Raw genomic sequence first — 72,089 nt, forward strand, 5'->3', positions numbered from 1 at the left:
AGATCTAAGAAAAGAATAGCTGCAACTCTACAAATAGAAAAGTGACCACTTTCTGCAAGAATGACAAGACGGAAAAACCCACCTCAAAAAAGAGAACAAGAGGCAGTACTGACAGGGACCTAATCAGTATGGACATAAGTAAGATGTTGGAACTAGAGTTCAGAATAATGATTATAAAGATACTAGCTGGGCTTGAAAAAAGCATAGAAGACACTAGAGAATCCCTTTCTGGAGAAATAAAAGAACTAAAATCTAACCAAGTCGAAATCAAAGGTTATTAATGAGATGCAATCAAAAATGGAGGCTCTAACTGCTAGGATAAATGAGGCAGAAAAGAGAATTAGTGATATAGAAGACAAAATGATGGAGAATAAAGAAGCTGAGGAAAACAGAGATAAACAACTACTGGATCACGAGGGAAGAATTCGAGAGATAAGTGATACCATGAAGCAAAACAATATTAGAATAATTGGGATCCCAGAAGAAGAGGAAAGTCAGAGAGGGGCAGAAGGTAAACTGGAGCAAATTATAGTGGAGAACTTCCCTAATCTGGGGAAGGAAACAGGCATCCAAGTCTAGGAGGCACAGAGAAGCCCCCTCAAAATCAATAAAGATAGGTCAACACCCCGACATATAATAGTGAAACTTGCAAATTTCAGAGACAAAAAGAAAATCCTGAAAGCATCTCAGGACAAGAGGTCTGTAATCTACAAGGGTAAAAACATTAGATTGGCACCAGACCTAGCCACAGAGACCTGGCAGGCTAGAAAGGACTGGCATGATATATTCAGGGTGCTAAATGAGAAAAATATGCCACCAAGAATACTTTATCCAGCTAGGATGTCATTCAAAATAGAAGGAGTGATAAAAAGCTTCCAGGACAAACAGAAACTAAATGAATTTGTGATCACCAAACCAGGTCTACAAGAAATATTAAAAGGGATCCTTTCAGGAAAGAGACGAAAAGTAACACAGACCAGAAAGAAATAGAGACACTATACAGAAACAGTCACTTTACAGGTAATACAATGGCACTAAATCCACATTTTTCAATAGTTACTCTGAATATAAATGGGCTAAATGCCCTAATCAAAATACACAGGGCATTAGATTGGATAAAAACACAAGACCCATCGATATGCTGTACCATTTTGGACCCAAAGATACCTCCAGATTGAAAATGGTGGGAATGCAAACTGGTGCACCCACTCTGGAAAACAGTATGGAGGTTCCTCAAAAAGTTGAAAATAGAGCTACCCTACAACCCAGCAATTGCACTACTGGGTATTTACCCCAAAGATACAGATGTATTGAAAAGAAGGGGCACGTGCACCCCAATGTTTATAGCAGCAATGTTCACAATAGCTAAACTATGGAAAGGGTCCAGATGTCCATCGACAGATAAATGGATAAAGAAGATGTGGTGTATACACACACACACACACACACACACACACACACACACACACACTGGACTATTACTCAGCCTCAAAAAAATGAAACCTTGCCAATTTCCATCCAACGTGGATGGAACCAGAGGGTATTATGATAAGTGAAATAAGTCAATCAGAGAAAGACAATTATCATTGTCTCCCTCATATGTGGAATTTAAGAAACAAAACAGCAGATCATAGGGGAAAAGAAGAAAAAATAAAACAAGATGAAACCAGAGAAGGAGACAAACCATAAGAGACTTAATCATAGGGAACAAATTGAGGGTTGCTGGAGGGGAGGGAGGTGAGGGGATGGGGTAACTGGGAGATAGACATTAAGGAGGGCACAAGATGTAATGAGCACTGAGTATTATATAAGACGGATGAATCGCTGACCTCTACCTCTGAAACCAAGAATACGTTATATGTCAATTAATTGAATTTAAATTTAAAAAAAAGGGAAAAAAAGAAATTTCATTTTTCATTGTCATGGTAAAAAATAATGAAACACAGAATGAGAAAGAACCTCAAGATTGGGAGAAGAACCTAAACTGTCATGGAAGATGAAGGAAGTAAATTTTAAGAAATAGCTAATGAGTCATATTTCAGGTATTTTTGATTCATTAGGGGAAGTTCAACATATGCCGTTCAAGTTCAGCCACATATAGTTAACTGATGACCTCAGTCGGAGCACTTGTGTTCATCATGACTTGGGCCAAAGGGGAATGACAGTAGACTGAGTAAGGAACAGAAGGTAGGAGGAGAAAAAATGGACTAAGTCTAGAAAAAGAAAAGTATTTTTACAAGTTTGGCTTCTAGAGGAGAGAAGAGAACATTACTAGCCTCAGCCCTACTCCCCACAAAATAAGGAAGAGCTGAATAAGTGGTCTATTTCATCTTTTCCTTGTTTAAGCTTATTGAATTTGAAAGGGACTTGAATGTGTTTAAACATTTCTGGCAAGAATTTTTTGTGAAAGAGACAAGATGAAAGACATCTTGGAGACTATCACTGGCCATCTTTAGGTACTTGACCAGCCCAGACACCATGTCTAACATACAGTGATCCCCAAACAAGCTGATATGAATTCATGCAACACAAACTGGCCACTGCAAGCCTGTCTGGACTGCTTTGCTGGACTGGGAACAAAGGACATTCATACTTCTCTTTCTGTCTCCCCACAGTGTAAAAAGCTGTGTAGGAAACTCGATCAATGGTGACCAAGCACATCCATCTTCCCCTGATTTCCTATTGCTTAGCACAGTTCCTGGCATGGAGGATGCTCTGTTTAACTATTTGTTGTTTAGACAGTCAAATAAATGAGTAAGTAGGGAATAAATCCAGTAAGACAGGCCCTCACGAAGGCTCTACTAGCTGTTTTCTTAAATCTACAATATCTTGTATGTTGGCCATGGGGTAGGTATTCCACACATTTCTTATTTACCTGGAAATTTCTGTGTTCCTTGAAGAGGACCACATAAATAACAAAATTACACATTTCCCTTTCTACGTCCAGTTAGTCTAATTGATCTGTTACAGATCTCATGGCTTTGATTATCTTAATGGGTACTTCTTTTAGGGTTTTTACTTTTTTTGCTCAACTTGGTTTGTTTTCATGCATACAATTCTGGGTAAGGATATCCACACACCACACTGACTTTTATTATTAACTTTAAATGAAAAATATATTTTAGATGAACTTAATGTCATTTTTTAAATGTATATTTTTCTCCTTTTTGTTTTCTTTACTATTATTGTCTACATGTTAAATGTGCAAGAATGCTTCCAATCAGTGTATTTTAAAATGTAACAGCAAACCAGTGAAGTGAAATAACAGTATACAAAATCTGTTTGCAAATCTAATTTTTGGTGCAAAGAGAGAGCTGGGCTTGATCTGGAAACTCTCATTCCAGTCTTTTTCTTGGTTTTTAGAGAACAATATTTAGCAGCCATGTTCTTTGCTTTTGTAAAATGAATGAAAAATTTACCCTTCTCTTGACTGCAAGACAATTTCTCTTCTTTAGCAGGGTTTTCTTAGAGCTGTATGATGTTTCAGTGACTTCATTCTAGTATACAGTAGAATAGCAGTTTCCCCTCTTATCTCTCAGAGAGGAAACTTGAACCATGTATGTCCCTCTCTCTTTTGGCTCTATACCTCATTGTAATGACAGCAAATAGATCTATATTACAACTTTAAAAAAGACTGCTGATGGGAAGAAAGAAATAGAATGAATTTAACAATTCAGTAATAATCATAGCTTTTGTGACATCCCATTAATAAAAACTCTATTACCCAGCTCAGTCATATAGTTTTAAATTCATGGTCATGACTTCCAGGTACTTAAAAAAACAAACCAACCAACCACCAGAAACATGAAAATTGATGTAAATTTGGATCTCATATAGAGGTCAATCACTGTTTCTATTAATTCCTATCTCAAAAACCTAAAGTATCATATACTATATAGATTTCTAAAGAAATGCTATTAAGTTTTATATATGACTTTTTTTAAAAAATTGAAAACAATACATTGTGCTTATTTAAAATACTGAATTGTGCTAAAGGGCTTATAATGTTAAGAAACACTTTCAGTTTCAGATTTCTCCACTGATAGCTGTTCCTTTTGGTATTACTGTTCTATCTATAATGTCCATGTTACCTACTGATTTAATCACAGAGGTAATATCTATAAACTTCTTACTAAATTTTTTTATTTTTTATTTTTTTCACTTAACACCTCTCCCATAGCCTCCAAATATTTATATCTCAAGTACTAACATTATTTGGACTCTTCTGATTTTCTTTCATTTTGGACATCATAGTTTAAATCCTTAGGTTATACCTTTTCTATAGAATTCTTTTTGTATGGATACAGTGTTTTCATGATTCTCTTTAAATATATTTATTGGGATAATTATGAAATTAAATTCACTCAAATCATTTGTTTTCTCCAGGACAGATATTTTTTTCTTGCTCTTTATTTTTTATCCTTCATGATCTCCTAAAATACCTACTATTTTGTTTTCTGATTGGATGTGCATGACTGTGTGTCCACCTGTGTGTGTCTATATGTGTATATGTGTGTGTTTCAGAATGAATCTATTAAAAGTTAACAGAGGTCTCTAGAGCTTGTTAAATGGAAGATTTCACCTCAGGTATACTTGTCCAGAAGCCCACTCCAGGTGGAGAAAAGGAATGGCTAAGGGCCAACTGTTTCATACACAGACCTTTAAGTCATTCCACTCCTTCCTATCCCAGGTCTCATGTTCACTCCCACTTTGGGACCTCGTGCTTCAGAACCTCCCCAGGTTTCTGTTGAGCTGACTGCTTCTCCCATTGGCTCTGATCTATCATATCACGTGCTCAAGGATGCAGCTTCTTCTCCTTTGATTTATCAAATATGCCTCCATTTATTCTGTCCTGATGTGGAAATTTGTTGTATTGCTTAGTAGCTGATGACCCCCACCTTGTTTTCATACCTTTGTGGATATACACCTTTTAATTTTTTGGCATTATTTTAGTATAGCCTTAGAAGGAAAAACAGATAAACATATGTAACTGTGTCAATAACTATAATACAGTGTTCCATTTGGCTTTGAGGTTAGGTTTATTTTCATTCTTTTAACTGCATCCCATTCTTAGGGGAGAGATGACAGCGTCAAATCATCTAAGTGAAGCTGGCTCTTGTAAGAAACTGGGTACCAAGCTCCATGTATTGCACTGAACTTAAGTCCCAGCAAATTACATTGTCTTTTAAAACTGCAGAAACAGACAACCTGTCTGTGGAACTTACACTGCTTCTAGTTTATAGATTCTCTACAACAATTAAGGAGAATAATCAATAGGACTTTCTTACTGATTGTGAAAGATCTAGCAAGAGTACAATGCATGAATTAAATCATGTACTATCTGTGCACACATTCTTCGAGGATTTTATACTTCTGACTGCTTATAATGTAAAGACATATAAAATATGACACTAAAATATTAAATTACCATGTAACGTGACATCCATAGTTCTTTCCAAAGTATTATTATATTGGAATTTTTGAGGCTAACAAAAATACCATGAAATAGACCCCATTTACCCTCCCTGCAAAAAAAGAAAATAAAATATTATAATCTAGTTTAAGTTCACAGATGTGAATAGTTGAGTTTAAGATAAATTAAGTCAGTCATACAACTCTGGGACCAAATTTAAATACATGTTAATGACTCTTTCAGTGTTTTACCTTTCCCACAGCCTTGTCTGCTAAATCTAAAGATACATACCTCTTATCAAGTATGTACATAAGCCTTTAGAATAATTTAATAAATTTGAGGTACTCTTAGATCCCCAAGTATCTAAATGCCTGTTTAGTAAAGTTTAAATGTATTCTGCCTAGCAAATCGTTTTGTTTTCACTTACTAATTATGCTTTATGTTCCACTACTAAAATTTCATTTTATTAATTTAATCCTAGAAGGTATTTTGCCCACCTTACAATAGGTTCTTCCAAGACATGAAGCTTTAAATGTGCTCAAACTAAGTTGGAACATATTCACACCAGATTTGAAACACTTAATTTTGAAAAAAGAGAAGAGGAAAGAAGATAGTTAGCTACTATCCACCAGAATGTATTTGAATTATTATTTTTTAACCAGTATTTATCTAAAGGCTAGATTTAGATTTGGGCACACTAAAGGAAAACAGAATGCTATTTCATAAATTTCATTAGGATCAGTCCATTCTGAGGACATATAAGCAGCCCTATTTTTACAACACATTCACTAGCCAGTTATAATTGTATTTCAAGTTACCATATGAATGAGAGAGAATGAGTGATTTCCTTCCAAATTACTCGTTTTCACTGAATCCTCCTCTTTATGACTATCTTAAATAGAAACTAGATTCATTTACAGTAATTAGTAAGAGTGGGAGGCATATCTACATGATTAACTAGATTGATTCTTTGCAGGTCAATGAGTGAGCAGTTGAACAGATCATTGCACAACTGATTCGATCACAAAAGCAAATTGACCGTACTTCAAAAAAGCCAGATCTCTCATATCAGGGGAGTTAAGCACAGCACGGGAGTTCTGGGATGCCTGTATAAATGTTCTAACAAATCAATAGCATTCTGATTTCCTTATTCCAGTGACAGAAGCATAAAGGAAAGAAAACTAAACTAAGTCTCAAGAGGGCATTTTGAGGCCCAGTACTTCTATTAATTAGCTGTACAAAAGTTGGAAGACACAAAGAACATAAACAAGAAAGCAAGAGATAAGAGAGAAATAAGGCTTCAATCTGAGATGCTTCTCTTTAGAAGGGCAGCACTCACTAACTTTGAAGTAATGCTTCCAAATACTAGTGGTACCTTTTAAGTATCCTGGTGTACAGATATTTCTTGAGTAGTTATGGATCTAAACCGGAGAGTTCTTTCACATTCAAAAAGTTTAGAGCACTCTATTGATTCATAAAAGCTGTGAGCGATGGCTTTGTGACATGTCTACTTGGTTAGGCTAAGATATACTCCCCAGAATTCCCTTGCAGGTAGTTTTGGGAGGGTGAGCTACAAAGGAAATTCTCTCGTGAGATTTTGTGGGCAGTGGAAGGCAGCAGCCAGTAGCTCTCCTAGTTACTCAAAGACTAGTACAGCTGCTGCTGCAGAGGTTATTTTGTAAACGTAATTAAAATCCTCTATTAGTTGATTTCGAGTTAATCAAAAGGAAGAACATCATGGGTGCTCCTGACTTAATTAAGTGGGAAGCCTTTAAAAAGGGACTAATGACCCCTAGAGATGCAGAGACTCTAGATTGCAGAGAGGAAAGAAAACTGCAGAACCTTTCTTCATTCTGGGACCCGCATACTCACCTCACTGCTGCTGACCTGGTCCACCTTAATGGTGTGAAGCAGCAGCTGGACCTACAATTTCTCTATCTTCCCCCCGTAACTTTCTTCAGTTTCTACGACTCTTGGGCCAGGTGTGTATGTGTGTTCAGCTCCATGACAGAGATTCCCAGCTTCGGCAGGGTACCTTGCTAGGTCAGAGGCAACAGGAATTAGCATGGGTTTTAGTCCATCCTTGTTAGGGTTTCTGCTCATGCTCATGGGGGTTCAGGCTGCACTTAATTTTCCCTTCCTACCTGTCATGGATTCTGGATTACAGCATTAGTCTCGTGGGGACAGTCATGACTGCTTAGCCAGCCCCCACAAATTCCTACAAATATGAATACATATTTTATTTTATATTGTATAAATATATAAATAAGCTTATATATTGAATTTGTATAGATAATAAACATATAAATAAATATGTATTATATGCATACATATGTAGGTTATATAAATACAAATTTCTCTTTTCTTTTCTTTCTTTTTCTCTTTTTCTTGTCTCTCTCTCCTGCACATGAAGGCTTATATACCATGGGGGATCCAACTATGAAAAAAGAAAAGGGTTACTAAGCAATTGTTATGTAAATACATATGTATGTATATTCCACTGGTTCTGCTTTGCTGCTTGAACTCTAAAAGATAAACCATGTGAGACATAGAGAGATGTGATAGGAACTCAGGAACTTGGACCCTCAAATCACATCCACAAATAACTGTCATTCACTCTTCTGAAAGGCACAGTAGGGAAATGTGCACAGAGGTATAAGTTGAGCACCATATTAGCCCTACATAGACTGAGCCCTAAATCCTACTGAACAACCTAAGTAAACTAAGACTATATAGCAAGAGTTCTCAAACTTGACTACACATTAAAATAACCTAAGACATTTTTACAAAAATATACCCATGCTTGGGCTCCACCTACATAAATTCTGATTTAATTGGCTTGTGTGGAGTGGGAGCTGGGATTAGGTATTTTTTGTAATGCTTCTCATGCAGCTATAATATCTTGGCCCAGCAGAGAGCTACTACACAGGTCAAGTGGAGGATTCATTTTGCCTCATTTAAAGGTAGGCTGACGTGACAAGTTTTACCTTTTCCTAATTAGCCTAGGACTTAATCTCTTATCCTCTGCAACTTACCACCATATAGCAAAAACAAGCCAAGCCATGTAAGTGAAAGTAAATAATTCAGTATGAGGAAACAATTTTATTAAGGTATCAAAGGAAAGTTGCTCACCTTCAGGTCGGGATATTACCCAAACTAGAACTGCCCTCCCAGCCCTGATACTTTGCAAGTTTTGTAAGAAGAGAAAGTCATTTGAGGTGTAAAAACCTTATTCAGGCTAAAATTTGAATCACTTTAATTCTTACACTATTTTTTTGTACTCACTTACACTGCATCTCAGTAGAATGTTTTTTCCTGTGACTATTCCTCAACCTTGGTAGAGGAATGAGATTAGAAACTACTTGTCCTAGACACAAATGTTGTGCATCTAAATTCATTCGGTATCTGGGAATATGGAAGGAATAATACTGACATTTGCAGACCCCTTCATTGAAGAACAAAGTGATGATTCTAATTACAGTGATAAACAGGTCTGGTTAGAGTTTAATTGAGCCAGGGCAAGAAACTGAAGTTATTTTGTCCTTTCTTCCTTTGTCCATCTTCTGTTTTTCATAAGAGCTTAGTATGGGTAATAAGATAGAATGATGAAGTCAGCTTATCCCATTTTCAGTTATCTGTATACTAACAGTCTAAAGAAAGATATTTTTGTATGAATTGAATTGGTACATTAGGCAACTTTTTGAAAAGATGCAATTAGAATTTCTACAGGCAAGGGCAGCCCCAGGTAGCCCTGTGAAATGGGTGGGGCTTGTTTTGTATATTTCCATTAGTCTCCCTCCCACACCCTCTCCAGTTTACATTAGCCACTCAGTGGTTACCTCCCACTTTTCTAGACCTACCTATTGAAACATCATTCCTGGAGAAAGCAAAGATAATATGAAATAGCCACTTATTAAGTATTTTAAGCCAGGCACTGAGTTAAGCTATATATAGCATCCAGAGGAACCAAACTGATGGAATTTAGAGGATTTAGCTACTTGGGCTACAGACATAAAGACAAACTAGGCTGACCACAGTGTTATTACTTATACTGGGTTTCTGCTTATTTCAAGGCACCCAGACCACAGGAACCAGGCAGCTGAAGATGACACATTTTCACAACTCCAATGACTAATAGAGTGAACAACAGATATCCTATCAATTAGGGTTTCACTGGTGTTAGGTCTGAGAGAGATTAAATCCTCAAGCAATTTATGTTTATTACAAGCATCCAACAACAGGACTTGACAGGTTTATATGACGTCCAAAATAAATGTTCCATAGGCCACTTATTCTATCCCAAATTGATCTCTGTATTTTTATATTTGCTAAACATGTTTTTCTAAGTTCCTTAATTCACTCCCCAGTCTTCCAAGTTATAAAGCTTGTAATGATCATTAACTGTTCCCACTTCTTCATTCTTACATCCAATAATTAATTAACCAAATATCTTCCCCATAAATCATCGAAAGATTGCTGTTAGTTTACATCCTACCACCAGACTTACTCTAAGCCTTGTCCTATTTATTGTGAAATTTTGGAAAAATCTCTTGACTAATCAACCTCTTTTCAGTCCTTTCCTGAAAGTAGTCCTAGTTGTGTACTTGAATTATAAAGGCAAATGTTTAACTCATCGCTCTACCATTATTTGGTGCATTTTATTTGGGAAAGTAACATAAATTCATTGAACATTATTCTTATTACTATTATTTTTGCAAAAGTGCAGACAATAATACCTTTTTCATGCATTGCATTGCATATGAAACTATATAGGAATATCTACAAAATGGTAGGCATTCCAGAAGTTGGAGTGGAATCTGAATACTTCCCTTATTCTTCTAGGACACAAATTTGATCAACCAGTTGTCCAATTAGAAACTCAAATTTTTACCAAATGCATTATAATATTTAAGCCTTGTTACGAAAGTTCCTTACCACAGCATCAGTTTCCTCACCATTTAACTAATAAACAGATTTAATGGTATTTTCAAAACTTTGAGATGCACCCAATCAAAACCCATTAATCATAGGCCCCTGTCTCAAAGTATGGAAGATCAGGAAATTGTCTTTATGATCAGGCAAGAGCACATGTCCTCAGAAGTACAGGAGTGGGAACATGTTAGGATTCCTGTTCCAAGGAAATTTAGGTAATAGTCATTTGTATTCGGCACACTTAGCCAGGAAGTTATGTGTTCAGGAATGTTCGGTGCATGGTTGATTTTCAACGAGGTCATATCATATCACATTCTTTCTGACAAAAGTTTATTTCCTGTTTCATCTTCTAGAAACTGCTATAAGGCCAGGCTAGCTAATCTTTAAATTCTACCACAGTCCTCTAACCTACCAAGAAGGACACATGCTGCCTAATTTTTGAACTCTTTCTGATCTTAATTGGTGTACGGACTCTCTCAATTCTCTTTCATTGTGCTCCAGTACTGAAAGAGGTTTCCCCCTATCTACCTACCTACCTATCTATGAATGATTAACAGCCTGAATAATAAAACAACTTATTTTTGCTACTTTTTCCCCCAAATGTCTATGGATAAGTATTCAGGCCAAATTATTTTCTCAGAACATATATGCGATACAGAGAGAAATTAACCATTTCTTCTATTTAAATAGACTATCACCACACCTTTTCATGGGAATGACAGTGGTAGGAGAGAAGAGGAGGAGTTCTAATGGATAAGAAAAATCCTCTTCTTGTTCAATATTTCATGGTAACAAATCAACATTCTCATGAACTAAAAGCCCTTACTTAGATCAGATAATGAAGATTTTTTCACCAGAAAAAAAAAAAAAAGGAAATATCTTAAACTGTAATTATCTCAAATCAAAATCACTCCTTATTTTAATTTAGTATCTCTTATATGGCATGTTCCTTTCCTGGTCTTGTGTCTGTTGTTGGGAAGACTTCTGATCCTATAGAACTTCTTACTCAGTGCCTACCGAAATTATAAGCTCTTAAACTAGGGCAAATATGGTAGGCAGGAAGGTACTTATGGATGAAGTTACAGAAGAAGTAAAAGAGGAAAATAAACAGTTATCTATCTATCTATCATCTATCTATCTATCTATCAATCAATCATCTATCTAATCTTGAGACTTAACGTATAAATGATCACACTTGATCCAAACAAAAACACTGTGGGGTATCTCCTAAAATACTGGGTTTAGTAAATTGTACAAGATAGCAAGTAGATCAGTAAATAAGGATTACAGGTAGGGTTCTCTAATTCTTTTGTTATTTCCTGGCTGTTTCTAAAAGGGGATATGCAGAAATTAAATGAAGCTATCTTTTCCTGGTAGGTAGAAAAATGACAATTGCTTTTGTATATGGGGGTCGTGTTTTATTTTATTATAAGAATCACTATAGGTCATACATTCACTTAATTTTACCCATATAGTTTTGTTTTCTTTTAGCTTATGGTGTTTTGTAATCTAAAATATTTCTGAGAGATTTAATTATTTAGACAATAATAATAATCCATAACAGGAGAAGGGAAAGGAAGGGACCATCCCTGTGGAAACCCAAGTTAAAGTTTTTTAGCAAAGTTTCTTCCATTTTAATGTACCTCTAGGACTCATATCCTCTAATTTGCATATTTGCATATTAATTCACTCTGTCTTTGCTTTCCCAGAGGAGCACAACTTATTTTCATTGTCTCTTCTCTATTATCTCAATGTTTGTGTTAAGCTCAATTGGTTATTATCCAACCATTTTAGCAGAATGCATTATTTTTCAGAATTACAATGCTCTTATTGTTGGCTAGAAGTGATTTATTGCATAATTACTTTATCATAGAGCCCACAGAAGAGATAAAAAAAATGCTCAAGTTTGTTTTCTTGTTTTTATTTTAAGGGAATTACTATTGGATTTTTCTTCACTATCATTTCAATGGATTAATTCTTAACTCAAAATTATGGATTTAAAATACCAACATCATTTAATACAAAGCAACTATGTACATATCTAACTTAAGAATTTTTAAATGGCGCTACAAAATGGAATGCTTACTAAGTAGTGCTTGGGACTACAAAATAAAATATGTAATAAACCTGCCACACTTGTGAATTGATTATTTTTAATTATAATTAGAACAAATAAAATCAACCTTGGAGTTTTAAAAGGACATTTCCTTTTATAGGATCATGGATCCTATCAGCTTAAAGTAGTGTAGTTTATGTCTTTCTGGACAAAACAAGCATACTGTTTTCTGAGCAGGCTGCTCACAAGAAATATTGCATTCTAGTTCCTTTTACATCTTCAAATGGAACAAAGGAAAATAAAACAAAATAAACTGTCCTCCCTTTTTAAATTATGATATACCTATTGAGTAAATATCTATTACATGTTATGCAGGGTGTTACGGATAGGAATACATCATGAGATTTCATATCTTGAATGTTATTCAGTTCTTGTGACCAGGTCTCAAGAGAGTTCTATAGGAAAAATAAAGGTATAATATAACTATATATATGCACACACACACACACACACACACAAGCACAGATAATTAAACAACTAAATTCACCTGAGTAGTGAGCAAAGCTATGCTGCTAAGCACAGCCTAAATAATTAAGAATCTTTGGTTTTCTAGGAAAGTGTAAAATTCAGATAGAATCTTTGGAGCTTAGGATTTGCCATAAGCTTGCTATGATGTGGTATTACTCATTTAATCAATCTCAACATTAGTGTTTAGCTTTATATAGAATTCATTTAATTTAGATAATCTCGATTATCTATCTTTTGAAGCTACGCAGACTCCTCATTTAAAAGATAAACATCAGGAAAAAGTAGTTGGTAAAGAGGACTTAATTTAGCATAGTGTATTACTGAGGTGAAAGTTTTTGCAAATATTCAATATAGGACATTTTATACCTCTTAGTATCTTTGTCATTCATCTGCCATTCACCGAATTAAGCATGATTCCATGTCCTATCACAACAAACCTTAAATAGACCTCTACCTCAAGCACCTGGAAGATTGAAAGTTCAACTAAACAAACATTTACATATGAAGGGCTATAGCCTTATTGAATTCATCATCTCAAGAAGTGGTAAGAGTTGAAATTATATAAAAAGTTTCAAATTAGAAATGATGTCCAAAAATTAAGAAATCATTTTTACCAAGCATCTTCAGACATGCTGATAAAAGTTATTTTCATAATGAATTCTCCATGGCAAAAGGAAAAAAAAAAAAAGAACATGAACTGTAGGGATTGTTCCTTAATTTTGAGACTGAGATCAATGAACTCAAGCACAGCATCACAACATATTCTCTGACACTGTTAGAAACCAATTCCCAAATTGAGATTCTCCTAATTCTGATACTTTGAGATAAGTCTTTTTTTTTCATGAATTTTAATTTCTTCTCTCTTTGGGCATAATTAACGCAGCACCACCTTATAGTAAAATCATTAGAAATAGAACTTTAAAAACACCATAGGTTTCCAACCAGGAAACACAGATTTGATACTGATTTTCCCTGAAGTAGGATATTTCTATAAAAACCAATGTCTTCTATCCAACAGCATAGGGAATATAGTCAATAGTACTGTGATAGCACTGTATGGTGACAGATGGTAGCTACATTTGTGGTGAACATAGCGTAACATATAGAGTTGTCAAATTACTACATTGTACATCTCAAACTAATCTAACATTGTCTATCAACTATACTTCAATTTAAAAACTATTTAGAAAGCTAATGGTTTCTAAAATATACTTTAAAACTTTAGCTTTTTATACAAATTTTAATGTACTTGAAGCACGACATGATAGCCAAAGCCTCAGGATCTTCTTTTAAAGAAGAATAATTTCAACAGTCCTGTAATTCCTAGGCTCACTCGACTGAAATGAGGTGCCTACATTCTTCCCTCACTTCTGATAATTACTATGGATGCTCTGTAGTGATTGATAATCATCAATTATAATAAACATGACAATGTTTACAGGTCCTGTCTTAGAGTGATTCATGACACACGGAGGCAAACACTGGATAAAAAAATGGTGGCTCTGCTGATGACAAGTGGTAAGGAAGCAAAGATGACACTTGTATAGGGTCACTCAGATTGTGAACAAGACTAAGGGCGATCCCAAACAAGAGAAGACTTCCTTAATTCAATACCTCACCTTATGATACTTTTGCAATTACTAAAACATGAAATCCAGCCCAGGTTTGGCAATTACTAAGTATGCAATTTTGATCATGTCATTTAATCTCCAATTCTCAAATTTTTCATCTGCTGTGAAGACGGACATGTGCATGAAATTACTTAACAGTATCTGGCCAAGAGTAATTGTTCAAAACATTTTGCTTTTATTTCCATTGTTCAAAGCTACCATTCATATTAATCTAGTTTTACCTAAATACATATTTCCAGGGTTCATATAGGTTAGGAAGAAGTGTATAACATACAAACAAACTGCTTTACACTAAAGAAAGTGCTTATGATTTTTCCAGATTTTCTAAAATTATTATAAATGAGGTAAACCCTACTTCCTAGATTATAACAACAGTCATCCCAAGTGAAGATGGAATAAATGCCTTGTTGTATTTCCTCTTGTTTTGGAAGAAATTAAATTTTATATATACCCCAAATCACCTACTAGAGTATACTTTACATTAAAAAAAGTCTCTTTCAACCATCAACCCTTTCTTATCACCTTTGTTGATAATTAAAAATTTATCAACCTTCCCAAGTCTAATTTAAGTGCCATATTTTCTGTAAAACCTTTGAAGTTGCTAAAGTCAAAGGTATTTTTCCCACCTTAGAACTTTTACAAAATTTATAGACCTTAAAATTAATTTTAGTGTCTCAATCAATGTGTATTCATATACTCCTCCCAAAATCTGATCTCTGATGTTAGAAAAAGGGACACAATAATTGAAACTAAGTGCACAACAAAAACCTGTTAATTTGATTTTTTTATATCAACCTAGGACATAAACTACTGCATTATATTGCACCATGGTGTCCAGAAAAATGGCATGTGATTTACTATTGAATTGAAATCCATTGAATCACTATTGAAAACTTAAGTGCCATAAAAAAACAAAACAAAACAAAACAAAACAAAAAAGTGCCAGATTCTGAAAAATTAGTTAAGCAGAAGGAAAAGAGGAAAACAAGTAATTATATGCTAAAACTGTCATTAAACTGATTAATTAACACTGGCTGCCAAGCCTACTCTATTGCTAAAGTCTTAGTCTTTGGGTTGACTCAGTTGTGGAGAGAACAATAATCAGTCCAGTATCTCTGACATGGTTCAAGGGAATAGCAGTGTGTATGCTTCTTACCTGCCATTATAGAAACCTCACAGCAATATCACAGCAGGCTCATAGAAGAGTCACATTCCTTTAATATCAGGCATCTACAGAGCCAAGAAATTACAATAATGTATTATTTGATATTATACCAGGAAAATAGGTGCATTTAAGGGCTAAATTTCCTTTCTCTTTAAGGACTATGCTGGTGTACAATTTGTAAAAATCTGTATTTAGAACATTCAAATACAATTAAAAAGTAAATTTTCTTTTCTTTTTTATTGCACGTTAATTATCAATTTTAAATACTTAAATATTGTTTCACACAAATTGCCAAGTAAAATTATCAATGCTAAAAATAAGCTTCTTAAAATGATACTAAATTCTGTATTATCTAACTTGAGGGCTAAGGTACATAATGGCAGGAATATAAAGTGACATCATGTGTCATTCAAACATTATGCATGCAATTAATTCTCACTTCATTCCACTGTAATGCATAAAAGTGGCCAGGTTTAGTCACAAATAATTTGGTTTATGATGTTTAATGATTCACTTTGCTTCTCTGGATAATAATTTATAGTATAATTGGGATTTGGACTACATGAACTCTGAGGTGGCCTTGAACTGATAATACTATAAGGATTAATGTTTTAATCAACCAACAGCTACTTTAATAGACACACCAACTCCCTCAAATTTTAAAACTATTAACTACGTAGGAGAAACTGCATGTATGCAATTTATTTAAGGGTACGTGATTTATAATCACAAGCATAACAATTTGCCAAATTACTCTTTCTCCCTAAATTTCTACATGCAGTATTTTCAGATAAATAGGACTAAAAAGGAGAATTACTGCAAAGCATATTCAAATGGTAGGAAACAAAGTACCATGAGGGTTGGAGCCATCCCCAGTTTGCTTTTCCTTATATTACACATAGTATAGTGCCTTTTTCCTGTTAGGTATTCACTTAACATGTATTGAACAAAGAATTGTTGAAGTGATGTATATATGTTTCTAACAACTTGCCTATGCCATTCTTCAGAAATGAACTTTTCTAGCCATCAAAAGTGGGGAACACTGAACTAGTATGATTAATATCATGGTAAGATAGAATTCCATCACACTAAGAAATAAATAAAACTCACACTGCTTGATCATGGCATCAATCAAAGAGACAAACAGAAGCGTGAGATCCTTTCTGAAAATTCTGTGTACTATCTTGTAAATACTCCCTATTTTGAAGACAGAATATGTAAAAGAAAACTTGTGGAGGGGATATGGCATAAAAGTTCCATGTTTGTTTGTTTGTTTGAGAGAGTGTGTAAGAGACAGCAAGTGGGCGGGGGGACAGAGGGAGAGAGAGAATCCTAAGCAGGCTCCACCTCAGCCCAGTGTGGAGCCCGACATGGGGCTTGATCTCACGACCCTCAGATCATAACCTGAGCCGAAATCAAGAGCCCAAGAGTTGGAGCTTAACAGATTGAGCCACCCAGGTGTCTCCATGTTTATTATTTTTAAAAGAATAAATTATATCTTTTATAGAAAAACATGTAAATTAAAAGAACTGCTTAATGAGTGGGGGAGTTGTGATTAATCAAAGGTTAGGCTAACTGATGGTTTAGTTAAAAATCATTTTTTGTGTGAGCAAATCTATATAAAACGTTAAGTCTACTTTCTTGTTTTAGAAAGGAAATGATTAAAGTAAAAATTATGCAATCCCCCATTCTCACTACATATATGGATTTAAAGAACTGAAATTCTCATACTAAAAAATTCCAGTAACAGTACCTGTCTGACTTGTCAAGGTAACTATATCCATCAAATGAAATAATCTACACAACTGGGCTCCACACAATGAAAAGGAGGAAAAAAGGAAAACCCATCATTCTCGTTGATGATGGGCTGAGAAAAGATAGAGAAGGCAGTGATACTGAATGTGATGTGGACATTACTCAAGTCAGTTCTAAGAGGTCGTTTTCTTGAATAAAACCCCAATATATTTAGATTATTTTCTTATGTTTATCCCTCTTCCTAAAATTAAATGCTGATTAAGGGTTCCTTCTAATTGGTATCAATTTGCAGTAGGTGTCACTGCATTTTTAAATTATCTGCATTTTAAAGATGCAATAGGCTAAGAACTATAATATTACTTTCTAGATTCTCTGTAATCACTGTTACTAAACAAATATTTGATGAATCAGTCTTTTTTTTTTTTAAAGATTTTATTTATTTGACAGAGAGAGAGAGACAGCGAGAGAGGGAACACAAGCAGGGGGAGTGGGAAAGGGAGAAGCAGGCTTCCGGCAGAGCAGGGAGCCCAATGCGGGGCTCGATCCCAGGACTCTGGGATCATGACCTGAGCTGAAGGCAGACGCTTACCGACTAAGCCACCCAGGCGCCCCTGATGAATCAGTCTTATTTAATATGCTATGAGATTATACTTAAAGCAACCATGGCCCATATCTCCTTCATAGTTTATCGTGTGTTTATAAAAGTAAGGTTCTCTGAAATTCTTAAGTGACAATACATAGTATTTGGTGTTAAACAAATACATTAGGGGTACTAAAACTAATCTGAAAGGCAATGATGATAATATTAGAAAGTGCAATATGCTTAGAAGACATAGGATTGAATGGGCCCTTGAGAGAGATGTAAAATTTAAATGGAAATAGGAGAGATTTAGGATCTTAGTAATGTATAGAACAGCTTGAAACACATCTGAGTGGGTTCCTCCATGCTGTTCTCGATCATTGAATGTGTAGGCTTCCTATGTAGTAACAGTTTATAGGTCCCTGAAAACTCTCCTTTGTTTCTTACCATTTAAAATCCCCGTTTATTCTCTCTACTACCTTCATTTCCTCACAGTCCTAAACACCAATTCCCTATGTGAGATAAAACTAAGAAAAAATACTAATTCAACTTTATTTTATATTTTATAAAGATAGGAAAAATATTGGTCTGGTAGTGCTTGCTTAAGAGATGGAAATTGTCCACTTAATGTAACAAGATTCCAAACATATCTTCAAATATAAGCAAAATTGTGTTAATCAAATTTAGAAATAATTATGTACTTTCAGGCTAGTCTCTCTGACCAGAATGATCTTTACTGTTACTCTTACCAAAATTATATTCATTATGTAAGGCCCATCTCAAATAAACTCACCTGTTAAGCTGTTTATAGCTTCTCATTAATCCTTCTTATATTTTCACTTCAAAAGTACATTGTGTATAGTTAGTTCTATATAACACTTATTGTACATTTTCCCCAACCAGGTAAGTGGAGTCCTGAAATGATGAGTCTAGGTCAAGATACTATGTTAAGGGCAGCCCCTTCACTTTAGGAGGGAAGAGGTAGAGTGGAGGGATAACATCCAAGAAAATATTCATGTAAAAGCTGGTGGGCCATCTATAACTAATCTCCTTTGGTTATTAGGAAATACCAAATAATTTTATAAATATTAGTAGAACATATGTTTGCAGGTCATTGAAGATTATAAATCTTCGTCTCTTTTTCAATGTCATCATGGATAAACAATAAGGGAATTAATTCTTAGACCAAACTCTAGCAAATAAGTGAGTGGACACATTAAAAAGTATGTTACGTTGCTGTCACAGGGAGTAGGTCATTAGACATTGAAAACAGCACAAGATTTGAAGTGCTCATTCCAAGGAAAACACAATATTCTGATGGTGGAAGCAGGAAGTTTTGTATGTGGGTAAAGAAAAGTGTCCACTGAGACTGAAGAGCCAGTGTGACTGCCCAATGGTAGGAAGTCATTTTGCCTGCAAGATTTTCATGCCTAGTTCATGAAAAGTGGTGGAGTCCTTACTGTGTTTCTAACCAAACACTCTCCTTGAGCATTGCCCATTTCATACACACACAAAAACATAATTTAAAAATTATTTGTTAATTAACAAAAATTCTATTACCCAGTTGACCCTTGAACTACATGAAGGGTTAGGGATGCCAACTCATTGGTCAGTTGACAATCCAAATAAAACTTCTGATGTTCCAAAAGCTTAACTACTAATAGCCTATTGTTGACCAGAAGCCTTACTGGTTAAATTAACACATAATTTGTATATGTATATCTACTGTACTCTTACAAAAAAGTAAGCTAGAGAATCATGAGGAAGAGAAAATACATTTATAGTACTGTACCGTATTTATCAAAAAATCTGCATGTACGTGGACCTACACAGTTTAAACCCATGTTGCTGAAGGATCAACTGTATATTTGGATAAAGAATTTTAAAAGGTGAATATGATTTCTGGAATGCTAATACCTGATATGAATACTTTGCTTGCAAACTGCCCCTCAACAAAATATTAGAAATACACATACATTTTATATACATTATATATACAAATGAATTTTTAAAGCAAGCATGTTATTACAGAAAATATAACACTACTCAAAATATGCCCTGTTGCAGGAGAGAGAGAATCTTGGTAAGAAATGAAAGGCTGAAAACTAGGGTAATACCAGAAAAAAAGGGGGGGTATAAAGAACAGAACAGAAAAAAAAAAAAAAGAACAAGTCCCAAACAGAAGGTGAGGGTAATTTCTTGGCAAAAAGGCATTAGATGAAGAAAGCTTTGCTATCACAAAAACCTAAACATATTAAATCGTCTAGAGGAAGGTGGCCTGATATTCATGCCTAATATAGACAATTTTCATAAATATATTTTCTATTTTTATTTTAAACTTTTTAAAAGACTGGGCTGCTTTGTTGCACTGCATTTTTCTTTCCCAGTGCCTATTATAATGCCTTACATAGAGCAGGCATTTAGCAAATGATTATTTACATAAATGAAACTACACTATTTTCTTCACATATTCAATGGGAACAGTCATGGCTTCCCTACTGACTTCCTATGGTTACGTGATATGATGCTGTGGAAGCATTCAGATAATTATTTACAGATACAACCATTTTCTTTAACATTGCTATGAGGAAATAATAATATTGCTCCTAGAAATATACTCCTAATATGCAAACCCTTGAAACTGTACTTGCTTTACAGCAAATACAAATGTATTTAATAAGATTCCATTTCAGAATGCATGCTGCTTCTCTGCAAACCTTCAGCTATCTTCCAAGAACTGATAACTCTTACAAAGACTAAGCCAGGAGAAGGTATAACAGAAGCATAATTGAATAACATTGTAAGATCTGAATCATACAATGCATTTAATTCCAAGGGCAACAGATTGGTATTAAGTGAAAAAAAAAATCCTAAATTTTGCTTTATCGCTGAAGAACATCAAGATATACAAGGCTTTTTAATGCCCTAAGTTTTTCCTATATAGTTATTGAGTGCACTGTGGATATGATCTTGCTAATGGTTAATAATTGCAAGTAAAATGCATCTTGATACTATTGTATATCTGAATTTGCTAAGAGGTCAAAAAATTGCTGAATGAAAGGGCATGATTTCTGTAAGTTTACTCCACTTAATGAATGAACTTAACATCACATTCTTTACATGCTGAACACATTTTAATTAAATTGCTTCAACAATTAATCAACATTTTTCATTTTATAGATGTTTGGAAAGGTTAAATTATTTCCCCCACATCAAGTAGCTGTCACAAGAAGAAAACCAACTCCGTCTTTATGATTATATGAACTTTGTTTTCTTAAACTGTATCATCTCCTAAATGATATTAATACTCAAAGTTCATTATTATTTCCATTACACAAGGAATGTATTTCTAAGATTTTTAGTTGGGGTTTTGAGAGTATAAACAATGGCAGAAATATTACAAGGAGCTTACGGGCAAGTATAAGAAATATTAATAACATACAAGATAGATAACTAAAACTACAGAGTAGGATATGCCAACTACCAGGTACAAACATTGAATGTTAGTCAGGGTTGCTGCAATAACATTTTTTTTTATCACTGCACCCACCCACCAAACTACTCCACACAGTCCCTCACACACACATATATAAACTTTCATACACATATAGCAGATGCAGAAAAAGATCTAGGCTTGGCATCATGTGGTATGTACCTTTCCATTAGGGGAGGACAGATACTGAAAAAGGATGGACATTAAAAAAAAAAAAAAGCTGCCTTTCAGAGTATTGGAATTGACTAAGGCAGTCTGATCAAACACAATTGTGAAGACTTTCTGGTAGATTTTTGGAGCCACTGAATATTTCAAGATACCTATTTAGCTCAGACTTTCATTTTCCCAACAGCCGCCTTCCTCCTTTCTTTTTCCAATTGATCATTGGAGAGTTAAGTATATATCTTTGCAATGAAATGTAAAGATGCTCTCTTTCTGCAATAATTTTAAATGCAGGATGCTTGCATAAGAGTAAATGAGGTTGCATTGTACTCCTAACTTTCAAATGTATGAATGCTAGAACATCAGGTTTCTTCTATTTAATCGCCCTTATTAACTTTGTTTAAGTGTAAACTTAATGTTTAGTTTGTGTTGGGGGGGAAGTGGGAAGGAGAGAGGGAGACTGAGAGCAATAGATGGGGGGGACAGAGAATAAGCATAAAGAACTAGGGCACAGAACGCTTCATTGAGATTTAATTAAAAATTAAAGAGGTGCTATTTATTCTTTTCCAAGAAATACAATAGAAAACGCAACTAGAAATCAACATTCTCTTTTATTGCCAACCCTATGTCTGACTTAGTCCTATGTCTGGTAAGGCTTCAAGTGCATGTTGAGGAATATATTCCAATGTTCCACTCCCACTGTCTTCCATGAGCTTTGGCTTGTTTCCTTCTCATTCAGAGATATGGCACAGTTCATGTGTGACTTGCTAGGCTGGCAAAGTACTGATATGACCAATTAGTTGGCTCCCTCTGGAAAAACCAATATTATACTCAGAATCCAGTGTTGCTAAGTCAGTCTCTTACTCATTCTCCTTTATTTCTTAACTAATTGAGCCAGAAGGGATGGATTATACATACATATTTGTTGTTTTGCATATAAATTGGAAATTATTCTTTTCCCCTACATGGGGTCACAAATAATGTTTCCTCTATTTGTGTGTGAACAACAATCTCCAGCTTTAGATGAGGCCTGTCCAAATTATTGGAAAATTATAACATTTGCTGACAGCCTGCTTAGAAGTGATCAATCAAAATTCCCCAAGAGAAAATTATATTTTTAAAGGAAGATTTATAACTTTGATGGCTTCAAAGGTCAAGTTATTTCTTTTCTTCAACTTAAGGACATATTCTGGGGTCAATCAATTTTAATTCAACATAAGACCTTAGTCCTCTGTTTCACCTCCTACATTAACTAACATAATTAAACCTGCAATGCTGATTGCCTTTTTCTGGTGGACAAAGTACTTCATCTGGATTTTCCTTTCATTTTCAATTTTCATTACTTTGAAAGATATTCTTCTTGTATTGAACATAAAATAAAAACAATTGCCCAATATGCTTTTGCATTTAATAATGGGTCTCAAGGCTTTCCCACCTCCATCTGTCAGGCATAGAAGTGGCTGAGCTGTGGTGAGCGGTAGCCCCCCAGGATGGTGTCTAGTCACTCCTTGGTTTTGAAGACTCAGTGAAAGTCGTACGAAAGACTGTCTGAGATAGAGCTCAACACCCTAAAAAAGTCTGTCTTCTTGACTTTCTCTTACTCTCTCTACTTTTAACACCATGCGCATTATCCTGAAGTAGACTGACTTGATACTTTATTTCTTCATAATACTTTCCATGATGGTCTCTGGAATTCCCAATGACTTATTCTTATTTTTATCTTAGACCTCCAGTAACGGATTCAGATAGATTTCCATCCTTCCATTTCACCAATGCTCAAAACCCAGTGCAATTTTGGGGCGCCTGGGTGGCTCAGTCATTAAGCATCTGCCTTCGGCTCAGGTCATGATCCCAGGGCCCTGGGATCAAGCCCTGCATTGGGCTCCCTGCTCAGCGGCAAGCCTGATTCTCCCTCTCCCACTCCCCCTGCTTGTGTTCCTTCTCTTGCTTTGTCTCTCTCTGTCAAATAAATAAATAAATTCTTAAAAAAAAACAAAAACAACAGTGCAATTTTGCTTCTCAAATAATAACAGTCATAGGCCTCACTGTACCTACTGCGCATGCACCATTATACATCTAGAACTTCCTTAATACTAATGGGAAAATACTGATACTTGCTTTTGAAAAACAACTACATCTAGCAAAAACTAAACTAATGTAAAATCAGGTTGTCCATTCCTAATGCAACATTAGATAATGTTTGTGAAAATCCTGCGAAAAACATTAAACACATGTAAAAAATGTATAAATGTATGGAATTATGTATGAAGACATAAAAAGTGTAAACATATATACATAAAATACATAAAAATTTTCCTAAATAATAGATAAAAAATAATTCACACTGGACATATGTTTTTCCTACCAAAATAAAAAATAAAATCAATATAAATAAATAAGATAATAAATAATTTTATATTATTATATAAAGTAATAAAATAAAATATAAAATCCTTTATATCAGAAATTTTGTGTTTTGACACATACATATTTGGGAAGATACATATTTTTAAATATCACATTCTCAGTGAAGCCTTCCTATCTACCTCATTAAAGTTGTGATCATTGCTTTCCTCTCCTTAAACCTGGTCTACCAGTCCTTTTTTTTTTTAAAGATTTTATTTACTTATTTGAGAGAGAGAGAATGAGCAAGGGAGGGAGAGGGAGAAGCAGACTCCCCACTGAGCAGGGAACCTGATGCTGGGCTTGATCCCAGGGTTCTGGGATCATGACCTGAGCCAAAGACAGACGCTTAACCAACTGAGTCAGCCAAGCGCCCCTGGTCTACCATTCCTATTTTATTTTTACCATAGTACTCACCACCATTAACACACTACATATTGTTCTTGTTAATTTCTATTTGTGCATCTTCTATGATAGGGACAAATCCTCTACAAGAACAGAAATTTTAATGTTTTGTTCATAGTTGTCTCTGTATCACATAGAAGAGTATATGGTAAATGCTTAACAAATATACATCCTTTTATATTGATAATGATGGTGCTTTTAATAAAGCACCATATATGGAGTGCTTCATATGTACCAAGTATTCATAATCCTGTTTAATTTTCACAAAAATATGCTTAAGGTGATATTACCCACCTTTTTAATATTTGAAAATATTGCTAGTTAGTGTTTTTTTATGTTATTTGACTAAGGTCACATTGTGGGAGAATATCAGTTCAAACCCATATATGTTCATTGTGAAAATTCATGTTTTTAACCACAGAACACTTGCAGCTTCAAGATGTAGAGACCACATAAGAGGTTTTGCATCCTTGCCAAAGTTGCTTATGCCACTAAATCTGCTAATACATATTTATGCATTAGAATTAGGAGGTTATTGAGTCACTAAAAGTGAGAAAATAATTGATTCTAACAAAGGATTAAACAAACAAGAATATATAAATACAATTTTAACCAATTCAATTGTCAGAATGCCTTAATAGTCACAGGGGATAGTGTGAGTGAGGAGTTCATTCCTCTAAATCAAGACGGTGTCAGTCCAGATTTTCTTTTTCTCCCTTAAAATGTGTAAGACTATAGGTTTTCAGGAAAGTGTAATCAACCTTACAGAAGAAAAGTACAAAAAAAAAAAAAAAAAAACCAAAAAACCAAAACAACCCAAAGTGATATGAATTTGTAACTTTCTTTTCATTAAATTATATTTTCTGCTTCATCTCTAATAATACATTCAACTTTTATTTATATGTTGTAATAATTAAGCTTATTTGTTTTATTCCTTCAGTTATGACACACTATTGCTTAAAATGTGCCAGATATTCTTGGGATTGGCGATCTAGCAGAGAACAAAGTTGAAAATAAAATTTCCCCGCCCTATAAAGCTTGTATTTCAGTTGTTTTTTCTTAGCTCATGTTGAGTTATTTTGTGAGACCAACTGGTAGGATTCTGCTCTGTTCTATTTTTGTTCTTCTCTTCTTCACTTAATCCAGAGCCATAAGAATTTTCATTCATACTTCTATATTTTATAGTACCTAAGTTTAAACAAAGAAAAACATGTGAAATTCTTTTCCACCCACTTTATTTTGATGAATCCATGAACTGTAGGATTCTTTTTCTTTTTTATAAGTTAATTAGAGCATAATTAATTCATGTTTCTTCTTCAAAAGCATTTGTCTTATTTGAGACCAACCTCGTAAACTTCATATTTTATCTTCTACTATTTTTAGGAAGCTGAAAGAAGTTTGCCTAAATTACACACCTGAATAAAGATTTAAACCAAAACAAAAAAGAAAGAACCTCACAATCACAAAGACATTACAAAGGATCTCTATATAGCTATTATTTTTAATATTTGATACTAGTTTCTTATTTTTTAGTTGATACAGTCTTTTGAAACATTTCTCAGTAACTTAACTAGATTTTAGAATCAATTAATTATCAAATGACACTAAATTTCCAATTATTCGTGATTAGGAACCATGCAAATTTCTGACTAAAACATCATTATTATTTCTTTTTTCATTATTATTATTTCTGTCCACAGAGAAGTGGAGCATTAAATACAATGGTAGGTCATTTTGGATACTGTCCCATATTTGAATCAAATTGTGGAGCCATTGTTGAGCAACTCAGCAATACTAGTTAAGTGAACTAACTTGCATTAGTGAAGTCTTCATCTCAATAATAAAATGATATTATGAAATTTATATAATTATTTTGAGATCTGAGGTAAAAGAATCTAATACAGAAGCCAAAAGTTATAGTGGTTAATATCATCATCATCATCATCATCATCATCATCCTAAGTATCAAGGCTTTTGTCCCACATCATCATCCTCATCATCATCAGTATCAATGCTTTTACCTCACATCATCATCATCATCACTAAATATCAATGCTTTTATCCCACAAACTAATACAGGATATGTAGGACACATGATTGGATTCAGACGTTATACCAAGTTGACTTAGCTCTACATGTTATCTTCAATGTGATATCTATTCTGCTAATTAGATATAAAGAAGTTTCAGTTGTTCTGGGGTGCCTGGGTGGTTCAGTTGGTTAAGCATCTGGGTCTTGATTTCAGCTCACGTCATGATCTCAGGGTCAAGGGATCAAGCCCCACATGGGGCTCCATGCTCAGTGTGGAGTTTGCTTGTCCCTCTCCCTCTGCTCCTCTCCCTGCTCATGCAAGCTCTCTCTCAAATAAATAAATAAACCTAAAAAAAAAAGACATTTTAGTTGTTCTGCTTTCTTACAAGTATAGATCCTTTACCATGTTTCTTTGATTATAATCAAGACTAAAGAAAAAGGAACAGGGCGCCTGGGTGGCTCAGTTGGTTAAGCGACTGCCTTCGGCTCAGGTCATGATCCTGGAGTCCCGGGATCGAGTCCCACATCAGGGTCCCTGCTCAGCAGGGAGTCTGCTTCTCCCTCTGACCCTCCTCCCTCTCATGCTCTCTGTCTCTCATTGTCTCTCTCGCAAATAAATAAAATCTTAAAAAAAAAAATTTAAAAAAAAAAAAAAAAAAAAAGAAAAAGGAACAATCCAGTATCTCAAAATCCAGCAGTGCTATTGGAGATGATGCATTACAAAAGTGTAATTTAAGCCCTAGTTCCCCTCTTAAAATAAGTTTCTAAAATCATACTCTTAGCTAGAATAAGAGGTAACCTGCAAAGCAGAATAAATGTCTGTTAAATATTGTTTATTCACTGATGTGATTAAGTGAGGTAACCATGCTGCATGAAGCTTTTCCTGAGCAGAGAGCATGTGGTTAATGGTGGTCTGAGTGACAGATGACTATGATGAGACTGATAAAGACACTAAGTGCAAGTCCTTTTAGCTTTCATATACTGGTCCCTTGGAGACAGGACAAAGAGCCTCAGCTTGTCTCATTAACAACTGGAGGCCTACAGAGGAACCAACATGAGCAAAAGCCTTGGGATAGGAGGTCTTAAGCTGTGTGTCTGTGGGTGAATATTTTGGTATCAGTAGACTGTAGGTATGCTAGTTATAAGGGGGAAATGAGACTAAGAACATACAGCATCTAGTTGCTAAAGTGACTTGAATAATTGCAATTATCAATGAATGGTACCTTTCATTATTATTTGCCTGTGGGATACTGACTAGAGAAAAGGAGTTAAGGGACTGTGAGCATTTAGGAATATGAGTTTGAGCCAAGCTGAAAAGATTTTAGAGAATTGTCAGAATGGTTGAAGGAAGTCAGTGAATGTGTTTAACCTTATACATGAAAAATGCAAATGTTAATTTAGGAAGTCTGTTAGGGATATTCAGTTAATTAATGCACACCTTCATTTATTTACTCAACAGATCCATCAGTTCTGTCCTCTAGGCATGGGACAGATATCAGGAGAGCTTTAATCTTCACCTTATCCTCATGCGATAAGAATCTCAGCTGTTACCAATTCTGGCTTAGCCTCCTGACATCCTCCTTGTGTAGCTTTGGAGTGGGGCCCAGGAATCAGTATGTCTAAAATGTTCCAAATGTGGAGACAGAAGAACACTGGTATCAACTCATCACATCACTAATCTCTGTGTAACTGAATGCACTTGGATGCAAAGTCCTCAATGGCTCTTGTCTTCAAATCCTTGGCCTTCCCTTCCCTGTGCATATATCAGCCCAAGCCTGGCATAGGTCCATTGGTTGATTTTGTTTTAGTTTCATAGAGGGCATTGACATTAAATCAGGTCAGTATTAATGTTGTTTCCACTCCTACATAGAACCCTAGTTTTAATTACTTCCAATCTTCAAACTGTGCAGCACTGGGTAATGTTTTTAACAAGGATAGTCACTTAATAAATTCATTCACTGCTCATTTATTTATTCAACATACCCAGTGGATTTCTGTTCTGAGAACTGTGCCTCAACAGTCACATCTGTAAAACAGAGATGATCCTAATGTCTACCTCTTATTGTTGTGAGAGTAAAGAGTTCTTAACACAATGCCTAGTATAGAATACATTTTCTAAAATGCCAGCTATTAATAATAAAGACAATAATAGGTTTTCTGTTTCTTCTGATTAAGCAAAAAAAATCTTAATTTTAGCAATTAGGTTTTTGCCTTGATTTTCAAATGATTGACTATTCTGTTACTTCGCCTGGTTTCTCTGAAACTACAACATTGTTTGCATAAGAATTCTCAAGGTGTAGAGTATTTTTCCTAATTGAAACTACAGAAAGAGAGGTTTCAGTTTTTGTCTCCTGAGGGGCAATTTGGAGATGCAGGGGTTTAAGTATAGACGATGGTTTGTATTTAATATGCCAAACTGCAACAGTAGGTGGTTGGTGCCCTGCCTGTCACCAGTAAATGTTTCCTGAGCTCTCACTATTGTACTTCTTCCAACATGATTATCTTTCATTGAGCACTTGTCATATACTACAGAATACACAGAATTAATTGTAGCAGACTATGGCTTATCTATCATCCCTTATATTTTATACATGAAGAGAAGGGACCTGAGATTAAAGTGATGTGTTCAAGGTAACAAAGTCAATGTGATAACTAAGATTCCAACACAACTTTGGTCAAATCTGGAAGCCATGTTCTTTCTGTGTCTCTGAATACAAAACTACTTCATTATCTTATAGTGCACTTATTTTCCAACTGCTTAAATTGATTTATCAGTTGGACATTGGGGTATAATGTGCTGAATGCAAAGAATACCAGTTATCTCTGTACATAATAGCTCACTTGGATATCTACTTTACACTTTTTACAGCAACTTTGTATAGAGTACTATTCCTTGATTGAAGGTACAGGTGGTAATGGGTGTCTATCCCTCACTACCACAGAGGGAATAAGTACAACAAGGAATATCTTGACCCTAATATAAATACTAATTCCCATATCCTTCAATTATTATGTAGTGTAAGTAACTAAGGACAAGCTTATATGGTTAAACAATCCATGGGATCCTTTTTAGAAGGATGGGATTTTAGAAAGAAATTAAATCTTAAAGAGAAAATACCTTTGTGGAAGACTCCTAATGGAGAGAAAGGTTCACAAAAGAGGAATCAAGTGTGACTCCAACAACCTAAAAATTTTAGGCACTCCTAAAATCAATAATCTTATATAATTATGGTCTCTGAAACATATCACTTCTATCCCAGAGTTAGATTAAGCAGACTATAAACACAATATGGGAGCTAAGAAAAAGGGGAGATTCCCTCCTCCATTGGAGAGACCCTAAATGAAATGTGACGAGCCTTCTCTCATGGGGAGCTACGGGGAGCATTAAAACAAGCTGCCAAGTGGAAATACTATACAATAGCTACTATTGGAAGCTTGATCTTTATTTCACCAACTGGTCTCATCAGTGAACACTCCAGACCAAAGTGTTCAAGACTCTTTGCTGTCTACTCAAAGACACTTCCTAACTTCCTGGTGAAAAAAAATAAAATTGAATGTCTTCATGTAAACTTGATTTACTAGAGTCACATATTCCATATTCACATGCATTCATATATAATAAACTATAGCATATGCTAAGTAAGATTAAATGACCTAAAGGGTGGTAACATGACATTATATACTAGATGAATCCATATCACTCATTTTAATATAATACAAAGAAATCCATCCTAAGGGGTAAAACTGTAAAACAAGTCTGCACTGAAATACTTCCATAATTCTAAGAATAGTTTGGCAGGATGATGAACAACAGATTTAAATCAAAGATCAATTAGGTAATCACTTGCTGAGATAATGGTAGGCACAGATAACATAATACATAGGAATGGTTTTTCTTAGTTATTAATTAGTGGCACTAACAAAAGAATGTGGATAAGAAGATGCTGGTGAAGACAATCTCCAGAGGCATATATGATTATTCCTCAACCCTAGATAAAGACATGGACACCCACTGTGATGTGTACCTGTTTATCCATCCCAAATGTATTCAATCATTTTCAAAAATATTACTCAGATGTCCCATAAAACCCCTTTTCAGAATTTCTCAGACTTCTCCAATCTTCACTTTTCATAGTTCTCCTTCCTCTCTCTAAAAGTGGATAGATTATATACATTTATAATTATGAAACATGAGAAGATATTTTGATATATATATACTTAGTGACAAATCATGAATATGATATTCACTAAGCATAACATGAAAAATTGTATCTGAAAAAATAATACCTTGTTTTCCTCTGCTACATTCTTTCTTATAGGAGAAATTCTAGTTATGGTTGGTTTTGCTTTGGTTGGTTTTTGTTTTTGTTTCTAAGCACTGCATTGACTTTGAAATAGAAAGATGTGGAAGCAGAGAATACCCAAAGCTAATCTAACAATGTAAGATCTTCAGGGCTGCGGGCTAAAAACTGATTCACCTGGCTCTGCTCTACCCGTTTCATGATCTTTTCAGTGTTCTTTCTGACTATAACCTTACATATTCAAGATCTTGAATTATCAACTTGATTCTGCCCTCCTGGGCTCCTGACATTACTGCCAGTTTGCTACTACATTCCAAATCAATTCAGGCAACTGGGATTTTTCTTCACCACCCACACCAAGCCCTGATTATTAATTCTTTTTTTAGTAACTTATCAGAATTGGCCAAATTGCATAATGAAAGTAGATATCTACATATTATGCTTTTGTTGTATACACACACACTACTTTTTTAAGGGTGAAAGAGAAATACAACAAACTATATTGTTTCTAAGTAACTAGCTGCTACACAGCATGACAGTAAGTAGTTTGAGGTCTAGATAGAAGCAATAGGTTTGGAATTTTCTAGTAATAAAGAAACATGCAAGAGGATTCACAGGAATGCAAGATTAATTATCTATCATATACAGTCTCAGCCATTTTATGTTTTCCCTTGCCTGCCATGCCCACCCCAGGTCCTTTAAATATAAGAATGTTCCTGGAAGCAGTTCATTGGCATTTTGCAATGACTGAAAGTGGGTTTTCTTACTACTTTTTGTTGTTTTCATGTGACTTTACTGTTGGGGATGCATCAGGTTCTGCCCTAAGCATCACTGCTTCTCTTAGCTTAAGTGGCTTCACATTCTAGTGTGTACAGACAATTAATTTCAGGAGAATTAGTAAACAAGCAGGAAATATGCATTGCTGTTATTATTTTCGTTGTTGTTACTTTTGGATCCATTCTAACATTCCATTTGCCATTTTTTTCACTAAGTACAACATGGCCCTATTCTAGGAGCACATGAAGGCAGTACCAAAGGTCAATGAAGAGAAAATGGGAGATTCTGTACATGATTTGAGAAATGGGGCTTTGGGTATAAAGTCAAACTCCACAGGAGATACCAAAGACAAAATCATGGAGATATTAAAAGTCATGGTTCAGAGAATACTGCAAAACTGACAAGTTTGGGAACATACACACAGGATGTGAACCAATAACAACACAAGAAACTACAGTCAGAACTGAAGGCATGTTGGGCCAAAGAGCCCCTTTCATAGCCTGGGTCTGATGTGCCTTTAATAAGCAGCATATGCAGGGGCGCCTGGGTGGCTCAGTTGGTTGAGCATCCAACTTGGTTTTTGCTTGAATCATGATCTCAGGGTCATGGGTCATGATCACAGGGTTGTGAGATCCAGCCCTGCATCAGGCTCTGTGCTCAGCAGGGAATCTGCTCAAGATTCTCTCTCTCTCTCCCACTGCCCCTTCCCCCGCTTGCGTGTGCACACTCTCCCCCACTGCCAAATAAATAAATCTTTAAAAAAATAAGGAGCATATGCATTTTTCTGCATCCAAGTGTCTTAAAAGCACAGCCCAATTTTGTACTTGTCAAATCATCAATTCATCTTTTAACAATCACCTTGAATTAGACTTACTTCCTGGAAAAATTAGGAATTATTGCATTAGATAAGTGTGCTACTAGAAATGGAATGGTTTCAGATATGCATCAAGTATTCTACTACTTGATTTTACACTTTTGCTGTGTATGTGTAATCTCATTTTGCTACCATAATCTCCCCAAGGTCAGACACCCATTCCCAGCTTGGAAATCCTCAATAAATAGTAGAAGGATTTTAGTTCACTGTCTGACCAATTTAACATCTGTAATTAGGTTACACAGATGACCATTTTAGAGGAAAACTAACAATATATTATTTGTAGGATTGAAAATTTTCATTTAATTGATCATCAGTAACATATACTTGATCATCAACATAAACTCTGGAAAACATTTTTTCAAAACTAGGATTTAGAAAGTTATTTTTTATATATCTTTTCAACACTCATTCTCAACTAAAGAAATTTATTGTCATTGCCCTATCTTCAGGGAAAATATCAGGGCAGCCAGTCAATGATTGCTTGCTTTCTGGGCCATGAGTAATTCCATAGCAATTGTCTGTATGTCTGGAATAGTGGAGGATGGACAGCAGATTCATTGCTGGGAAATATAATCTCTGTAATGGCCTTTGTCACATTTTGCAGCATATAAAACATTCCTGGGAGACAAATATGACTCACTTAGTTTGCAGCTAGCTCTTTAGGCTCCATCCATCTTCACAGATGTGTCAGTAAAGACACTAACGGCATGGTGGAGTGTGTTCTTCAGGGAAGTTTCATTTACTCTTTAATGCAACAACCATTTATAAAATACTGCTAGAGAAAACAGTCATTTAAAAGAAACTCACCAGTGGCAATACCATCTCATTCTGAAAGCTGATACAAATGAACCAAGTCAAAGCTGATTTAACTTCCTCAGAGATGTTCTCTACTGATTATCCCCTTCTAACACAGGAGAACAATCACAAAAGCTCAGGGAGGGAAGCTAATATTATCTTCTTTGCTCCTGATGCAGTTATGTGCTCCCACTAAAGGGCTTTCCTCCACAGAGTTACCACGCTTTGACCTTCAGCAAGCTAAGCCAACAATGCAACTCTTGACACCCATTTTTCTATGTGTTGCACCATGATTATCTTATTAGAAAACGGCATGGTAAGAACATAACTGGTGAGAGAAATATAAATGTGTTCTTTTGTGTGTGTGTGCTTGTTTAATGCAAGGTTAGAGACAAAGAAAAATTCTCCTCTATTAGAAAGAAAGAAAGAAAAAGAGAAAGAAAGAAAGAAAGAAAGAAAGAAAGAAAGAAAGAAAGAAGAAAAGAAAAGAAAAGAAAAGAAAAGAAAAGAAAAGAAAAGAAAAAGAAAAAAGAAAAGAAAAGAAAAGAAAAGTAATAGTGGTGCCTGGGTGGCTCAGTCAGTTAAGCATCTGATTCTTGATTTCAGCTCAGGTCATGATCTCAGGGTCGTGGGATTGAGCTCCACATCAGGCTCTGTGCTCAATGCGAAGTGTGCTTGTCCCTCTACCTGCTTGAGCTCTCTCTCTCTCAAATAAATAAAATCTTTAGGAATAAAGAAAGGGCGGGGGAGGAAAGAAAGAGAAAGAAAGAAAAGAAAGAAAGAAAAGAAAGAAAAGAAAGAAAGAAAGAAAGAAAGAAAGAAAGAAAGAAAGAAAGAGAAGGAATGAATGCCTATTTCCATTAAACAAGCAGAGGTAGTTCTTTAACAAAAAATGGTAGAAGTGGATGGATTTTTCTCTGTCCTCTCCAATTAATTTCATAATAGCTCAGATAGGAGAAGTCACAGAAGAATGAGTATTCTTTTTCTCTCTGTGAGGGACTTCCTTCCATAGGAAAAGAGCTTACTAGGAAAATGTACTTTAGCAATACTCTTAGCTCTCACTATCCTTAACTTGCCCATTATGGGTCTCAAGTTTTCAGACTAATCCCATTGGCATGTTCTTCCTCAGGCTGTTTTTTATCTTCATCTCCTGAACCTTTGTTGTGTAATGCAATTGATCTAATATTATAATAATAAAATAAATGATGAAATGATAGAATTATTCTAGGCCAAGTGCCAGTAGCTGGTAATGGCTTAGAACCTATGACCTTTTGGAGTTTTGGCAAGTCCATCAAAACCTGCACACTGTCACCCAAAGAAGTGATTAGGTAGAAAGATTTTAGGAAATGGTGTAGATTTAAAACATTATTTTGGTATTTGGTTGCTTTTATTCACTTGGCACCACACAGCTATCACTTGTCACTCCACTGTTCCTGTTCACTTCAGATATAATTTCTTTGTCTCTGATTGAAACTCATGATGCTGTCCATGATTTTCAAATCATCACAGTCCCCTTCTCATGTGTGATACAGTTCCTGGTTGTATACATACACACACACAAAAAAAAGCCTACTGCATTTGCTAGATAACAACCAGCTGAGGAAGGGAAGCTCAAAACCATGGAAATTACATACTGGATCTTAGAAAAACTTTTCTGTAGCTAACAGATTAGGTACCAATCAGTGTGTCAGCTAAATCAGTAGAGATTTAGTCATTTCTCTGAGACAACTGCAACTATGAGAGAAATGAGAGGAGAGATGGGGAGAGAGGCTTTGGTTAAAACAGTTGTGCAGCATTCTTATTCCAGAAATAGATTTTTTTCTGATGAGAAAGAAAACATCTATTCATCAGACTACAGGAACCATCTAACATTGACCTTCCTACATATCTTTTATTGGATTATATCCTACTTTATTTTTTTTAATTTTTAAAAAAATTGTTAAATTTAATACATGCCTTTTCCATTAGAAAGGGAGCATGGAGCATGAAAAATTATTTTCAGGTAGGGCCATATAAGAAAGTGTTACTGTACGAACATGAACACTAGTACTAGACTTGGCTAACAACTATTAGCTGGAGAAAAAGGTTATATTCTTTTGGGATTGCACACTGTAGGGATATGCCAGGTATGTTTTCCAAAGCAATAATTCCATTAAAAAAAGACAGGACCTGTCTTTTTCAACAAATTGTGTTGAAATATTGAATATATGAATATGAAATAAGAGAAACAAACAAAGCAAAACCTGGCCCTTCCTCATACCACATACAAAACTTAGCTTGAGATAGATCATAGACTTGAGTGTAAGAGGTAAAATAATAAAGAAATCATAAAATCAAAAGAAAACATAGAATCTAAATGAACTTGGAATAGACAATAATTTCTTAATCAAAACACATAAAAGATTGATAAATTTGCTAAGTTAAAATTAAGAACTTCTATTGATTTAAAGGCACCATTGCAAGTGAAAAGTTAACCCACAGAATGAGAGATGATTATTCACAATACACGTATGGGCACAATACAAGTCTGTACCACAAAAAAAGTCACACACACACACGTCCCAAATTTTTTTAAAAATGGGTAAAAAGCTTGAAAATGGGTGAAAAGCGTTATTCATCATGAAATACTAATTAAAACCACAATGATGCCATTCAGAATGGCAGGAAAGACTAATGACATCAAGTATAAGCTATGGTTTATAGCGGCTAAAATATTCATACATTGATGGTGAGTGTATTAATTTGTATAATCACTTAGGAAGACTGTAGATATCTATTAATACTAAAAATATAAGAATAACTTACAGCTCAGCAGTTCTATTATCAAGCATAGATCAAAGAGAAATGAATTAAAAATAAAATAAATAATAAAGCTAGACTAGGCAAGAGATATGTATAGTAATGCCAATGACAATTTTTTCACAATAGCCCCAAATCAGAAAGATTCCAAGGATCCATCAGCAGTATAATAGGGTAAATACACAAATCTAGTGGGACCCTACAGAGTTATCCAAAGTCCTGCTATATGCAGTAACATGGTGGGCACAAACCCAGAAACAAAGGCTACATTTTTATCACTGTACTTACATGAAAGTCAACAGTAGAAAAAACACAAATGGATTATTCTGGGTGAGGGTTATTGACTAGGAGGTGCTCAACAAAACTTTCTGGAGTACTGAAATTTTGGAGCCACTCAAGTTAACTGTGGCTAAGTAGGTTTATGCACTTGTGAACATCCACTGAGTTATACATTTGCATTTTGTGTATTTCACTCTGTGTATGCTCTCCATAAATAAAAAGGTGAAATTAAGAAGTAGGGGCTATGAAGTGATCCATATTTTTCTTTGTGCAGGGAGCCTTAGTATTTGTTCTTGCCTCAGTTTGTGATAGGCCACATTCATGTTTGGAATTAATCTGAGTATTTTAGCTGGGTCTCAAATGCCAGACTTCCTTCTGGAATGGCTTCCCTCTTTCACTGATCATGAATAAATCAGAGCTCTTAACTATTAAAATATTTATATCTCAAAAGTTAAAATCTGCGTTTTGGGCTCTCTTGAATCCTTGGGGTGGCCAGCCGATAAACGTACCTATTTCCTTTGCGCTAGTACACCATAGTCCTAAAGGAATGTCACTGAAATGCACATGCAATTCAAGACAAGACATATCACATGCCACCTACTAAGTACAACACTGTGTGTGTAAAGTGTGTTAAAAGCCTGTTGTTCCTTTGTTTTTTTAAAAAATTTTCTGTCTGGATTCCCTTCTGGAAGCCCAGTCCTTAAACTACATTGCCCTACATGTGGACTAACACAAATAAACACCTAACACAGACACTTTCTTTCTTGGCTTCCAGAGCTCTGATATATTAATGCAAATAGAACTGATCCTGGAACTGAGTTGGAAAAGTACATTTAAATAAAACCAAATTTAAATTTCATTTTAAATAATGGTTGGGTTTCATATGCAAATGTAATGGCAATTATCAGGAAAGAAGTGACTTTGCGGTTTCAGGAACTCTAGAGGCAAAATAACCAGGTTCACTTCTTTCTGGATTTAATTTATCCTTTCAAAAGAGAGCCCAGTTTGTACTCATATTGATTTTGTTGACACTGAAAATGTTTCCTTTTTATGATGTATGTAGTCTGTACCCAGCCATTGATATCTCAGCTTCCAAGGGAAGAAAAAAGACATTGCCAATTCTGTCATTTTTCCATCATTTCCATTTTTCTTTACATAGTATATGTCTGCTGGGACAAGAGGCCTTTAGAAAAGAAAGAAAGAGTTAAAATGCAAGAGGGGCCTATAGAGAGAAAGACAGTCCCTCAGTAAACACCCCTTAAGGGGAATAAAAAGAAGAGAAAATCAATGAAGAATAAGAAATCAGAAGGATATTAGATATAGGGAGGGAAAAAGGTGATATTAACTACCATTACTCATTTAGTGTTTAGAGTACTACACATTCTAACTTTATAAAATGTGTTAATCTTCACAATTACTCACTGAGGTAGCAGAACAAGAAGAAAGGAAGAGAGAAGTGAAGGAGAAAGAAGAAAGGAAAGAAAAGGGAGGCAGGAGCAGGGAGAGGAAGGCGGAGTAGAGAGGGGAAAGCTCCAAAAGCAATGTGATAGAAAGGAGGCCAGCTTCCAGGGTATGGGGCCTGCATGGTTTACATGGGGCCCCCTGCTCAGAATGGTCTTGGATTTAGTTTAATGCCCTGCTGTCTCCTTATTTACAATCTTAATCATTTTTTAAGAAGAAGCCCTACATTTTCATTTCACACTGGGCCCTGCTAATTATGTGGCCCATCCTGGGTACAATTTTGGTAAAAGATATAAAAGCAGAGAGAGTGTATTGCTAAACTTACAGGTCTCTATTTCTGTAGTCCAGTTCTCAAGAAAAGAATTATAGAGTCTGGAAAGGGAGGAGAAGAAGGAAAGGGAAGAACTATAGTTTGGATTAAAAAAAAAAAAAAGATATTCTAGATTCATGTTTAGGAGGCTCAACACTCACAGACCATTTTCTTAAGAGAATTTTTATTTATTTATTTGACAGACAGAGAGAGAGAACACAAGCAGGAGGAGTAGCAGGTAGAGGGAGAGGGAGAAAGCAGACTCCCTGAGCAAAGAGCCTGATGTGGGGCTCGATCCCAGGACCCTGGGATCATGACCTGAGCCGAAGGCAGTTGCTTAACCAACTGAGCCACCCAGGCACCCCTCATAGACCATTTTTGAGTTGGTACATACTTGTCCAGATATTTCTGTCAGTTGTTTTGAGTAGACAGTGGGAGTAGTTTAGATGATGATGGTAGTGTTAATATTGGGATAGAAAACCTCAGCTAGAATTTATTTCTGCTCACTTCTAGGGTCCAATGAATAGAGAGAAGCCTTCCAAATTTCAGCATGATACCCACCCTTATCTGTTAATGTTAGAGTGTTTCCTTATAAGGCCCAACCTGAGGAGGTGGGAGTGACTGCTTTCTTCACTTAAGGATGATATGACAGCTCACAAGACATACAGTTATTGTAGTATCTCAAAAAGAAATATGAAATGGGTGAATGTGAAACAAAATTAATAATTGTGCTGGCAAGATGTATTTATTTAAATTCAGGTATTTTGGGAGTAAATAAATCCCAGTTCACGTGGAAGCCCCTTGTTCCCTCTCTTTCATTTGCATGGCCCTCCTTCTCCCTCCTCTTCCTTGCAGAGACTTCAGAAACTACACAGAGAACAAAAGAAGGTGACACTTAGCATATGCCTCAGGCTATTGGGATACAAAAAGGCTTCCAACACAAGATAGAATCAATTGAACGTGGCTTGTTACTTCAGTTGGGAGTATTTTCCTTCCTTGGGAGGAATGGGAGAAGGGAAGGGAATCTAAAAGGGTCTGATTCTCAAATCCAACATGTATGGGTGGGTTCCCCATACCACCAAGCAATTCTTTGCAACAACCACCTTGGAGCCCTACAATTTAACTCAACTCTAACACTACCTACGTGGAGACAGTGGCAGATCCCACAGGTTAAGGGCTCAGTTCCACCAGACTGCCCCCCACTTCAGATGCCAATCCCAAGTAGCTTTGTCCAGTTTGGCTACAAATCAGACGTTCTCACAACTCATTCCTCAAGTTTTATTTGCCAGCTAGGCTCACAGAACTCAGGGAAACAGTTTGCCAGTTCATTGAAGGACATGATAAAGGATACAGATGAACAATCAGATGAAGAGATACATAAGATGAGGTCTGGGAGGTCCCATTGTAGGAGCTTCTGTCCCTGTGGAGTTGGGTCGGGTCACACTCCTGGTGTGGATATATTCACCAATCTGGAAGCTCTCTGAACCCTGTACTTTGGGATTTTCATGGAGGTTTCCTCACACAGCCATTATGCATCATCAACTCCATTTCTAGCCTTTCTTCCTTCTCAGGAAAATGAGGAGCTGGGCCAAAAATGCCAAACTTCTAATAATCATGGTTTGTTCTTTCCAGTGACCAGACCCCATCCAAGAGCCCACCCAGAGTCACCTCACTAAAACAAAATATATTTCTACCCCGCAGGAAATTACAAAGATTTCAGGAGCCCTGTGTCATGAACAGGAGTCAAAGACCAAATATTAGTCATATTAGCAAAAGATGCTCCTAATGCTCTTATTGCTTAGGAGATGACAATGGTTTCAGGAGCTCTCTGCTAGGAACAAGGGTGGGGCAGGGGAGAGACCAATATATATTTTCTATTTTTTTTTTTTTTTTTTTTTTTTTTTTAGAATATATATTTTCTATTATGTCACAGAACCTAAAAGGGCTAAATTCTTCATTTGAGGGATTGAAAGAAGTAAGGATTAACAATGATGAAAGGCAGAAAATATGAGTAGTCAATAGGACATGAACCTAAGACATCCTACAGTTGTTCCCCGAAGCCCTGGTTTCATCCTGGGGTGAAAAGGAGCAAGTTGGAAATCAAGAGCACAAAAAAGTTTGCCTTGAAAAAACAGTTGAGTAAAGAAGCATTTAAAGGGGTGCCTGGTGGCTCAGTTGGTTAAGCAACTGCCTGTGGCTCAGGTCACGATCCCAGGGTCCTGGGATCAAGCCCCGCATCAGGTTCTCCACTCAGCAGCAAGTCTGCTTCTCCCTCTCCCTCTGTGATCTCTCTCGCTTTCACTCTCTCTCAAATAAATAAAATCTTAAAAAAAAAAAAGGCAGCATTTAAAATGCGTGAGAGGTTTAAGAAAATAATAGGTCTTGATTACATAGCAAATAAGTGAGTTTCTTGGGATGAGGTCCAGATGAGCTCAATGAAAGTTTTACAAAACTAATACTGAGAAAGAAATGATAATGGCAGAGTCAGAGTAGCAATAGAAGAAAAAAAATAATATCCATCTACTTAGCTTAAGAAGAGAGAGGAAATACTCTGTAAGAAAAGAGATTGAGAGGAGGAGGAGCAATATGGCAGAGGAGTAGGAGACCTAAATTTCATCTGGTCCCAGGAATTCAGCTAGATAGGGATCAAACCATTCTGAACACCTATGAACTCAACAGGAGATTGAAGAAAAGAATAGCAGCAACTCTCTGAACAGAAAAGCAACCACTTTCTGGAAGGTAGGACGTGCGGAGAAATGAATCCGAGGCAATATTCGGGAAGATAGAAGGCAGGGGGAGGGAGCCTCCGTCAGCCACTACCAGTAAGTGATAGAGCACTGGAGCACAAAATCGGAACTTTTAGAAGTCTGCTCTGCTGAGGGACATTGCTCCAGTGGCTAAGTGGGGGGTGGAACCCTCACTGGGAAATTGTGGTCTCAGGACCCTTGGGGTCACAGAAAGACCGGGGGTGCCTGAGTGGGGCAGAGCTCCCAGGTATAGGAGCTGGGAGGCCGGCTGCAAAGACGGAGCCAAGGAGTGGGCTCTCAGTTCCAGATTGCCATAAACTGGGACCATAATGGAGGCCACTGACCTCCAGCAGGGACCCAACAAGCAGCAGATCCGGGGAGACTCCCCTTCCTCCCCTGGGAGGAGGGGTGCTGGAGTGCATTGCAGGAATCTGCTGGGTTTAGAGACTCCAAACGGGGTCCTGTGAAGAGAAAGAAACAGTCACAGGCCAGGGGAGCATGGAGTGCGGTCGGAGACTGGGGAGACAAGGGTGATTGACTGCTTTTCTCTGGAGGATCACTGAGGAGTGGGGCCCCGAGTTCTTGGCTCCTCCGGGGTGGAGACTGGGAGGCTACCATTTTCACTGTCATCCTCCAAAGCTGTAAGGAAAGCCTGCAGGGAACAAAAGCTCCCAAGAGCAAACCCGAGCAGATTACTTAGCCCGGCTCCTGGCAAGGGCGGGGCAATTCCACCTCTGGCAAAGACATTTGAGAATCACTGCTATAGCCCTCTCCCCAAGAAGTTCAGCAAGAACAGCCAGCCAAGACCAAGTTTACCAATCAAGGAGAACTGCAGAACTCCAGCACTAGGGGAATACAGCACATAGAATTCCTGGCTTTTTTCCCCCTGATTCCATAGTCTTTCAAAGTTAATTTTTTTTTCTTTTTTTAACTTTTCTTTTTCCCTTTTTCTTTCTTTTTTTTTTTTTTTTTAAAGATTTTATTTATTTATTTGATAGAGAGAGACACAGCGAGAGCAGGAACACAAGCAGGGGGAGTGGGAGAGGGAGAAGCAGGCTCCCCACTGAGCAGGGAGCCTGATGCAGGGCTCGATCCCAGGACCCTGGGATCATGACCTGAGCTGAAGGCAGACGCTTAATGACTGAGCCACCCAGGCGCCCTTCTTTTTCCCTTTTTCAACCAACATCTTATCAATCCCTTTTTTTTAAAATCTTTTTTAATTTTCATTTTTAGAGTCATATTCTATCCCTTCATTGTAGTTAACCTTATTTTTTGTGTATATATGTTTTTCTCTCTTTAAAATTTTGGGATGCAGTTCCTTCTAACAGACCAAAATATACCCTAAATCTCTAGTGTATGGCTCTGTTCTACTCTGCTGCCTGATCACATTCTCTCCCTTTTTTGAAAATTTTTCTTCTTTCTTTTTTCAATGAACTTCTTATCTTATCAATTCCCTTTATAAAGTCTTTTATAATTTTCATCTTTACAGTCATATTCCATCCCTTCATCATATTTACCCTTATTTTTGTACATAAGCTTTTCTTTCTTTAAAATTTTGGAAGGCAGTTTCTTTTAACACACCAAAATACACCCAAAATCTAGTGTGTGGCACTGATCTATTCACCAGCCTGATCGTATCTGATCATATTCTTTTTTTTTTCTTTTTTATTTCTTTCCCTTTCTTTTCCCCTGGTTTCAAGTGTCTTCTGATTTGTTTAGTGTATATTTTTCTGGGGTCATTGTTACCCTGTTAGCATTTTCTTCTCTCATTTATCTATTCTTCTCTGGACAAAATGACAAGATGGAAAAACTCACCTCAAAAAAAAAAAAGAACAAGAGGCAGTACTGACTGCCAGGGACCTAATCAATACGGACATTAGGAAGATGTCGGAACTAGAGTTCAGAATGACCATTTTAAAGATACTAGCTGGGCTTGAAAAAAGCATGAAAGATATTAGAGAAACCCTTTCTGGAGAAATAAAAGAACTAAAATCTAACCAAGTCAAAATCAAAAAAGGCAAAAAAATGGAGGCTCTAACTGCTAGGATAAAGGAGGCAGAAAAGAGAATTAGTGATATAGAAGACAAAATGATGGAGAATAAAGAAGCTGAGGAAAACAGAGATAAACAACTACTGGATCATGAGGGAAGAATTTGAGAGATAAGTGATACCATAAAGCAAAACAATATTAGAATAATTGGGATCCGAGAAAAAGAGGAAAGTCAGAGAGGGGCAGAAGGTAAACTGGAGCAAATTAGAGTGGAGAACTTCCCTAATCTGGGGAAGGAAACAGGCATCCAAGTCCAGGAGGCACAGAGAAGCCCCCTCAAAATCAATAAAAATAGGTCAACACCCTGACATCTAATAGTAAAACTTACAAGTCTCAGATACAAAGAGAAAATCCTGAAAGCAGCTCGGGACAAGAGGTCTGTAACCTACAATGGTAGAAATATTAGATTGGCAGCAGACCTATCCCCAGAGACCTGGCAGGCCAGAAAGGACAGGCATAATATATTCAGAGCACTAAATGAGAAAAATATGCAGCCAAGAGTACTATATCCAGCTAGGCTGTCATTGAAAATAGAAGGAGAGATCAAAAGCTTCCAGGACAAACAAAAACTAAAAGAATTTGCAAACACGAAACCAGCCCTACAAGAAATATTGAAAGGGGTCCTCTAAGCAAAGAGAGAGCCTAAAAGTAACATAGACCAGAAAGGAATAGAGATAATACACAGTAACAGTCACCTTACAGGCAATACAATGGCACTAAATTCATATCTTTCAATAGTAACCCTGAATGTAAATGAGCTAAATGCCCCAATCAAAAGACACAGGGTATCAGATTGGATAAAAAACAAGACCCATCAATAATGCTGCCTGCAAGAGACTCATTTTATACCGAAGGACACCCCCAGATTGAAAGGGAGGGGGTGGAAAACCATTTACCATGCTAATGGACATCAAAAGAAAGCAGGGGTGTAAATCCTTATATCAGACAAATTAGATTTTAAACCAAAGACTATAATAAGAGATGAGGAAGGACACTATATCATACTTAAAGGGTCTATCCAACAAGAAGATCTAACAATTGTAAATATCTATGCCCCTAACATGGGAGCAGCCAATTATATAAGCCAATTAATGACAAAAGCAAAGAAACACATAGACAACAATACAGTAATAGCAGGGGACTTTAACAGCCCCCTCACTGAAATGGACAGATCATCTAAGCAAAAGATCAACAAGGAAATAAAGGCTTTAAATGACACTGGACGAAATGGACTTCACAGATATATTGAACATTCCATCCCAAAGCAACAGAATACACATTCTTCTCTAGTGCCCATGGAACATTCTCCAGAATAGATCACATCCTAGGTCACAAATTAGGTCTCAACCGGTACCAAAAATTGGGATCATTCCCTGCATATTTTCGGACCACAATGCTTTGAAACTAGAACTCAACCACAAGAGGAAAGTCGGAAAGAACTCAAATGCATGGAGGCTAAAGAGCATCCTACTAGAGAATGAATGGGTCAACCAGGAAATTAAAGAAGAATTAAAAAAATTCATGAAAACAAATGAAAATGAAAACACAACTGTTCAAAATCTTTGGGATGCAGCAAAGGCAGTCCTAAGAGGAAAGTATATAGCAATACAAGCCTTTCTCAAGATACAAGAAAGGTCTCAAAACACAACCTAACCCTACACCTAAGGGAGCTGGAGAAAGAACAGCAAATAAAGCCTAAACCCAGCAGGAGAAGAGAAATAATAAAGATCAGAGCAGAAATCAATGAAATAGAAACCAAAAGAACGGTGGAACAGATCAATGAAACTAGGAGCTGGTTCTTTGAAAGAATTAATAAGATTGATAAACCCCTGGCCAGATTTGTCAAAAAGAAAAGAGAAAGGAACCAAATAAATAAAATCATGAATGAAAGAGGAGAGATCACAACCAACACCAAAGAAATACAAACAATTATAAGAACATATTATGAGCAACTATATGCCAGCAAATTAGACAATCTGGAGGAAATGGATGCATTCCTAGAGATGTATAAACTACCAAAACTGAACCAGGAAGAAATAGAAAACCTGAACAGACCCATAACCAGTAAGGAAATTGAAGCAGTAATTAAAAATCTCCCAATAAATAAGAGCCCAGGGCCAGATGGCTTCCCAGGGAATTTCTACCAAACATTTGAAGAAGAATTAATAACTATTCTTCTGAAACTGTTCCAAAAAATAGAAATGGAAAGAAAACTTCCAAACTCGTTTTCTGAGGCCAGCGTTACCTTGATCCCAAAACCAAAGACCCCATCAAAAAGGAGAATTACAGACCAATATCCCTGATGAACATGGATGCAAAAATTCTCACCAAAATACAAGCCAATAGGATCCAACAGTACATCAAAAGGATTATTCACCACGACCAAGTGGGATTATTCCTGGGCTGCAAGGTTGGTTCAACACCCGCAAATCAATCAGTGTGATACAATACATTAATAAAAGAAAGAACAAGAACCAGATGATCCTCTCAATAGATGCAGAAAAAGCATTTGACAAAGTACAGCATCCTTTCTTGATTAAAACTCCTTCAGGGTGTAGGGATACAGGGTACCTACCTCAATATCGTAAAAGCCATCTATGAAAAACCCACAGCTAATATCATTCTCAATGGGGAAAAACTGAGAGCTTTCCCCCTAAGGTCAGGAACATGGCAAGGTGTCCACTATCACCACTGCTATTCAACATAGTATTAGAAGTCCCAGCCACAGCAATCAGACAACAAAAAGAAATCAAAGGCAGCTGAATCAGCAAAGAAGAAGTCAAACTCTCATTCTTTGCAGATGATATGATACTTTATGTGGAAAAACCAAAAGACTCCACCACAAAACTGTTAGAACTCATACAGTAATTCAGTAAAGTGGCAGGATATAAAATCAATGCACAGAAATCAGTGGCATTTCTCTACACCAACAACAAGACAGAAGAAAGAGAAATTAAGGAGTCAATCCCATTTACAATTGCACCCAAAACCATAAGATACCTAGGAATAAATCTAACCAAAGAGGAAAAGAATCTGTACTCAGAAAACTATAGAATACTCATGAAAGAAACTGAGGAAGACACAAAGAAATGGAAAAACGCTCCATGCTCATGGATTGGAAGAACAAATATTGTGAAAATGTCAATGCTACCTAGAGCAATCTATGCATTTAATGCAATCCCTATCAAAATACCATCCACTTTTTTCAAAGAAATGGAACAAATAATCCTAAAATGTGTATGGAACCAGAAAAGACCCTGAATAGCCAGAGGAATGTTGAAAAAGAAAAGCAAAGCCAGTGGCATCACAATTCCGGACTTCAAGCTCTATTACAAAGCTGTCATCATCAAGACAGTATGGTACTGGCACAAAAACAGACACATGGATCAATGGAACAGAATAGAGAGCCCAGAAATGGACCCTCAACTCTATGGTCAACTAATCTTCGACAAAGCAGGAAAGAATGTCCAATGGAAAAAAGACAGTCTCTTCAACAAATGGAGCTGGGAAAATTGGACAGCCACATGCAGAAGAATGAAACTGGACCATTTCCTTATACCACACACAAAAATAGACTCAAAACGGATGAAAGACCTAAATGTGAGACAGGAATCCATCAAAATCCTAGAGGAGAACATAGTCAGCAACCTTTTCGACCTCAGCCACAGCAACTTCTTCCTAGACACATCGCCAAAGGCAAGGGAAGCAAGGGCAAAAATGAACTATTGGGACTTCATCAAGATAAAAAGTTTTTGTAAAGCAAAGGAAACAGTCAACAAAACCAAAAGACAACCGACAGAATGGGAGAAGATATTTGCAAATGAGATATCAGATAAAGGGCTAGTATCCAAAATCTATAAAGAACTTATTAAACTCAACACCCAAAGAACAAATGATCCAATCAAGAAATGGGCAGAAGACATGAACAGACATTTTTCCAAAGAAGACATCCAAATGGCCAACAGACACATGAAAAAGTGCTCCACATCACTCAGCATCAGGGAAATCCAAATCAAAACCTCAATGAGATACCACCTCACACCAGTCAGAATGGCTAAAATTAACAAGTCAGGAAATGACAGATGTTGGCGGGGATGTGGAGAAAGGGGAACCCTCCTACACTGTTGGTGGGAATGCAAGCTGGTGCAGCCACTCTGGAAAACAGTATGGAGCTTCCTCAAAAAGTTGAAAATAGAGCTACCGTACGACCCAGCAACTGCACTACTGGGTATTTACCCCAAAGATACAAATGTAGTGATCTGAAGGGGTATGTGCACCCCAATGTGTATAGCACCAATGTCCACAATAGCCAAACTACGGAAAGGGCCAAGATGTCCATCGACAGATGAATGGATAAAGAAGATGTGGTATATATATATATACAATGGAACAGCCATCAAAAAAATGAAATCTTGCCATTTGCAATGACGTGGATGGAACAAGAGTATTATGCTAAGCGAAATAAGTCAATCAGAGAAAGACAAATATCAAATGATTTCACTGATATGAGGGAATTTAAGAAACAAGACAGAGGAGCATAGGGGAAGGGAGGAAAAAATGAAACAAGATAAAACCAGAGAGGGAGACAAACCATAAGAGACTCTTAATCTCAGGAAACAAACTGAGGGTTGCTGGAGTGGACGGGGGTGAGAGGGATGGGGTGGCTACATGATGGACATTGGGGAGGGTATGTGCTATGGTGAGTGCTGTGAATTGTGTAACACTGATGAATCACAGACCTGTACCTCTGAAACAAATAATACATTATATGCTAAAAAAAAGAAGATAGTAGGAAGGGAAAAATGAAGGGGGGCGGAAATTAGAGGGGAGGATGAACCATGAGAGACTATGGACTCTGAGAAACAAACTAAGGGTTTTAGAGGGGAGGGGGATGGGGGGATGGGTTAGCCTGGTGATGGGTATTAAGGAGCACATACTGCATGGAGCACTGGGTGTTATACGCAAACAATGAATCATGGGACACTACATCAAAAACTAATGATGTAATGTATGGTGATTAATATAATAAAATAAAATTATAAAAAAAATACAGCTGGCAAAGGAACAGGGGAAAAAAGAGACACAGAAAGAACTTCTGTGTCAGGGAAAGGGATACTTTAGATGCAGGAACTACAGAAGGCAATAAGATGCTGGGTAGTATTTCTCCATCATTTGAGGGAATGTCATAAAATGCGTTAATCATTAAAGGAGCCAAATGCTTTTAGATACCTCATGCAAGTGTTATCTTTAAATAAATCTGAAGCTGGTGGAAAAAAAAAAAAAAAAAAAAAAAAAAAAAAATAAAATCTTTAAAAAATAAAAAAAAAATTTAAATTAAAAAATTATTAAAAATGGAAAAAAAAAAAAAAAAAAAAAAGAAAAGAGATTGAGAGCTTAAGAACTTAAGATAAAAGTCCAAGCTAGAAATTTATTAAAAATAGTAAAAAAGTAGAGATGCATTCATATTTGCCTGGTTTAAAAATCAGCTAATTTATATTTAATTATTAATCAGACAGAGTAAGTGGGCCTGAAAATTCAGATAAATTGATGGATAATGATACATAAATACACAAATAGATAACAGAAGAGACAATTTAAAAGAATGAAGTTAAATGACATACACAAATAATTATTTGATCCAAAAAAGCTAGTAAAATATTTAAAGCTAAAAATATATACAAAATAAAAGGGGAAACATACCTTTAAACTTTTGAGAGTCCTACTGTGCAGCTGCATAAGATATGGGATGATCCAGCAGGGTAGACCACTGATGAGTGTGGAGGACTTACAAGTATAATTTTCAAGACCCCGTTCAGATGACAGACCCTATTCTGTCCCAAGCTCATGTTCATTTGAGCACCTTGCACAAAGAAAATAAGGACCAAATGTAAGATGAAATTTTAAAGGTTTTAAAGGTTTATATGGGAGACATTTGTTGGAAGAAAGGAACCATTAGTTAGGATCTGGAGACCAGAGCTGCTAATAATGCAGATTTCTAAATTTATGAATCCGCAAGAAGAAAGAAGCATTTAAAATACCTTTGGGAGAAATACTACCAAGAGAGTGGTTATTCAGTCCAAGTGGACTTTCTATGAATGGAACACTGTGACAAGTTCCCCTTGCCTCTGCTTTCTCCCATTCTGCCAATAACACTAAGTCCTGGTCCTGGCCAGGAATAGCAACATGGGCTTATAGATTTTGTATTGATAGTGAGGTGACCTAGTGTTTTCTGCTCCCATTGCAAGATCTGGTACTAAAATCAAATAAATTGGACTTTTTGCATTGTTCAGTCTTCATCATGTGGATCTGCCATCCAAACAGACTGTTATGAACTATATCCTTCAAGGAAATATTCCTTTTTCATGACAACCATTACATATGATGGTGAGATGTACAAGCCACAGCATCAAATAATTAATGATTAAGGCACATTTATTATTTTTACTCTGTAGGTTACCTGTTTTCAATGAAGCAGTTTGGAATGCTGAACTGGCTCACCTCACTATGTTGGAAGGAGTCCCAAGATGCTCAAGTGATGAAGTAATCTGAATTAAGTCTAAATGAAGCTCTTTTGTCTGAGAAAATGAACTAAAAATTGAGAAAAGAGGATCTTTGACATTACATTTTTTAACTTAAGTGCAAAGTAAAGTGAACTGTATTTGGGGCTTTTTATCTCACTGGGTACTTGTTAATGAATGAAAAGCTATAGTCAAACGTGTGGCGTAAGACACTGGAGTCTCTTGTACTCCAGCCGGTCTTGTTGGGTATATTTTGAGTTCAAGGCCCAGACTGCTCTTTGTCTGGGCCACCACTGTGTTTGTGATGAACAACCTTGAGGAATGAAGTAATATTTCTCTGCAGAAAAGGACAGACTTACTAATAGGAGGCTACAAAGCAGTGGGTTCCCCAGACTCAGCGTTCTTCTGTAAGACAAACTACTGCATGTTCAGGTATCTAGCCCAGTGGTACTCAACTAGAGTGATTTTCTTCCCCAGGAACATTTGGGAATGTCTGGAGACATTTACTGTGGAGATGTTTGGAACACACACACACACACACACACACACACACACACACACTACACATACACACAGTATGTGATATGTATATATACAGAGAGAGAGAGAAATAGCAAAAAGTGTATTGTATAAATGGACGCTAGTAATGGCTGCTGTTCTTAAAATGTGTAATATTTAGTGACCTGAATTTGATACCTTGACACAGCGAATGACCATGCACACCCTGTGCCCAGCCATCAGTAACCCAGCCATTAGGCGCTTTCTGGAGGCAGCAATAGCGCTTGCCTTACAGTACATAAGACAAAAGAGACAAAAATTCACCGCACTCAAAATAAGATTGTCTATTGTTCCCTGGATAGTTACTTCTTTTAATTAGCAATAGTCTTAATTTATTAGATTTTATTAAGAAATAAGTGGGAAAAAGTAATCCTTAAACCTCTTGTGACAGTTAATTTTATATGTCAACTAAAATGGGACACAGAGTACCCAGGTATTTGGTCAAACATTATTCTAGGTGCTTCTGTGAGGGCGTTATTGGATGAAATTAACTTTTCAGTCAATAGACTGAATAAAACTGATTGCTCTCCATTATGTGGGTGCGCTTCATCCAATCTGATAAAGGCTTGAATAGAACAAAGGTTGACCCATGAGTAAGAAAATTCTCCAGCCTGGTAACTTTTGAACTGGAACACTGGCTCTTCCTGGTTGTAAAGCACCTTCTGGCCTTCCTTCGGACTCAAACTAGGGCATGTGTATATATATAATTTATAAATAGGATATATGTACCATATGTATCATATATATGTATCTATGTCATATATATCATACCCATTTGGTTCTGTTTCTCTGGAGAGCCCTAACAGAGTTCTTTATGCATTAAAAAAAGTTGATTTTTTTTAAAGGAATGATCTTTTTCCTTATGCTCTATGCTCTCCTTTCTTTTACACTTGCCTTGATATCAGTACATATCTCACAATATTTTGACTACTTATGCATAAGATATGAGACAAAACTGTGTCTTATTTACTAAAACATTTCCAAGGTTGCTGATATCTGGTGCACATGTGCATTAATGGTTTCAGCATTATGCCAGTATAAATGAATGTGTAATTAAAAACAAATTATTGCCTGGATTATAATTCTTAATTCATTCTTTAAAAAATTCAAATAATGCCTATAGCAACAACAATTATCATCAATGGGTAAAAAAAATCATTCCATTCAATTCTAAGCTGCAAAATATGAAATGAATCATACTATCAACCAACATTTTGAGAAACATATTTCTGCTGCCCACTCTTCCAACAAACATAGTGGTCCACGGTGCATTTTTTTTTCTTGTTTACTGCTTTCTGAATGATGTATACTGTGAAGACTTAAAAAAATAAATTCAGCCATTTCCAGGATTACCTTGATTCTAGACCAGATCATCTTTCCAATGCCTGCACTTTTGTCAATCTTTCCAAAATTTTACATCCAGTAGAGGAATCAAATCTTTTCACTCTTTCAAAACTCTGGAAGGAATTTCCATCACATTTTAAGGTAAGGAAAGATGGCCTACACACCCTGCTTCAATTTTTCTCAAACTGGATTTACATTAAGGTAACCTGGACAGTTTTGATAACATACCTATGCCCCAGACCTATCCAAGACCATATATATCAGATTCTCTGGGGGAAAGGCCAGGGTAATCATTTTTTTTTTTTTTTTTACAGCTCCCCAGGGTTGAAAACCACTCTCCTCCTTGTCCTGGCTCTGGTATGCCTTTCTGAATTACTCCCTTAACATTTTCTTCCTTATGTAACTCCAGCCCCATTGGCTTTTTGTGGTTCCCTGAATAAGCCAAACTTGCTTTCAAACCCAGAACCTTCACCTGGTGTTTGCTTGTGGCCCTCACATCCTCATTTTATCATTTCTCTCATGTCTCTGCTCAAGAAAAATTCCTCTTGCACCTTATCAAGCATGTTGGTCTACTTCATTTTTCTTCATAGCACTTATCACTCTGACATGCATGTATGGTATGTGCTTCCATCTCTCCCACCAGAACACAGGGTTGATAAGGGCAGGATCATTTTCTGTCTTTTCCTTGATCTACCTTTCATGTTTAAAACTTTTAATGTTTTAAACTTTTAATGTTTAAAATATAAGCACTTCATAAATAATGCCAAATGGAAGAACATATCAACTGGAAGCCTAAAACAAAAGACTGGTGATAATGTCAGAAAATGTCTGATGACCTGATGTATGTCCTTTTCTCATATTATAATCTACTTGGCAGCAAATATAGGGACCTCTGAAGTTAGAGGGGGAAAAAAATGGAACTAGGGTATTAAACCAGGAACCAATTTTGTAGGGCTATAGACTGCTTGGTGGTATGGTCCAGTAGCTATACCAGCTTCTGATAAAGATAGTTTGTGACACAAAAATATTTGATACATAATCCAATAATTTTGCATTTCATTTCCTCTTCCATCAAGTTGAGAATTAGGCTTACTTTCTTATCTCATTTTAGTCTTTCATGAAGAGCTGGGGTGGACATTTTAGGAACACTTCTCTCTTTGAGGATATGGATTATATAAAAAACAAACGTACAGGGTTTTGGAGTAACATGAACTAGAGACAGGGTCTGATTTTTGCTAGTAATTCATGGATATCATGATTGACATACAGTAGGCCTGGCTTATTAGGAATAGCATTAATAAGAGGAAAGGAAGAATATATAATTTTCACCTGGCTGTATGCTTCCTACAGATAACTGGACCCTATCCCTGACACAGTTCCTTTGAGAATCTGTTCTGCTCTTTGTTTCTTCCCCCAAATGCCTGCATTCATTCATTCTTATTGCATGTGATTAGTGTGAGATGGTGCTATGCATACTTCACATGGATTAGCATTTCCATGTCAATTTGCTCTAAGTACTAGCAAATTAGAAGCAATGACACTGTCTGCTTAGCTCCAGTTAATAATTTTTAAGACAGCACCAGTTTCTCTCAAATAGCTTTACTTTTACATGGATAACAATAAATATTTCTTTGCTTTCTATTTCTCTTCAACTGAATCACAAAAATTTTTGCTTGCATTTCTGTAACCAAAATTAGCTGTTGTGATGTTTCATAAAGGAGACATTGCATACTCTTTTTTTTAAATTCCAGTGTAGGGGCAATTGGGTGGCTCAGTCAGTTAAGCATGTGACTTCAGCTCAGGTTGTGATCTCAGTATCTTGGGATCGAGTCCCCCATGTGGGCTCCTTGCTCAGAGGGGAGCCTGCTTCTCCCCCTGCTTGCCACTTCCCCTGCTTGTGCTCTCTCTCTCTCAAATATATAAAATCTTTTTTTTTTAATTCCAGGGTAGTACAATATAGTGATTCAAAAATTCCACATATTACTCAGCACTCATCAAGATAAGTGTACTCTTTTTTTTTTTTTTTTAAGTCAACTTGGGGCTTAAACTCACAACCCTGAGATCAAGAGTCTCATGCTTTACCAACCTGAGCCAGTCAGATGTCTCAAGATAAGTGTACTTTTAATCCCCTTCACCTATTTCACCCATCCCCCCACTCACCTCCCCTCTGGTAACCATCTGTCTGTTCTCTGTAGTTAAGAGTCTGGGGGCACCTGGGTGGCTCAGTCAGTTAAGCGCCTCTTGATTTCGGCTCAGGTCATGATCTCAGGGTTGTGAGATAGAGCCCTGCATCAAGCTCTGTGCTGGGTGTGGAGACTGAGATGTGTGCTGCTTGAGATTCTCTCTCCCTCTCCCTCTGTTCCTCTCCCCCTAACCCCCCCCACCCCCTGGTGCATGCTCTCACTCTCTGCTCTCTCTCTCTGAAAAGAAAAAAGGAGTCTGTTTTTTGGCTTGTCTCTCTCTCTTTTTTTTCCCTTTTTTCATTTGTTTTGTTTCTTAAATTCTACATATGAGTGAAATCATATGGTATTTGTCTTTCTCTGACTGGCTTTATTTTGCTTAGCATATGTTCTCTAGATCCATCCATGTTGTTGCCAATGACAAGATGTCTGAGTAACATTCCATTTTACCACATCTTTTTTTCCATTCATTTATCAATGGCCACTTGGACACCTGGAGACAGTGCCTGCTCTTGAGGTATGGGTATTGTTTTCTACAGCTTTGCATTATGGATTTTAGCTGCAACATCTTCCGCACATTCGGCAGTATTAAGCTACTTGGTACGGGACATGCTTTTCAGACATGCCACCATAGACTTGACACAGTGACTGGCTACTGAACACCAGTTTCAAAACTAGCTTCTCTGACTCAGTTTTCTAACAGTTTGAGCTAAATATGAACTAATGTAAGCCTTGTACATAAAGTGTCCCATATGTTGAAGGGGGCTTCAAAATCCTCTACTATGATGGAAACTGGCCCCTTATAAAATAATTTTGCCCCATTACTTCCACAAAGCCCCTTGAATGCCACATTAATCACTGTTATTTGTCATATTATGCCAGTGAAATCACAACAGAGGTGGTGTTTTGCCCACAGTCTCTGAGCTACTAAGTGAAATAGATCTCACTCCAAAATCTCCAGACAACACCCCTCCTCTAAAAACAATGTTTCTTTTACCCTGGGTTTGATGGAAAATTTCCCCATCTGAACTGACATGTTTTTCTTAAGCATCAACATGAAGCCATACTTACGTCTGGTGAATCACACTTCTGTTTTTCCATATCTATACTCCTGCTCAGAGAAAAAGTGTCCTCATATTCTTATGCACTATATCCCTTCACTCCCTGAATACCAGTTGTTATACCTAGAGAGCTATCTTCCATTTTCATTCTTTTCCTATCTTCATAACTTATGCTTATTTCACTGAAAAGTAATAAACCAAAATAGAAGTAGCCAGTCCCAAGAGGCATATTTAAAGAGTGAGGATGATCTAGAGACACCTAATACAGCACAGTTCCACCACATGTCAACTTTGTTACCTTTTCCTACTATCAACATATTTGTGGTTGAATTTACAAATTGTTAATGTTTTCTATAATAGTATTAATGATAAGACCAAAATTATCTGCTATAATAATTGAGATGGACAAATTAAATTGTATATAGAAAATCACAATATTAACCAAAAGCACTTCTCAAGTGTACAGGATTGTCAACTGTCTCAACTGTTGTTTCCACTATTCTCAGAGACTTGCATCACCACAGTACATTTTATGTACTTTATTTTCTAGCTAGGTCTAGCTACTTCTCACACTAGATGGATATGATAACTCCTGAAAGATTATACTTCTCTCCAGATTGGAACAAGACCTAGCATTGTTTTGAACACAAAGGGAATGATCAGGCCCAATCATACACTTCCTCTCAATTATAGAGAACTTCTCATATCCTGCTCCATCTCCACAGAGCAGCAAAAATCATGAAGTTTGCATATCTCTGGTTTACAACCAAGATGCACTGTGACTGTGAGACCCAGAATTCAGGAAGCAATTATATCTTCAGAAAAGCACACACAAAGGTCACACAGTTCTGTGGAGTCAGTATTACCACAACACTTTAAGATTGAAAGAAAATAACCCTAAAGTCTATATTCACTCGAGGTACCATGAGTAGTGATTTTGAAGAGGGTTAATGTGATGGAACATGGTTGGAAGAAACCAGCCAGATGGTTGAATCTGAGCTGCTGATTTTTTTTTAATTAATTGAATTGATCTTTGTTCTTCTACAGTACCTTTGTTTCATCCTCCATAATCAAGGGGATTTATCATGCAGAAGAAACGTTTGCAAAGGCTGTTTTTTGCCTTTGCCTAATGTACAAAGGTATCACAAGGATTTCAACAGGGCAAACAGAGGAATGTGAGAGGAATAACAGAAGCCTGGAGAAAGCAGTGTGCAGACTACAAAGTAATCTAGTGGCCAGAAAAGGAGGAGGTTCCTACTCATACACTACCATTTGGCAGAGACTCTAAGGTTTATCTCTCCTATTAGCTTAAAAACAGTCCCTGAAATTCAAACTGCTCACCTATTATCCTAAAACAGTCCCAGAAATTTAAAAAAAATTATTAGATTAAAGAATCTAGTAAAATATAAATATAATACCTGGCAGGTTTCTTACACTGATGCAGATTGTTAATATGTTATATAAATTACATGAAGTTGGCATATTTGAAAAGTGTAGCTGGCTTTGTAAATGGAAAGACCATCATTAGAATCTATGGATTTGAATTTTAAGGTAGTGTATTTTGTACCCAATAAGGAAGACATATTTAAGTTCTGGAGTTCTCTAACAATGGGCTGGGGGGGGGGGGGGGCGTGAACTGTTGCTTAGGTAAGTAGTAGGCTTTTTGTCATGGCAAGTATTCAGTCTGCAATTCATATTATGGAATAGCACTGTCTAAAGGAATCAAAATGTGAACCAGAAATGTGAGTCACATATGTAATTATAAGTTTTCTGGCTATCTCATTAAAAGGGAATTTAAAAAGTAGAAATTAATTAAATAATGTATTTTATTTAACCCATTATATCTAAAATATTATCATTATACCACATAAACAATATAAAATGAGATTTTTAAATGTTTTTACACTAAGTATTTGAAATTCCATGGGAATTTCAGTTACTCTTGAAATATGAATCCGTCATATTTCAATAGTTACATATGCCCTGTGGCTACTGAATTGGGCAGTGCAGTTATAGAATTTTCCCCAAATAGGATAAAAGATCCATCCTCTAAGGTTACTTGCACTTTTAATATTTATTTATTCAATGGTTTAATAGTCAAATGATATGAGATGGACTTCCAAGTGGGAGGGAGAACTTCACTGAGGACTTTCTTAGCTGGTTACAGGGAGGAGAAGCTGCATGGAAGGCATGGGTCATTTTTAGGAAAGAAAGACAACACAAATTGACTTTTTCTTTTTCACAACCTTGAACAAACAAACAAAAAAATAGCTGAACTAAAGGAAATTGGTGAGACAAAGAAATGAACTTACTTCAGTCCGTATTTATTGGCCATTGGTTTTGTGCACAACATTATGGAGAAATCAAAGTCCATACCCTCACAGAGCATATTATGAAATATGGGGAAGCCAGACATATACTCACATAGAAAACTAACTAATATTAAGCAGTGTGAAAGAGTGTCAAAGAAGTTCTCTAGGGAAAGAGTCCTATAAAAATTCATGGATCATTATTGACATTTACAGGAAGTTTCTCCATGACAGGCAGTGCTCACACAAACACAGAGGAGAATATTAGCAGAAGCAATGAAGTGAGAATGTACTAGGAACACTTGTTTGGATAGGCAAAAAGTAAAGCGGTATGGATTTCAAGGATACTATTGCTTTTCATTATTGTTCACGTAAGTGTAGCTATCTCATTTGGGTGGTGGGACTTTCCAGATTTAATAGCTACGAAAAGGGAATTTAAAAAAATGTCCTTTGAATCTTGTACCTTATTTTCACTATCTGTTTCTTCCTAATTTCATCCTTATTGATAAAAATGGGCATTTGATGCTGACAATGAGCTACTTGCAAGTTTGGTACAGGGGGCCTAACTGAAACTGGATCCCTGTACCAAACATCAACACTAGATGTATCTTGGACAAAGGAGTAGAGATCAGGCTAAAAGGGGAGGTCAACTGGACAGGTACATTTCTAATCAAGAGGATAAAACTAGACGGTTCAAATTAGACACACTGAGTTTAAGATTTCAAGTGCTCTGAGAGGAAGAGGGGAGACAGTAAGTAGCATGGGGTCAAACAGACTGTGGGCACTTTAGCTGGCAATCAGATACAATTCTACTAGGGGATGCGGGAAATGTTGGGTATTGGGGAAGAAGTTAAAAAATGAGAACAAAAGATGCTTCTGTTTGCTCAGGTCAAAAACTTTGGTCTTATTCTTCATTCCCCTTCTTCCTTCCTAGTTCACACACAACTTACCATCAAATCCTGTTAACTCTACTTCCAAATATATCCAAATCCTGACCTTGTTTCACTACCAAGTGCTGCTACTACTCTGGTCCAGCATACCTTCATCTCATACCTCGACAACCAGGTATCAAGGCTTCCAACATGGTCCCCTTCTGACCTTCTCCCTTTACAGTCTCTTCCCAGCAGAGTGGGATCCTTTTAAAACATAAATCAAATTATATAAGTCTTCTTTTTTGTTTTCCCATCTCACTCAAAATAAAAATGCCTATCTGTGCTCTAAAATCCTCTGCATGCCTTCCCCTTACCCCCTGCAACTGCCTCTCTGACTTTATATCCTTTATCCTCTTCCATGCTTACTCTGCACGCTGAGATTCTTGTTGTTTCTCAAAAACTCCAGCTATAGCTCACCTACAGGACTTGGAACTTGCTGTTTCCTTTATTTGATGTGCCTATCCCCAAGCTATCTGCTTAGCAAGCTCACCTGCTTCATTCTCAGCTTCCAGTGAACCCACTCCAGTCATCACATTAAAAAATTTCACCTGATACCTCCAATTCTCATTTAGTGTCTAATTATTTTCTCCTTAGCATGTATCCCTATTTAACATACCACATATAATTACTTATTTATCATGATCATTATCTTCCTGTTGACACTGAAACAGAAGTTCCAAGAACAAAGAAATTTTTTGCTTTTTTGCATTCTGCTAGATTCCCAGTGCACGAGACAGTATTTGACACATAGCAGGCATTGAATAAATATACTTGAATGAATGGGTGGATGTTGCAAAGGGAGACAGAATATGCACGTATCTTGTTTGACAATAGTAGACTAGAGCAAAAGTAATGAATAAGGGGTAAAACTGATTATTTCTGTAGCAACTCAAAAGGTGGTTTTCTCTAGGAGCTGGGTTGGCAGAGAAAGCTTCTGGAGATACACAGAGTGGCCAGAGGTACTTGAGGGGCAGAGGAAGAAAGTAGGCATTCCATGAAGAGGAATCTGGGAACAAAAGTGGGATATAAAATAAATACAGTGCAGATATTATTTTCACAAGACACAAACACAAATGCACAACAAGCATAACTTTTAAAAAAATTATCCTATAGTTCAGATTAATTTATATCCCAATCACTTTTGCCTACCTGAGGGGAGGTAAATTAATGCTGGGCACTACAGATCAAGACTGAGAAGTGGACATGCATTCTATGACACTAGTTTATGTAAGCCTCAAAGTTAGAATCAACACAAGTGAGAGGGAGGGAGAGCAAAAATAATCTGAATACAAGTGAGTTTTAAACCAGAAATGGCTGTAATCAATGAACCTTAACCAGGTTACATGGAATTTACATGGTATAATCTATTTGTCTATCTATAATCATCTGTTTGTCTATAGCTGGACCAGATTTATATAGGCCCTCAATATCAAACTTTGGAAATAATGTTTGCACAGGAAGAAGCAGACCCATGCTAGAGACCCTCCAGCAGTTGTCCCATTTACCATAAAAAGGGAAGTAGAATGTAGTTAAGAGCTTGCATGTATCATAATGCTCATGTGCTATATAAATGGATTGAGGATGGCCCCTGTATATTGGCCCTATGTTGTTTACTTCTTCACAGCAGTTTAGGACTATTAGCTCAAAAGTCCACTGGTGCCAGACTCAAATTTTTATGCTTCCAAATGCTTTAAAAATAGCCCAAATAAGTAATTTCAGCCATTTAGTGTCTGCCTGCTTTGCATAAAACACAAAACTGCATCCAACATCTGCTAGCCATAAATAAGACAAACCTATAAAAGGCGCAGGCCACTACTGACCTCTTCTGAGCTCTCTAACCCATCATGCTGCTGAGTGACAACCCTAGAGACTTAAGCCCTTCTCTAATCCCCCTTTCCCTCAGGAGCCCTTCTTGGTTGTCTTTGGAAGGTCTTGTTATGTCAGGGACTTTCTCTTGCATGCAAAGGGAAGTTCCCCTGTCCAAGTTCACCCAAATAAATCTTTCTGTGTATTACTATGCCCACATGGTCATATGATTTTCCTTGATTGGCCCCCAAATCCTCCAACTCACTAAACAAAGGAGCATCAGACTGTTTGCTAGTAGGCACTAGATGACCTTCAAGACAGGGAGGAAGCTCATTCTGCTCTTGTTTTATTCTGACCTACTCCCTTATCCATTCCTGAAATGTACATAATGGTAAAGCTTTTTGTCTTCTTTCTGTTCCTCCCCTTTTCTCATCTTTCCAAGTAATTTTTTCTATTTGTTGATCTCTAAGCATATAGATAGTGGTATTTGAATATTTCAATTCATTTTCCTTCCCTTTTCTCTTAAGGGAACAAAAAATGATCTTTCAATGTAATAAATATAAAGCAGCAAAGTCTGACCAACTTTTCTTCCAACCTGTTTCCTCTCTTTTGAGGGCATACACAGGATTTATACATCGAATAAACATCAGCCCTCAAGACGTTTATTTATTTATTTATTTATTTATTTATTTATTTTAAAGATTTTATTTATTTGACAGAGAGAGACACAGTGAGAGAGGGAACACAAGCAGGGGGAGTGGGAGAGGGAGAAGCAGGCTTCCCCGCGGGGCAGGGAGCCCAAGGCGGGGCTCGATCCCAGGACCCCGGGATCATGAACTGAGCTGAAGGCAGACACTTAACGACTGAGCCACCCAGGCGCCCCAAGACATAAATTTATTAAAGCAAAACAACCAGGAAAACTAAAGTTGCACTTTGCCTTCCAGCACATGTTGTGTTCTCAGTGTAGCTTATCAAGTTTACATTTCCCCCCTCCAGTCTTTCTCTCCTAGGCCAAGCATGTTTTGTAGTTTCTCTGGAAGCCCTTGATCCCTTACCTGGCCTCCCTTCTCTATTTTTGTCATAAGGGATACCGGTCTTGAGATATGATGACCTCTATCATCTATCTTTGTATCTCAAGTGTCTCTTTAATTAACTCCCTGTTTATGTAGGTCTATAATCTATTCTCCTTTCCTTTCTGTTTATCATACTGATCTCACTGATTATACCCCTCCTTTTTTTTTTTTTCCCCTTATTATTTGACCATACCTATAGCATTACTCAACCCTCACATGAGAGACAGTCCAAGTAGTCACAGTGTATGGGTATTTTTCCCCTAAAAAAAGACATTCTGGATAACAAAAATATTTTTATCAATATTATCTTCATTTAGAAAAAAATGGAGTATATTCAATAATAAAATAATGAGCTATTAAGCCATAAAAAGATATGGAGGAATGTTAAATGCATATTTCTAAATGAAAGGAGCCAGTCCGAAATCATATTGTATGATTTTGACTATATCACATTTTCAAAAAGACAGAACCATAAAGACAGTAAAAAGATCAGTGGTAGCTAGTGATTCAGGGAGTGAGGGGAAAGGATAAATAAGTCAAAATGGGATTTTTAGGGAAGAGAAACTATCCTACATGAAAATTTAATGGAGGATAATATGCATTTGTCAAACCCATAGAGCTGTATACCACAAAGCGTGAATCTATATTTTTTAGAGGGCGGAGGGGTAGAGGGAGAGGGAAAGAGACAATCCCAAGCAGACTCCCTGCTGAGTGTGAAGCCCAACATGGGGCTCCATCTCAGGGCCCTGCAATCATGACCTGAGCCGGAATCAAGAGTCAGACGATTAACCAACTGAGCCACCCAGGTGCCCAACAAAGAGTGAATCTTTATGTAAACTATGGACTATAGTTAATAAGAATGTATTAATATTAGTTTACTAATTTTAACAAACCCTACCACTGCAAGATGTAAATAATAGAGGAAATTTGGGGGATAGTTTGGGGAGATGTATGGAATTCTGTGTCCTATCCACTCAATTATTCTGTAAATCCAAACTGTACTAAAAAATGAAGTCTAGTAATTATTAAAAAAAAGAAAAGAAAAGAAATACCCAGTTTGATGTACTCAGGTATTAGAGACTGAGGAACTTTTCCCATAGCAATAGGTTTAAAGACTAACAATAGCCATAGTTAGCATGTTTACTACTAATGCAATTGTAGCAATTGTAAATTGACTCTTATCATAAATGGCCCTGCACATTGTAAAATAAATCCCATGGCTTTTGTGTATGCCAAAAATGGGTTCTTAACATGTAAATGGGCTCCCGTACATTGCAGTATAAATTCCATAAGATTCTATTGTTGTTATAAATCAAGTAGTGCATTATTAGTAAATACTGGAGTTTCAACGGGTTTGTTGGTTTTCATTTAAAAACTTCCTAAAGGAGAGATGTAAAATTAGAGAAATTAATTTAGCCAGTGTCAAGGACAGTCTTTCGTCCTGTTAATTGCAGCAGGAGCTGATGCTGTTGATAGGCTGTGAGATAAACATTCTCTTCCTACAAAATATAAATCAAAAGTCCCATGAATGATGCCTCAAATGTTGTTTGGATATGTGCGTGAGCAGGCAGCTTGAAAAGAAGGGTCAGTGCCGGTTTGAAGGAAAAATCTGTACTACTCCAAGTTTATTTTTCTTCTCCCTGTTCTTGATCCCATTCAATAAAATCCGGTGTTTTTTTCAAATCACCCCTCACCCAGGCAGAACAACAATAAATAAATAAACAACAAACTAACAGATTTATTAACAAGCAAGCACACCTCTGCCAAGTTTCTCTATTTCATAAGATTAAATTAGGTGTGAAACCCTGCCTATATAACAAAGACAAAAAAAAAAGCATATCAAATATCAGAAGTGTGGTGTTTGCGATTTTGCCACACATTTGGAGGTTTATAGCACACTTCCAGTTTCAAAGGCAAGACAATCTATATAGAGAAGGCATTACAGCTCGTAATGTTGCACCCTCACAAAGGAATATGCATCTCACGCTTATGCTCAGATGAAAGTCAGTTACTCTTTCAAAAAAGAGAAAACGTAAATTGATCTAACTCCCAACTCATTACAAAATTTATAAACTAAACAGCAAGAACATAAATTATTAAAAAGAAAAAAGTGCCACAGATCTTTCGATGTCCTTCTGACCAGCCTTCACACCTTATCAAACAATTCTTGGAGAGTACTAACAGAATGGATACTCTGGAGAATAGCAACTTATTTTCTGCCACTTAACCCACAAACATACCTGCTCAATCCCCCCCTCTTCTTTATCCTCTCCATTAAAATGAAATTGTAGGCTCTGTACCCAGAAATCAATATATTTTTAAAATTAATGGTATTTCCATCTTAGAACCCTTAAGTAGCTTCCAATTCTATTAGGAGTAAGTACAAAATCCTTACACTGGCCTATAAGGCTTGGAATGGTATGGATCTTACCTTCTTTTTCAACTTCTATGGTAATATTCCGCACCTGTCTTACAATCTTGGCCTCAGCCATACCAGTCTGTGAAATTTACGTGCTGTCTTTATTTCAAGTGCTGTGCACATGATCATAGCCTCTGACTGGAATACTCTTCCAATCTATCCTTTATTTTGCTTGACTTCTCTATACCCTTTCTTCAGATATATTAAACACTGGCTTTAATTTTTTTCATTGTTATCACCTCATACATTGTTTGCTTACCATCTGTCTTCTCCAACTAGAATATAAGCTCCATTAAGAGCAAGACCATTGACTATTTCATTCATTACTTTATCTCTAAAACTTAGAATAGTTCCTGGCATACAGTAGTGGCTAAATAAATATTTGTTCAATGAATGAATGAATAAAAATACTTCTTAAGGTAAATTTTGCTTGATATCACTGGATTAAGTTAAATCCTCTGTTAAAAGTTCATACAGTATGCTATTACTAATCTTGGTACTCCTCATCTCCTCACCCTGAATTTGTGTATTTCTGTTGCTTAAAAAATACCCTATAGTTCCTTCTTATAATTAAGCATGAAATAGAGTTTAAAAAGCATAATTAATGAAAATACCCAAATATCTCTCTGTGTATACAAATCTTCCCTCATTGATTTATATCCATTAACTTTTTTCATTGGCTGAGAAAAGAAGTAGCATTATTTTGAAATCTATGGTACACTTTAATAACTTCTCAAAATGTAGTAAGGTGCTTTACCATGTCTTTGTCAAGTCTCTTTCTCATCATGAATGATGTTCCTTTTTGTAGATGGCAACCCTATTCCAGCCCATGCTTATCTATTTGCTAGCATATGTTACATTTATTGTGTACATTGGGCAATTATACATATTAAAACAATGCAATAAATAAATAAATATAATTTTATTATATATTTTTTTTATATTTATAATTTTAAACTCCTTACCTTGCCAAAGAGGTATTTAACTAGATTGTAACTATAACAAGGGCTAGAAGACTCAGAAAGGTCTTACTTAAGATTCCCCTCAGTGTGACTAAACTTCAGACAGGTTTCTTCCTGATTATAGGTCTCGTTTTTCTTAGAGAATTTACTGTTGAAAACTTGTAATTGCAAAGTCTTTCTCTGCCCCTTTGAGGTGAAATCTACTCCCAGTCTCTTGCTAGTTTTAAGACCAACAGCTTGTCTTTTTTTAGGGACCTGATATCCAACCCTTTGCAGTATAACCATAAAAAAAGGTAGCATTCCTACCTCCCAGCTTCAGTGGGAAGGTAGGAGCCTAACTTTGATTAGGCGTCAGTTAGCAAACACAAATGGCCTAATCACATTGACCAGTAGTCCCCACCTGCCCCAGTGTCTTCCAGGGCACTTCGACTAGCTCACCCTATTGTTCAAAAACCCTTCAGCCTTTTGTTTCAGCAGAGTTATGTCAATCTCTCTGCCCTATTGCAACAGCTTTGAATAAAGTCTTTTTCGCCTGTTTACCCAGCCCAGAGAGTTTTCTTTGATAGGTGCTATCTTAAGTTTGCATTATACAATCTACATTCAGGAAGGCTCACTGTCCTTATTATTAAAAAAAAAAAAACAAAAAAAACTATTGAGTTCTTACCTTGTGTTAAATAAAGTGCTAAGAGTGAAAGAAAAAATAGCAAGAAAGATAAAGTTGTGTTTATTGTGGCAACTGCATTTAGTAGAGGAGACTGTGAATAATTCAAGTAAAGAACAAAATTAATTGGGGCACCTGGGTGGCTCAGTCGTTAAGCGTCTGTCTTCGGCTCAGGTCATGATCCCAGTGTCCTGGGATCGAGCCCCGCATCGGGCTCCCTGCTCTGCGGGAAGCCTGCTTCTCCCTCTCCCACTCCCCCTGCTGTGTTCCTGCTCTCGCTGTCTCTGTCTCTGTCAAATAAATAAATTTAAAAAAAAAATCTTTAAAAGAAAGAACAAAATTAATTTAGAATGTACTCAGAAATCTGAAGTCAACAAAAAAGGTATTATCATAATGAATACTTTTGGAAGATTCTATTTTTGATAGGTATAATGAGGAATTTTAATATAAGGCACTGATATTTTAGGTAAATTTGAAGAAAGTGATGGGGTCAGTCTAGTGAGAGGATTCTAGGCTAAGAAACACAAGGTCCCGTGTGGAAGATGGCCTAAATTCTTTAACCTGATTCCCAATAAGAGATGGGATTTTTCCTCTATGCCTGAATCTGGGCAGATTCTGTGCCTACTTTGACCAAAAAAATCTGGCAGAAATGACGCTAGCCAGTATATTGGCCAGGCTATGAGACTGGAAGGTCCCATTTCCTGCCTCTTGAGACACTTTCTCCTGGAGCCCTGAGCTGCCTTGTAAAATATCAGACTACATAACAGGAAAGACTAGGTGGACAGGCTCTAAGACAACATGAAGAGAAAGAGGAACCCAGCGCCTTTCTGCCAACCATGTCTGGGCACCAGGCATGTGAGTAAAGCCATCATGAATCCTCTATCTAGGACCACCCACCAGGTGAAAACTACCAAGTAGCCTCAATTAATGCCACATGGAGCAAAAGAACCACGCTGTTGAGTTCTGCCCAAATTCATAACAAAACATTCCTCAGATATAATACAGTTTGTGATAATTTGTTACATAGCAATAAATACTTGTTGAGATTAAGTTATCAGAATTGTTCAAAAGCTAGAACTAGATACAGAGCATGAGAGGAAGGTGAGCTGAGAAGATATTGGGAGATGCAGGCAGAGGGAAATGATGCTATTTTAGGTCACAGTAGAAAGTCTGGATTTTATTTAAGAGCAACAGGACACTATTAATGAGACTATAAAAGAGAAGTGGCATAAAATCTTTCTATACTTTGAAAAAAATCCCTCAGATTAGAGGGATGGACAGATTTCAGAAAGATAAGAGTGAAAGTAAGAAAACCAGCAATACTTGCAATTATGCAGGAAGATGATAGTAGTTTGGCACATGAGGCTGTCAGTAGAGATAGAATAGACACATTTGAAATATATTTTGGAACCAGAACTAACAAGCATTTTGTAAGAAGGGTCCCTTCATGGTTGCCATTTGGGTGGCAAAGTGGGTGATTTGTTATTAGCCACCTCCCATGTTAAAAGGTAAGGGGAAGAATTCTATGGTGTCACTTGACATGGGTTCAGGGACAGACTTGAATGGTGAAACTTAAAGCCAGTGTCGTGTGCAAGAAACGAAAGCATAATTCCCCAATGAACACATGGAAAAAAGGCCTGGCGCCAGGGCTGAACTCACAGGGTGGATATGCTTTCTGGTGAAGGCACCTCACAACTCCTGTTACTATTCCTTCTTACAAGAGGTTAGTCTTTTTCAAAAAGGAAAACAAATGATCTGGATGCCACACAGTCCATATTGCCTGCCAGCTTTTCACAGGTGTTTGGGAATACCAACTACCCAGCATTCATTCACCTTGAGAGCTACTGAAAATCACAATCCTTCTGTTTAGGGAAGGAAAACATGAGACCATTCCTACTTGGAGAAAAAATGAATCTTCATAACCATGTAGCTCATTGTCTAGGATATGCAGAGTGAGTGCCTAGGGTAGTTTTCTATATTTCTGTTCCATTCATCAAAGTAAAACTTTCTGATAAAATTGATTATAGCATTTTGGTTCTGAAAAGAGAGAAATCAAGGATAAAGTCTAAGTGTCTGACTTGACACCTGACTTGACACAAAACTAGTGGTATCATTTACTAATGTGGAAAACTGAGGGATGGATAGTTTTGAGATTTTTCTTTTAAAGTCATAATTTGTTCTGCACAAGATGCATTTGGGATTACCTCTGAACAATCTAATCAGAAATGTTGATAGTATGTGTTTGAATATATGAATCAAGAGCCCAAAAGAGAGATAAGCCATGGAGATACCCATCTTGGAGTCATCACCATGTAGATGGAATTTAAAGTCATGGGGGCAAATATACCAACAGAATAAAACAAACAGACAATAAAAGGTCCACGGACTCCATCTCAGCACACTCCAAATTTCAGAAATTAAAAAGATGAGAAAAACTAGCCAGTGATCCTAAGATGGACTGTCCAGTGAGAAAACAGGGGAACCAAAAAGTGTCCAGAAAGGAGGGAATGAATACACGTATCAAATGCTGCCATAGTTCAAATAAGAGGAAGACTGAGAAATGACCATCAGAATTGGTAAGATGGCCCTCCTTATTATCTTTGATGAGCAATGCCAGTGGAATGATAGGGATGAGAGACTACAGGGAAGAATGTAAGAGATGAAAGTAGTATGGGAGAGCACAAGTGTAATGAACACTTTTGAACTACTTTGCTGTAAAGGGGAGAGGAGAAATGCCATGCTGGCTGACATATGTGTTAATGTTTTCTTATAAAAATGGAAATACCTTTACATGCTCACCCAGAAAGTTGCAGATGCAGGGGGGTGCTCTGAGATGCTATCAGCTCTAAAGATGGAATAAACTTGGATTATATTCCCCAGTTAAGCATCGCTCCCCAATATTCTCAAGGGCACTCAATCTCAGTAAGTAAAAAAATCACAGTATATCTGTCTGTCTATCCATCCATCCATCCACCCATCCATCCATCTACGTTTGCTGTAGTTTTTGGCCATTGCTCATTTTCCTCATCTCTGTAATCTCTGAAATATGTTACAAGTATTATCTATGTATTTATCATATCAGAAAAAATAACAGAGAGAAATGCTATAGGATTTTTTTTAAAAGACATGTTATTAAAGGATAACATGATAACACAAGGCATAGTGAATTATCACAAAGTGAACATACCATGTAAATTTTTCCCAAGTCAAGAAATAGAACATAAAGGCATCCAAAAGTCCCTGCGGTGCCCCTCCCAATCACTATCCTCTTTCTCAGTTAAATAGTATACTGAATTCTAATACGATCAACACATTTTGGATATTTTTTGGCTTTTCAAAACATAAAAAATATCCAACACATACAAAAGTAGAAAGAAGGACTTAGTGAAGCGCCATACACCTACCCCCTGGCCTCAGTAACCATCAACCCATGGACAATGTTGTGTCATCTGTTGAATGATTCTCAAAATGTGTGTGCAGCATCAGCATCACCCACGAACTTGTTAGAAATGCAAATCTTCAGGCTCCATCCTTAGACATACTCAATCATGAACTCTAGAAATGGAACCCAGCAATCATCTTGCAGGTAATTCTAACGCATAAAGATGATTGAAAACCATTCATCTAGATTCAGACAGATGTCCTTCCTCTGCTAGATTAGTTTGATGCACATTTTATATATCCTTACACATCTTCTGATTTCTGCCATAAATATTTAAACATGACCCCTAAAACAAATAACAATACATTCTGAATATCAATAAATATTCAGTCTGTGTTCAGACTTCACATATCTTAAGTTTATTTTCTTGAACCAGAACCCAGATCAGGTCTCTGCACTGCACTTGGCTGAATATATTTATTACAGGTATTTAATTTATGGTTTCTTCCTTTCCTCAGAGTCTCTCTTTTCTCTCTCTCGCGCTCACTCTTTCTCTTCTATGCATTGGAATTGTTGAATAAAACTAATCATTTGTCTATAGAATTTCTCAGAGCCTGGGTTTTGCTAACTGCATCTCAATGAGTGTGTGTGTACATGTGTGTGAGCACACACACACACGTATAACAGGTTCATCTATTCCTTGTGTTTCCTGAAAATTGGTAGTCAGATCTAGTGACTTTATCATGATTAGATTTCATTTTGCTGAGAATATTAAGAATTTCTTTTTCCTATGTGTCATGTTGCCACTGCAGTTTTAAGGAAAAGGAGTGACCAAAGAAAGAGGGGTTTTAGAAGTTAGAACAAAAAGATCATGGGGTGTAGACTGGAATGGGACAAGGAGACAGGCTAGCTGGGAAGTCATGAAATTGTCAAGAGTGCAGTGATTATCCCAGGTTTTGAGCTGCTGGTAGGAAAAATGGAAAACGGGAAATAATTGAGGGGTATGATAAAAAAATAGCCTTGGTGACTGGAGATCAAAGATAAATCCAGGTTTCAGTCCTGGTAGCTTGAGATTGTGATGTCATTCAAAAAATATTGTTTAGATTAATGTTAGAAGAGGAGGACATATGTGAAGTAAGTTTTTTTAATTTATACAAAATACATTTATGATGGCTGTTAGGCGATCCATAGAAAGCTGCAAAGTCGTCAGGTATGACTGGCTGTATTTTCCCTCTTTCTTTATGTTGCCATAACAAGAGTTTTGCAATTTTACTTCCGCAATATTACTTCATCTTTATAACCTGCTTAGATATGAAAAATAACTGTGTCTCCCATTAGTCTAGAAAGAACATTCTTCCATTGTTTTGTTACCTTTCATTTGCTTTTTAAATAATATCAATCTCTTATTGTAAATATTTTAATGTTTCTATTTTGTACACAAAATAAAAATTCAAATTATTAATTAGTTTACCAGACTCACAGTGTTGCTTTTGTGTCAGACCCTATCTCAGGACCCTGTGCTAGGGAAAGAATACCTTAGTTTATCCAAAGGAGTTCCCCTTCCTATTCTATCTTTCCTCCACTCACATGATCCAAGAAGGAGTCTATAATGAATTATATTGATATTTTTAGAAGAAAAAAAAGTGGACAGAAGTGATCTCAGACACATTTCACTGCTTATCACAGACAATTTATTTTTCTGTAGGATGTGCAATGAAATGGTTACTTGCTTTGTAGTAATCCTACAAATTGAGGAATAATCATCCTACTATTTGAGGAATAAGTAAGATAACATGTTAATAACCTAATATATGCTCTGGCATAAAATGCATAAAAAAGGAGGGATTAAGTAAAGTTTTCTGGCCACCTCTAGTGAACAGTGTAACCTGCACACTTTTCTTGGCATTATCTGCATAGAATGAAGAATTCAGGGAAGGATTCTTTTCCCTCCCTGGAGCTCCATTTCAGAGGTTTTATAATTTATCTATTCAAAAAGAGTACTACATAGGAGGTTATGCGCTATATTCCCTGGCAGTGTCTCCTGTTCAAAAACTGCTTCCTCCCTCTCAGCATCAATACTTTTTTTTTTTTTAAGTCAAGTTCTCAGAGAATAATAAACCAGTGAAAAATACACTAAGAACAAAGGACTGAAAATACACCTTAGTATCTTACTCGTTTGAAGGGGAGCTAATTAAAACAAGGAATGTAAACATCTTTGAAAATAATTTTTAAAAGTAAGTATCACTATAGATGCTCAACTCAGATTTGTAACTAACATACTGAAAACCCGAATAATCTCTTACTGAATTCCAGCAGCAAGCACATAAAAGTGGCAATTCAAATTAGTTTTTTACATATATCTCAAGAATCTTGTTCACGGGGAAAATAATTAATACATGAACATTGCAGACTACAAAACCATTATTCCTGCTTTAGTTTTAGCTATTGGGAAGAATAAAAGAATCTCTTCTCTCCCTATCTTCTTCAGGCAGTTGAGGAAAATGATAGAGATGAAAAATTCAAGCATCAAAATCAAGTATTCATCTCTCATCTTTATTTTTATTTTTTTTATAAAGATTTTATTTATTTATTTGACAGAGAGATAGACAGAAGAGCACAAGCAGAGGGAGTGGCAGAGGGAGAGGGAGAAGCAGGCTCTGCACTGAGCAGGGAACCCGATGCGGGACTCGATCCCAGGACCCTGAGATCATGACCTGAGCCGAAGGCAGACGCTTAACCATCTGAGCCACCCAGGCGCCCTCATCTCTCATCTTTATAAAACTACTGCTTGTCACAGTTCATAGTAAGTAGAAGATGTTTAATACTTTTACAAAATCAGACATAAAAGTGTATGCTTCAATTGAAACTGTTGTCATATCAGAGCTAGTCCTCATTGCCTTGTATGCTCAAGTCTGAAAAAGTCTTTCATTATACTCATTAACATAGATGCTTTACAAATTTCACCTGAAAAAAAAAAAAGTATATTTCTGATCTTAGCATCTTTATGTGTAAAAGCAGCAATCAAAAACTGAACATTTTTTTATGAAACTAACAAGCTCACCACTGGGAAAAATATACCTAAAAGGATAAAGAAGAAAGTACATTTACTCTGCAAATAACACTGATATGTCTGAAGTATTGACCAAACATGGTACATCAGATATGTCCATGTAGTTCAGTAAATGCTGAAAATGAATTCTTCCTTTGGTAGGGATTTTGACACATTAATTCTATTATTTTAAATATTTTTCTTCCTTGGAAGTTGGATTATATCATCCCTAAATACATGTTTCTAATTAATTTTCTTTGAAATTTTAAACCTGGACCTATCAGTAGAAATTGAATAGATTCAAAGTAACATATTTGTAGGCTGTACAACTAAAGGATATGGAAGTCATTTTTAGTTCCTTGAGAAATGAAGCAACTTTGTGTTCAGCAACTGCAAAGTGAACTGGAAACTGGTTCTCAAGGTGGAACTATGAAGCTGCAGTCATTTCTAAATGGGTGTCATTCCTGAATAGAGTTGTTTCTGGTGACTTCTTTGCATAAATATCTGTCCCCTTTGTACTTAAAAAAAAGAGAAAATAATACTTTCCCACATACTTTATTGACTTCCTTTTCTATTCTTTCTTCCTTTTGGTTTCAAACCTCCTGAAAAATATTAAGGGCAAGGAGAGCAAATTTAGGCAGCTGACAAAAGCCCTAACTAAATTACTCAGGGCAATAGGGTAGTTAATTTCTGTCCCTACCCATTTTATGATTTCTTCAAGGCAACAATACCAATGAAAAAAAAATATGCAAGTCATTACAGGTATATACTTACTCAATTTATTTCCTACACTGTTCTGAGCAGTATCTGTGAGAGGAAAAAGTGATTGGCAGTACTTATAAGCTCTCATGAGTTCACAGAACCAAGTTAGCCCTTTATAAGTAT

This window comes from Phoca vitulina, unplaced genomic scaffold, assembly GCF_004348235.1.
Source record: "Phoca vitulina isolate PV1807 unplaced genomic scaffold, GSC_HSeal_1.0 scaffold12, whole genome shotgun sequence".
In the NCBI taxonomy this organism is placed as follows: Eukaryota; Metazoa; Chordata; class Mammalia; order Carnivora; family Phocidae; genus Phoca; species Phoca vitulina.